This window comes from Prionailurus bengalensis, chromosome D3 (assembly GCF_016509475.1).
Source record: "Prionailurus bengalensis isolate Pbe53 chromosome D3, Fcat_Pben_1.1_paternal_pri, whole genome shotgun sequence".
NCBI lineage: Eukaryota > Metazoa > Chordata > Mammalia > Carnivora > Felidae > Prionailurus > Prionailurus bengalensis.
Window position 1 is genome coordinate 40,597,438 of NC_057356.1, and position 52,329 is coordinate 40,649,766.

The 52,329-nt window shown below is 39.9% G+C and overlaps 3 protein-coding genes across 8 annotated transcripts in view; 1 reads left to right on the forward strand and 2 right to left on the reverse strand.

The window, feature by feature from the left end:
• Window positions 1–1,093: 1,093 nt before the first annotated feature.
• Window positions 1,094–19,315, reverse strand: LOC122470593 (myosin regulatory light chain 12B). 3 transcript variants are annotated; one of them, XM_043558397.1, is made up of 4 exons: window positions 18,636–19,315; window positions 5,800–5,998; window positions 2,662–2,823; window positions 1,094–1,589 (listed from the first exon to the last, which is right to left on the reverse strand). In XM_043558397.1, exons 2-4 carry the CDS (start codon window positions 5,981–5,983, stop codon window positions 1,417–1,419), a joined length of 519 nt encoding a protein of 172 aa, XP_043414332.1. In that variant the 5' UTR covers window positions 5,984–5,998; window positions 18,636–19,315; the 3' UTR covers window positions 1,094–1,416. The 3 variants fall into 3 exon arrangements, with proteins under 3 accessions (XP_043414332.1, XP_043414333.1, XP_043414331.1); XM_043558398.1 differs by having other exon boundaries at window positions 18,656–19,308; XM_043558396.1 differs by having other exon boundaries at window positions 19,048–19,161.
• Window positions 19,316–24,844: 5,529 nt separating this feature from the next.
• On the reverse strand, window positions 24,845–34,360 carry LOC122470592 (myosin regulatory light polypeptide 9). 3 transcript variants are annotated; one of them, XM_043558394.1, is made up of 4 exons: window positions 34,226–34,360; window positions 28,773–28,971; window positions 28,171–28,332; window positions 24,845–25,335 (listed from the first exon to the last, which is right to left on the reverse strand). In XM_043558394.1, the coding sequence occupies exons 2-4, from the start codon at window positions 28,954–28,956 to the stop codon at window positions 25,163–25,165; spliced, it is 519 nt and encodes a 172-aa protein (XP_043414329.1). In that variant the 5' UTR covers window positions 28,957–28,971; window positions 34,226–34,360; the 3' UTR covers window positions 24,845–25,162. The 3 variants fall into 3 exon arrangements, with proteins under 3 accessions (XP_043414329.1, XP_043414330.1, XP_043414328.1); XM_043558395.1 differs by lacking the exon at window positions 34,226–34,360 and adding an exon at window positions 31,875–31,992; XM_043558393.1 differs by lacking the exon at window positions 34,226–34,360 and adding an exon at window positions 29,986–30,113.
• Window positions 34,361–43,539: 9,179 nt separating this feature from the next.
• MYOM1 (myomesin 1) overlaps window positions 43,540–52,329 on the forward strand; it is a 155,590-nt gene continuing 146,800 nt past the window's right edge. Inside the window, exons 1-2 of one of the 2 annotated variants that reach the window (XM_043558400.1) lie at window positions 43,540–43,977; window positions 44,896–44,990. The gene's annotated coding sequence lies outside the window, so the exon portion shown is untranslated. The remainder of the gene's footprint in view (window positions 43,978–44,895; window positions 44,991–52,329) is intronic. The other variant, XM_043558399.1, reaches the window with a different exon arrangement.

The following is a 52,329-nucleotide window of genomic DNA, read 5'->3' on the forward strand; positions in this document are numbered from 1 at the left end:
AGGGAGAGGTGTTGAACAAAATTGGGAAAACCTAGTTTGGTTTTTTTTTAAGGTTTTTTTCTCTATTATATTATCTGGCTTTGAGGATTTTAAATGAACTCCATAGCAGCCTTGTCTGTTCTTCAGTCCTTGCCTGTAGTCTATAGTTTATATACTACATGAACTGCCTTCAAACATAGTATTGCTTAAAATCTGTTGTTTAACTGGATACTTTCCTGAAATTCTGTTCAAATCAATTTCTGCAAGTTATTTTAAATTTCAATGACTACAAAATTATGTTAGAATGTAATGGACATGTCTTGACCTTTTAAGCATTTGGGGCTTTTTGCAGGACTATAAACTCTGGAGTTAGGCACCCAGGTTGGAATCCCACCTCTCACTTACCACAAGTGACTCTGATCAATCACTCAACTATGCAGAACTCAGTTCCCTCACCTGAAATACAGCACTAATAAAAATCTATCTCACAAGATTGTTGGGAAGTCAGTGAAAGTCATCTGTGTGCAGTGCTTCACACATAGCAAATGTTCCTTCACTATTCATCAGAATCTTCTTAGGCTCTAAGATCCATAAACTGTTCAATGTTTCCTCAGATATATTCTATATTTATCATTCAATAAACATCTGCCTTACTAAAAAGCATTAAAAACACAAAGATATGAGTTTTTACTGAATAATGATGTTAATTTGTACTTAAAATGATGTTAATTTGCTCTGAAGGGCACCTGGGTGGCTCAGTCAGTTGGGAGGCCGACTTCGGCTCACGTCATGATCTCACAAACTTTGTGAGTTTGAGCCCCACGTCGGGCTCTGTGCTGACAGCTCAGAGACTGGAGCCCGATTCGGACTCTGTGTCTCCCTCTCTCTCTGACCCTCCCCCGCTCACACTCTGTGTCTCTCTCTATCTCAAAAATAAATAGACATTAAAAAAAAATTTTTTTTAAGTTCTGAAGAACATTATCCCACATAACTGAAAAATCAGCTTTACCATGAAATTTGAAATCTGTGAACTTGAAAATCTGAAAGAAAAAAAAAAAAAAAAAAAGACTGCCCCAACTACTTTCCATTATATTCCATTTGAGTCACCATAATCTTTATTTCAAAATAGTGTTTTATTATATAAAAATGTAAAAATCCAGCAAAACCAGAAATACCGGATATATTTTCCTGGGCTTTCACATTTGTTGATTTTTATTCGCAATCTCTTTTTCAGAACAATTTACAACCTCAACCCCATTTGCAGTCTGATTATACAAGTGCTAAATGGCAGAAAGGTCTAGAATAAATACATCAAAAAAAGAGGCAAAGCCGTGAAACTAAGTTGCATGCAACAGGTCTATGCAGGTGGGGGGGACAGTGTCTGGGAGATAAAACAGAGGAAGACAAAGCAATTGGAAGGTTTTAGCTGAAGTTCTTTCAATCATCTTTGTCTTTTGCTCCATGTTTAAGGATGCGCGTGAACTCGATGTAATTGAAATTCCCCTTTTTGTCGATAGGCGCTTCTCTGTACAGCTCGTCCACCTCTTCATCCGTAAACCGGTCTCCCATCGTTGTCAGCAGCTCTCTCAGGTAGTCTTCCTGGATGGTGCCTGGAAGGCAGTAGAAACGGGAGTCACGAACACTTTCTGGCACTGAATGGTTCATTTCTAAGCTAGGTCAGTGTTACAAAATATTTCAGAATATCCACGTTTATGTGAACAAAAGAAACTAGCGAACTAAGGCAATATGTAACTACATCATCTTTGAGAGTTCTTTCATTTGAAAGGCTCAGTTTATAGGTTATAATGCTTACACAATTAATTTGAAGCAAATGTTTTTCTCTAGAGGAGGAAAACAAAAACCCTCTGTATTTCAGAGATGTAAAGGAAAACAAAAAGGCAGTTGCCCAGAAAAATGGACAGTACCGGCCAAGACCAAATGTGCCAGAGGGGTAGTGCGGTTATGACAAGTCTGGAGACGAAAGCAGGAAGGAGGTTGCAAGGTACATCTGAGGAAGTGTGTGGGTGGCTGAGGAGACGGTTAATGGAAAGGAAAGGGGAAAAGGGGAGGAGTAAGAAAATGTGAATAGCTAGGCTTTACGATTTAAAATGAGAGAGAAAAAAATATTTTAATTGTTCAAGTTAGTTCCCTATAATTTCTGGAGAGACTGACAGTCTCTTGAAGAAGTAGTTTTATTGTCTAAGAAATACTATTCAACAGACAATTCTCCATTTGGCTTTCAGGAAGCTCAGAACCAAATTCAAAGATTAACACCTCAAACTGGGAGCTTTATGACCCACATACCTGTGACCTACCCATTCTCGGTCATACTGTCCTACTATAAATGATAGTTGATTCATTTTTTTTTAAGTTATATTTTATTAAAAAAAAAAGGGGGGGTGCGTCTGTGTGGCTCAGTCGGTTAAGTATCCGACTTCAGCTCAGGTCATGATTTTGTGGTTTGTGGGTTGAGCCCCATGTCGGGCTCTGTGCTAACAGTGCAGGGTCTACTTGGGATGCTCTCTCTCCCTCTCTCTCTGCCCTGTCTCAACCGCACTCTTTCTCTCTCTCAAAATCAATAAACTTAAATAAATAAAGTTATATTTTACTCGGTTTTTTCATTTCCTAAGAAGTATTTCATATAGTCTGGAATGAGGGTGGGCATGAACAAAGAGCACTCACCAGTTGCTTCTTCATCAAAGCAAGCAAAAGCATTTCTGATGACATCTTCCGGATCTGTGCCGTTTAATTTCTCACCAAACATCGTAAGGAACATGGTGAAATTTATGGGCCCCGGAGCCTCATTCATCATGGCATCAAGGTATGCATCGGTTGGATTCTTCCCTGTAAGATTTTACATTTTAACATTTAAGGACAAAGAACTCATTTCAGCACATAATTATTTGTTATTGTTATGCTCCCAGCATATTTTTAAGTTATATCATCATCACATGAAACTATTTTTTCAATTAACTTGCAATAAGGACATTTTAAAAAGACAAATTTTTGACAATGTAAAAAAATCTTTGATACATCATTATAAAAATGTATTGTGGGCTTAGGTTGCATGTTTTTCATTCATTGATACTTTCTGCAACTTTTCCTTCACTATTTTTCATCAAAAACAAGCACCAGAGGGGCACCTGGGTGGCTCAGTTAGGCACTGGGCTTCTGATTCCAACTCAGGTCAAGATATTATAGTGGTAAGATTGAGCCCTGCATCAGGCTCTGCACTAGATGTGGCACCTGCTTGGGATTCTCTCTTTCTCCCTCTCCCTCTGCCCCTCTGTTGCTTACATGCTAGCACCCTTTCTAAAAACAAACAAACAAACAAACAAAGAAAAACAAGCACCTGAACCCATGAACCAGGCAATGCCACAGTTTTACATCTTGAATGTTGATAACGTTAAAGGTCCATCAGGGCATTTCAATGCCAGTTGTTTAAAAATTTGAAATAATTCATATTTCTTTTTTTAAATGTTTATTTTTGAGAGAGAGGCAGGGAGGACGGGGGACAGAGGATCTGAAGTGGGCTCAGCGCTGACAGCAGAGAGCCCAATGTGGGGCTTGAACTCAGAAACTATGAGATCATGACCTGAACTGAAGTCAGATGCTTAACCCGACTGAGCCACCCAGGCGTCTCGAAATATTCATATTTCCAATTGTGGCACAGTTGCCCATGAATTAGTATTTTCAAAAATTTTATTTATAAGTTGGTCATTTAAGCTAAAACTACTAGGTTGGCTTAGAATCCTGAGCTCATTTTAAACAATAGTATCTATTACTCAGTGGCCAGACATATATGCAAATGCTGTTTACTCATATGGCGGAACTAGTTTAGTATTGCTCATAATGGGAAATCTTAATCTCGGTTCCAACTAAGAAAGCTTCTCCCCATGTAGGGAGATTCCCCTGACCCTTCCTTTGAAGTTAGGAGAAAGTCCCCGGGAAGGGCCAGTCACGGTAGGAATAACAAAGGGCTCCTCTTTGTCCAGGCATTTGTGAGGCCCCCCCCATGGTATAGGAAAAGTAGCTGTGAAAGAAGGAAGCATCTAGAATTGTGGGTTTCAATACCAGTTCTGCCACTAGCTTTGTTACTTGAGAAAAGGAGGCAGTTGTCTAGGGTTTATTTTTTTGATCTGTAAAATGGACTGGTTAAACTTGGTTTCTGAAAAGTCCCTCCCAACATTGTTTGTAATGATTCTTATGAAAAGAATATCTTAAGTTAGATGTTCATATCTAAGGAGAATATTATACCCAACCAAGTGCTAACAATCAAATCTAGAACTGTGGTTCATACGTAGTTTTCATCCTGGGAGTTTGGGTGAAATATGAATGCCAAGTTGGCATCTGTCTTACTATAGATTACTTGTCTCACTCATTACACCTATTCAACATACCAATACAAAAATTAGCCCAACATTAATTTTAAGATTCACTGAGTAAGTGAAAGGAGCTAAAAAGATCTACTTTTCTACCTTCAAGTTTAATTCAACTCTCTTGCCCCAATTTTTTGGGAAAAAGTCTAACCCAAAGGTGTCAAGAGAACATGGGTACAGGAAAGACACAGGGATTAAAAATGAATTGGTTTAGGCTAAGCACCTATGAACCCATTCAAGGCATCCAATATAATTTGTTGATCTGAAAGATAAATAAATACGTATCTTTAAAGGCATGGGGCTCCCCAAAATGGAAGGCCCCAAAGTCAGCCTCTTACTCTACCATCCCTCACTCATCCAACAAAAATTAACTGAGCATCTATTATGAGAGGGCACAGGTTTGAGTGTTCAATCTTTGTAATACAACTAAGTCCTTCAATTTTCTTCTGTGGCCTTCTTCACTAGTGGCGCGCCCAAAAAGTGTACACTTAGCTATTTTGAGTGTGAAAAGCACTGGGATCCAAACTACCTCCAAGGCAACAACTTAGTTCAGTATCCTGATTCTACTCTCACTCTGACTAAAGAAAATGTTGCAAAATGTTAACTATTGGTGCATCTAGGTAAAGGGTGTATGCGTGTTCATTACACTGTTCTTTCAACTTTTTGCAGGCTTAAAAATTTTCAAAATAGGGACTCCTGGCTAGCTCAGTCAAAAGAGCATTGCACCTTCGGTTTTTTTTTTTTTTGAGCATATACCTCTTGATCTTGGCATCATGAGTTCAAGCCCCACGTTGGGCATACAGATTACTTAAAAATAAAATCTTAAAAAGTGTTTTTTTCAAAATAATATATCAGAAAAAAAAAATAGAGGAACAAAATTATGTTGTGTTACTAAGAGGAAAAAAAATAACACCCTCATTTTTTGCCCTGTGGCCCCTGTTCTGGCTAACAGTCAAACATAAGAAAATTCCAGAGTGCAGACAGAGCCTAACTGTAGGCTATCTGTGACCTGCACTCCCTTCCCTGCCCAGTCTATAGAGAACTCCTAGGTTTGCCATTTCCAACTGTAAAGTCACTGCTGACTTGGGATAGAACATGGAACACCTTCCCTCCCATCTTTCTTTTTAAGATCACAACAAACAACAAAATCATACAAGGAATAATAAATTAACACCCATAAAACCAAGTAAGGTGCCCAGACAACCAGAGGGCAGTTTATGTTTGCTTTAAATCTTGTTATTTTTACATTTTATTTTCTTCAATTATAAAAAAGTTATAAATAAAATCCTCTTATGACTGGCCAATCCCAACACGGCACTTCCCACCCAGACATCTCTCAATAAGCCTTCGAGGAATACTTACTCATGATGCAAAAAATAATTCAGAAAACACTGAATTATTATTTTGGGGAAGTGGGCATATTAAGGATATAAAAGTCTACCTAGAGAAGCAAGCATATCATGCAAATCTTCCTTGTCAATGAAACCATCTCTGTTCTGATCAATCATGTTGAAGGCCTCTTTGAATTCCTGAATCTGTGACTGGTCAAACATGGCGAACACATTGGATGTTGCACGCTGGGGACGCTTCTTGGTGGTCTTGGTCTTTGCCTTTTTGCTCGACATGGTGGCTATTTAATTCTAGAGTTAAAAAGAAGAAACAAAGCAAAGGAGAATGCATAAAACATAAAACAAAAAAGAACCTGTAACACCTAAAAGTTAGCAAGTAAAAATATCTTTTAAAAAGAATATTTATTTCGAGGGAGAGTGACGGTGGGGGGGGAGGGGCAGGGAGAGAGCATGGGAGAGAGAGAGAGAGAGAGAGAGAGAGAGACTCCCAAGTAGACTCTGTGCTGATGTAGGGTTTGACCCCACGAACCATGAAATCATGACCTGAGCAGAAATCAAGAGTCAGATGCTTAACCAACTGAGCCACCCAGGCACCCCAGTGAGTAAAAATAGGTTACTGTAGAATTATTACTTCAATTGGGTAAGAATACATATACATTTAAGCTTTATTTCCAATGTGACAGTTAAATGGCTAGGAAAAAAGCAGTTTTGAAAATTTTAAGAAACAGAAATCATTATATAGGTTGTCCCCAAATTCCATGAAACCCATTTTTATTGAGTGGAAATTAGTTTAAAAATACATACCAATAGCCAGCATTTACTGAGTAGCTTACTATGTGCCAAGCACCGTTAAGAGGGTTTGGGGCTCTCCTAAAGAGAAATGCTCCAAAGCTGACATTTTACTTTTTACAAGGACTGTCCCATTGAATCCTCATAACAATCCTATACAATAGGCACTCTTCTTTTTACTCCATTTTACTACCAATGTTGCATAAACTCTCTGAGTCTTGGTTTTTCAAAACAGTGTGGAAACCAGGGAAGCTCACTCAATCTTCAGTTTTACAGCAAAACACAGCCTCTAGTTCAGTGCAAGTGAGACTTAAATGAGAGGACATTTGTAGAGACTAGTATAGTCATTGTATGGTACCTGTTCAAAGGCTCTCATCTTTAAAAAATTATTAAAAGCTACTGTTTTTTCATTGCTTTTTAAAAGTCATCTCTATGCCCAACGTGAAGCTCGAACTCAGGACCCTAAGATCAAGAGTCACATGCTCTACTGACTGAGCCAGCCAGGCATCCCAAAACCTACAACTCAATCTTGCATCCCTTCCTTTGACATTTCCCCTTTCCTTTGACAAAACTTTTAGAATACCAGTGTAATACTCAACTATTTTTCATTTTCTCATCTTTTCAATCACTCCTCAATTCTCTGTAATATGGCTTTGGTGTCAGCCTCCAACACTCTATTGAAAGCCACCAATAATTTAAAGTCATTTTTTTTTTTTAATGTTTATTTTTGACAGAGAGAGGCAGAGCATGAGTGGGGGAGGGGCAGAGAGAGACAGAGACACAGAATCTGAAGCAGGCTCCAGGCTCTGAGCTCTCAGCACAGAGCCCAATGCGGGGCTCGAGTTCATAACCTGAGCTGAAGTCGGACGTTTAGCTGACTGAGCCACCCAAGCACCCCATAAATGTCAAATAGAATAAACACATTTCATTCCATTTTTTATTTGCAGTTTCAAATAATGTAGATAAACGCAACACAAAAATACTATCAGCTTTGGGATTAGAAAGTCCTGAGTTCAAATCTCAGCTCCACCATTACTAGCTACATATTATCTTGGAAAACCCAGAGGCACCAGAGTCATTTTTCAATCCAATGTCTTATTCCATCTTCACAATTGCCCTATGAGATAGGTATTATTTAGGTTAAAATATAAAATCAATGGCCCTGTATAGTAAACAATTTTGCTCAAAGAGAGTCTTGGCCTTTTCCCTCTGCTCCTGGGAGGTAATCTCTAAGCCTGTGGAATGTCCTGCTGATATCAGGGTCTTGGGTCATATCAGACAGCCTAATAATGTAATTTATTGTGGGGGCGTTGGGTCATGTGTTATCAGTTTGACCACTCAAGGGGCTGGAGACTGAGGTCAGCCACAGAGCTGCTGACAGTATTTATGTGATAGAGCCCCAGTAAAAACTATGGATATCAGAGATCAAGTAAGCCTTCCTAGTTGGCAATACACCATGCATATTGTCACATCTTATTGCCAGGAGGGGTCAACACTGTCCAAGGAAGAGGACAACTGGGGGCTCTGCATTTGGAACCCTCCTGGACTATGCAACATACATCTCTTCCCTTGGCTGATTTCAATCTGAACCCTTTTACTGTAATAAACCATAACTAACAGTATAACAGCTTTTAATGAGTTCTGTGAATCCTAGCAAAATTATCAAAACTAAGGGTTGTCTTGGGGACCCAAACTTGCAACCGGTGTCAGAAATGAGGGTGGTCTTGGGGACTGTTCTCTAATTCTGTAGCCCCATAGTGTGAAAGCAGATGACTAGATGGGACAATGGCTGACCAAGGCAATTTTGGACCTGGGTCTCTAGGACTTTTAGTCTTAGACTTAATTTTTTTGGTACTGTTTTTAAGATTGTAATCTCTACACTCAATGTGGGGCTTGAATTCACAACCCTGAGATCAAGAGTTGCATGCTCGAGTCTTGGACTTTTAATCTACATTGTTTACTTTTCTCTTTTCAATTCAAAAAAATATACCACTGGGTATTCTAAAGCTTGGCTTAGTGGTGCAGGTTGAAGTACATCAGCCTTAGAGTTTCTCATTCTAACATTCCAACTCCTTCCCTACCCCACATACTTGTCCTGAATAAATGTTAATTTTCTCTTCTGTCCTATAACTTAGCTTATTTCAGCTTAGTTATATTGAAGGTTAGAGACAGAATGTGGTCCACCAGCAAGGCACTTGACTATGCTTTAATTCTTCTTCCCATTCCAAAACTGTTGGATCAACATTTTTTCATGCTAAAAATCCTAAGATTCTATTTCTTCAAGTCATAGTATGTACATAAGACAGTAAATAGGAAGGCAAGAATTAGTTCTCTCAGTATCCACAAATTATGTTTGTAATAGTCACTGAGAAAAAACTCCCAAAGAGTAAATTTTTATTTAAAAAAAAATTGGTTGTGTCATGCTAACCTTACAGCTACCCAAAATATTTAAGCATTTCTGAAGCTTATTTGGAGTTCAGGAAGCTGCTGCCAAGATGAGATTAAACACGCAAAATTTTTTTATTAGGGGAAATGCCTGTGAGAGAGAATGGGGAAGTAACCAACAAGGCTGGAAAAGCCCTTAGATAGTGAGCCAAGTCTGACCCCTAGAGTGAAGGAAACAGGGAAGGAAAGCGAAAGACAAGAGCAATTCACTAAATGACCCTAATCAAAATATGTTACAGAGCAGATAATAGGCTCAATATAACACCACAGTTTCTTTTAAAAGTTTTTTTTTTTTTTTTTCTTCTTCCTGGGGTGCCTGGGTGGTTCAGTCAGTTAAGCATCCAACTTTGGCTCGGGTCATTATCTCACGGTTCGTGGGTTCAAGCCCCACATCACGCTCTGTGCTGACAGCTTGGAGCCTGGAGCCTGCTTTAGATTCTGTGTCTCCCTCTCTCTCTGCCTCTCTCTCAAAAATAAACATTAAAAAAAATTAAAAAAATTTTTCATTACTTCATGTTAAAATAGTACACATTTATACACATATAAGGTACCTATAGACACTACACACATACGCACATAAAATATGAGCTGATAATAAAATATCAGCTGAAGAGTGAAGCCAAGTTGTAGCAAAACAATCAATCTCAAAAGAACTCTACCCCCAAAAGAAACTACATTCCTCTTTCTCCTTTTCTTCTGAGATAAGTATCTTGGTTTTCTCTACTTTCTCACTTCCCACTCACTCTCAACCCACCACAATCTGGCTTTTCTCCCCTCTACTGCAACTGCTTTCAAACTGCCAAATCCAGTCTAACTCATTGGATCCCTCTGCTGTCTCTGACACCATTTTATCCCTCTTGGCCTTGGTGAACTGTAACAGTAGAAATGAACTGTCCAAAATGGAAAGAGAATGCAAGGTTCCCAACTTTGTATATCTTCCACTCCTGATGAAGTAACATGGGGCAAGCTGAGGGCAAAGTGCAGGCCAACAGCTCCCCCCCACCCCCCACCCAGGTGGGACATGTATGATACTCCTTGGACACTCCAGGCTACCCAAAACCAGGAAAGGACAAAAAACCCAAAAATAAACAAACAAAAAACACCCAAATGGTTAAACTGATAAAAGTCCCCACTAGTTTACCAGAAAAAGGCAATCCCATCATAGCCTGAAGTCCAGGAACTCCCTGCGACTTAATGTTAATGCTTTGCTAGAGGGAAAAACAACCTTAGGTTGACAATAATAGCTAGGCCTCCAGTAAGTCTTTAGTATGTGAAAGTCTCTTTGGAAACTCCCTCTACCCCAGCTCCATAAACCCATAACCCCCCACACTTACAATGCACAGGCCCTGTCCCCATGCCTTAATAAAATCACCTTTTTGCACCAAAGACTTAATGAATTTTTTCTTGTCCATTGGCTCCGGACCTCACAAACCCCACCCCAAAACCTCATCACTCTCAGGAGGGAAACTCCTAAATGTTATACTGGAGAGGTTCATTTATGTTAAATACTTGGTTGACTTGGTGATACCAACGCACTCTTCTCTCAGTTCTATTTCTATGATTGGTCCTCTTCCATTTTCTTGTTAGGCTCTTATCTTCTCCACTCACCTAGGTATTCATGTTTCCCAATATTCTAGCAGTCCATGGCTTATTAAAATTCTTTCCATTCTGCTTTCCTTGGATGATCTCATCAACTCTCACTGGTCTGACAACATTCAATGGCTCCCAAATCTGTATGTATCACCAGGCCTGACCTTTCCCTTGGCCACAGACTCCAACGTCCAACTGCTTATGAAAGGCACTCATTTGGACATCCCACAGACACTCATAATCAATGTGTTGAAAAGTGAATTCATTATCTTCCCACTTCTAAATTGTCTTAGTTTTCTGTCATTTACCTACTCACCAAGCCAAAAACTTAGGAATCATCCCCAACTCATCCCTCTTCCTGATGAATCAAGCCCTACCTCTAAAATATTTCTCAGATTTGCTCATCTTCCTCTTTCCTCTCCCACCACCCTAAACTGGGCCTTCATTATCTCTGTGTAGAATATTTCTATGTCGGGGTGCCTGGGTGGCTTAGTCAGTTAAGCGTCCGACTCTTGGTTTCAGCTCAGGTCATGATATTGGTTGCGTGAGTTCTAGCCCCATGTCGGGCTCTGCTGGTAGTGCGGAGCTTTCTTGGGATTCTCTCTGCTCCTCCCCAACTCATGCTGTCTCTGCCTCTGTCAAATAAATAAACTTAAAAATATATATATTTCTATGGCCAACTAACCTATCTTCTTGCTTCTTCATCCCTCTAAACTGCCCTTTAAATTCCAGCCAGTGGTGTCTAACACATGAATATGAATATGACCTTATCTTTCCCTTAAAAATCTTTGGCTGTCCACTGCATACAGTACAGAATACAAGTTCTTAAGCATGGTACACAAGGTCCTCCTTTCCATACTCTAGAATGACCTTTCCAGCCTTATCTCTAGCCATTCTCTGCTTTGTACTTTTCCTTCAGTAACACCAAACTGCTTGTATGTGTCCACGGCACCACGCAGTTTGTTACCTTATATATTTTTGTTCTTGCTACTTTTCCAGCCCCATATGCTTTAAGACCAAGGAGAAAATTAAAGGTCTACTCAACTTATGGCTCCATTCCATTTATTGAGTGACTCATGCTAGGCACATTATGTGCATTAAACTTAACACGCCTGCTTCACAAATGTAGAAACTGAAGATCAAAGCAATTAAATAACTTTTCCAAGGTCACCTAGTGGCAGATCTGGGAGCCAGGCCCCATTTATTGAAGGCTATTTCTAACTTTGTATTTTTCACTTTGTACTAAATATTCTTTTAGATATTTTTAATTTACCACAATTTTTTTAAGTTTATTTATTTATTTGAGAGAGGGAGAGAGAGAACCCCAAGCAGGCTCCATGCTCAGCCTGACACAGAACCTGATTTCACCATAGCAAGATCACCAGCTGGGCAGATATCAAGAGTCAGATGCTTAAGTGACTGAGACACCCAGGTGCCCCTTGAACTTACCACAAAATATAAAAAACTTTCAGTATGACCAATGCAATCTAACACTGACTTCTGAGCAGTGACTTTGCTCTGAATTCAAATCCTTGAGTTTTCCAATAAATTCAGACGATACTGGAGAAACCAATGTACAGGACAGAATTGCACAGTGAAATGGGAACTGCAATGTAGGTTTAAACAAGTGACAATATTTCCTGTCAGTCATGGTCTTGGTTTGACATCATAGGTAAGGCTTGAAACCTTTATCTAGGACTGCCAAGTTAATGTTCAACTTATAAATGTTAAGCAGGAAACAACAACCAAACTCCACTCTTAAACTGTAATTACAAAAAAAAAAAAAAAAAAAAAAGCAAAAAAACCCCCTCATATAAACCAGCATGTAATTTAATGAAGAACCATCAACAGCAGTAAATACTTCTCACTTCCTCTTTAAATATGTCATTATTTTTGTAAATTTCTCATATAGAGTGAACTAAAGGTGTATGTAGTGTTCACAGAACTTATAAGGGTTGGGATACAGGAACACTGGCATATGTGGCTGTGGTGTCAACATATTTAGATAATGATCTAAATGTCTGCAAAATCACCTGCGATACTGTTGTGTAAATCAAAACTTGGGCATGATAATCACTACTAATAAGCAGAAATTGCTTGTGAACTTTATCCAGCCTATATGACTTTATTGGCTTTTATGAAGCATATTCTGTCAGCTACCTAGGACTTCCTTGACATTCCTTTAAGGGTTCCTTCTTTATATCCTAAGTCAGTTAGGGGCTGTCGCCATATGACAAGTAAATCTGTCTCTCACAACAGTTAACCTTCTGGTTTCAATATTGGCTGCACATTAGAATCACCCTGGAAGTTTAAAAAGAACTGATGCCCAAGTCCTAGTTTGGTCTAACTGAAACTGAATGATGATGGGTGGTGCCCAGGAATTTGTAATTAAAAAAAATGCATCAGGTGATTCCATTCAGGAGGGTTGAGAACCAATGAGTTAGCCATTTACAAGGCACTGGTTATTTACGCATCAAGTTTCTTTTAGTTCTTTTAAAACTTAGTCATGTCTTAATGGAGATGCTAGAGAGCTGGACACTAATTCTAGTTCTGTCATTCACAAGTTAGTTACATGACCTTTGGTCATTTTAGCTTTCCTGGACCTCACTTTCCTCATCTATAAAATAAAATAAGTAGATCAGAAGTCACAAACTGGCAGCTGCCAAACTATATGCAGTCCGCAGGGAGGTTCACTTACTTCTCCCAGGGATGATCTTTTTAAATGCCTTCTTCAGTAACTGAGTTAGCCTGCCAACATTGTAAAAAACTTAAGTTTACTTTAATAAAAACAACTTTCAGATGTCTTGAAAAACTGTATGATAAAGAATCAATTGACCAGCATTTGTAAGTTCCTGTAGATAATGAGTATTCAGTGAGGAATCCCCACTACTCCCTACATCTTCCTGTCACAGTTGGTATTTGTTTATGTGATGGCCTGGCCTCTGAGAGCATCTGAACTTGTTCCTTGGCTACGGTGGTAGCCAAACTTCAAGACGGGCCTCCACATTTCTCATGCCCTTGCGCAGTCCCCACCAACAGTGGAAAGGGTTGACCTGTGAAAAGAGGTAAAATAATTTTCCTTCCACCCTTTTGAGTTCTTGGCTGCCACTTCTGTAATTACATATTCACAAGAAAACAGTTTACTAACATGTGTAACAGCAGAGATACCCAGGGAAAAGCCAACTCAGAAAGGTAGCTTAGAACTCAGTCTAAAAAAAAATTTTTTTTAAATGAAAATAACTCAGCTTAAATATCATCTTCAGCTGAAGACAAAGAAGACAGGTGTGTGTGAGGGGAAGAGGCTAGTGACGGAAGGTTACCAGGAAAAGCAAGCAAACAGGGTAAGGCTTGTTAGGTAGATTTAATCAGGGCTTTCTCTGCTGATAAGAGGCTAACGTTGTCTCCTGAGAATAACCTTTGTCCTTCCTGGTAGACAGGGGAGGAAGGACACCTATGCAAATTTATGCCCTGCTTTTAGGTAAATAGGAGGACAGAGAGCTTTTCTTGTGTCTGGTTCTTCAGCTGCCAATACCAACTTATCAGCCATATGAGTCAGCCATCTTGGAGACTGGTCTTCCTTCAGATGACTGCAAACCTGGCTGACATCTGGATTGCAACCTTATGAGACTCAGAACCACTAGCTCAGCTGCCTTGGAATACCAGATCCTCAGAAACTATTGCTTTTTTAAGGTGCTGAGTTTGAGATAATTTGTTATATAGTACTAGAAAACTAAAAAAAGCCACTGTGTTTCCTTGACCTCTTTAATATTAAAATAGGACAATGCCTTTATTTCAGAATTATGGCCATAGTCAAGTTTACATTGGATACGGAACTTTCTATTCCTGGTTAGAAAATTTTAATTCCTTCTATTCAATTTCTCCAAGTTCTGTGGGTTCCTTTTTTTTTTTTTTTTTTAAGGAATCTCTATACCCAACACGGGGCTCGAACCTACAACCCTGAGGTCAAGAGTCACATGCTCTACCAAGCCAACCAGGCACTCCTAACTTTTGGCATTTAAAAAATATTTCTCTAGTAATTTAACCATTCCATCTAGATTTTTAAATTTTTTTTTTTCAACGTTTATTTATTTTTGGGACAGAGAGAGACAGATCATGAACGGGGGAGGGTCAGAGAGAGAGGGAGACACAGAATCGGAAACGGGCTCCAGGCTCTGAGCCATCAGCCCAGAGCCTGACACGGGGCTCGAACTCACGGACCGCGAGATCGTGACCTGGCTGAAGTCGGACGCTTAACCGACTGCGCCACTCAGGCACCCCTAGATTTTTAAATGTTAGCTCACAATTACTCATAATACTATTTACTTTAAATTATTAAAAAAAATTTTTTTTAATGTTTATTTACTTTTGGGAGAGAGAGAGACACAGAGACAGAGCATGAGCACGGGAGGGGCAGACAGAGGGAGATATAGAACTGGAAGCAGGCTTCAGGCTCCTCACTGTCAACAGAGCCTGATGTGGGGCTTGAACTCATGAACTGTGAGATCATGACCTGAGCTGAAGTCGGAGGCCGAACTGACTGAGCCACCCAGGCACCCTGGAAGTTTCTTTATTTTTAAATAATTGCTATCCCCAACGTGGGGCTTGAGCTCATGACCCCCTGAGATCAAGAGTTGCATGCTCTGACTGAGCCAGCCAGGCACCCCTTCTATGGGTTCCTCTTTTAACTTCAATAGAATCAGCACTTCCTCAACATTCCCATCAACACTATCCTGTTCTTCTGATTCCTATGCTGTTTTGCTAGTTCTTGTTTCCTAATTGGAGTTTCCTGAAAAGCTCTATCTTTGAACTATTGTGCTTTTCTCAGGTACTGGTCAAAAAACCAAAATGAGGTAATTGGGGGAACACCTGGGCGGTTCAGTGGGTTAAGCATCTGACCCCTGATCTCAGTTCAGGTCTTGATCTCAAGGTTGTTTGGGCTCCCGGCTGGGCGTGAAGCCTACTTTACAAAAAGGAAAAAAAAAAAAGAGGTAACTGGGGAGGAAGGAGAAGATGGTTTTGTGAGCAAAAGGATGATGAAGAGTTCAAGTTTTAGCCAAGCTACAGGACAATGGTAGTGGAGACGCTTAGGGTCAGGATACTTAGGGGGTCTCCTTTTAGCCAGACCAATTTGTAAGCAGAGGCAGAAGGTGAGACCTGACAGTAAATGCAGAAGACCAGAGAGCAGTTCTGCTAAAAGCTAAAGTCATTTCCAATTCAATTCTCATGCTCACCAAGGTCTAACAAAATCTTTAGAAATTTCTCATGGATTCCCATGGTCATTATTGTAGTCAAGACTAATGTTGGTGCTAATTAGGAGGATCAAATGACTGACTGGATACATGAGCAACGGTCTGAAAACAGTAATCATAAGGGGGAATTTAGTATATAATCAAGCTAGAATAGTCCACAAAATTAAGCTCATATACTTAATGACATATCATTGTTTTTATGCTACATATTTAGGCAAATATGTAATCAGTTCTATAAATTATTACATGTATTTTTTTAAAGAGCCAAACACAATTTTTACAGCTTTCCTCTTAGTACCAGCTAAACTTTCCCCATAGCATACATATTTTAGTATTTACCACATATGTTATAATGCTGTCATTTTTTAATTATGGGTTTTATGATCATGCCCAGTTGGCAGTAAACATTCCATCCCCTGAACACCCATATCATTTTGTTTTATTGCAGTGAAATGTATATATGGTGAAATGCACAGATCTTAAAAATGAGTTTTTGTAAATGTGAACACTTATCTAACCACCATCCCAATCAAGTTATAAATGTTAACATCACTCCAGAAAGTTCCTTCCAAGTCAATGACCTTCTCCCAGAGGCAACCATTGCTCAGATTTCTATAAACCAGAAATTTATTAATTTAACCATAAATTCGTTCTGTCTTTGAAATTCTTATAAATGGAATTATACAGTGTATATTCTATATGCCTCACTTCTTTCACTCACTATCTCAAATATCTTTCACTCAAAATCTCAATTTTTGAGATTCATCTATCTTGTTGCATTTATCTGTGATTTATTCTTTTTTTACTGCCCAGTAATATTTTCTTGCCATGCCATTCACCTATATATTTTTATGGCATTTAGCCTTTTTTACCTTGGATTGTGTGGTATAGTAGACTGCCTTACACTTGGCATGTGCTCCATAAATATTTGTAGAGCAAATACATACATATGCTCCCTTCCTATCACAAACAGAATTACATATACATATATTCATTATAAAGTAGATCCTGGATCTTACTCCTAAAATAAATCTTGTCTCTATGATTTACCCATGGTTCAGCATAAAGTCCACTGGACTTTTCCTCAAGAGATCCTCAACAAAACTTACCAGTTACCCCCTGTTCCACACCTGGAAGAAACAATGCTAATAACAGACAATAATTGAGTGCTAAGTATGTGCTAGGCACTGGTCTAAGCATTTCACATGTATTAACATATTTAATCCTCACAACTTATGATATAAGCGCTATTATCTCCATTTCTCAGAAGAGAGAATTAGGGCAAAGAGAATAAACAATTTGTGCCTGCAGCCACACAGCTAGAAAATGGTAGAATTTATTTTAAAGTTTATTTATTTTGAGAGAGAGAGAGAGAGACAGAGAGAGTGCAAGTGGGGGAAAGGCAGTGAGAGTGAGAGAGTGAGAGAAAGAGAGAGAGAGAGAGAGAGTGAGAGAGAGAGAGAGAGAGAGAGAGAGAGAGAGAGAGTGTCCCAAGCAGGCTCCAAGCTATCAGCGCAGAGCCTGACAGCAAGGCTCGAACTAAGGAACTGTGAGATCATGACGTGAGCCAAAATCAAGAGTCAGATGCCTGATTGAGCCACCCAAGCACCTGGAAAATGGTAGAGTTTAAATTCAGGATCTGTACTCAGGAAGTCTAGCTCCAGAGCTGTACCACTAGCCCGTTTCTCCTATATATAGACAGCTCAAATTCTCTGTCATGAAAACATGGGTAGCTAGCTGGGGGTAACAAGCAATGCCACCACACAGCAAAGATGCAGAGTAAGGAAGATCCCAACGCTGCTGGCAAGGAAAAGCATCCCTAGGTACTTGGCGTCTTTGAATCCTAGAAGAGAGGGACAATCAGCCCCATTTATGGGCTCTAAGTCCTCTTATCTTTCCTAATCCCACAACCCTCACCTGGGGATCTGTCCTTCAGAAGTTTCAGTCTATCCTGTCGAAACTCAGTCTCATTAAAGCATAAACAAACATCAAGCCATCCAATATAGAAGCTGTTTCATTCAACAGTGCCTGAACAAACAAAAAGCTGTGCACTTAGTTATGAGGCCCAGTGGGGTCCACCTAATGCTTACAAAGAAAATGAGAGGCACACGTGAGTCCTTCAAGTGACCTTGGGCAAATTATCTCGCTTCTCTGGGTTTCAATTTCCTCAATTATAAAATGAAAGATAATCTATAAGACAAGTCATCTATTTCACAAGATAATCTTTAAGGTTCTTTTCAATTCTAAAATGCTATGATTCTTCTCTTACGAAAAGACCATTTCAAATCCATCTTAAACAAAGGCTGCCAAACTAATTTTCTAAGCACCCCTTTCTTCGTATTACTCCCTTAGTAATGAATCCAAAATGACTGCCTAATGCCTCTTACATAATCTGTTATTTCTGGCCAAGTTTTCAAGACATCCATAAAAACGTCTCACTTACCTACCTATCTACCCTTATACCCACCTATTACTCATTATAGTTCTTGTTCCATTCAGGCTGGTCTCCCCACTGTCTCCTTTTCACCCAACACAATTCCCACCTTTTGAGATTTTCCTCTTGTTACCTCCTACTACAGATCCTGCCAGAAACACTTCAGTTCTACCTCCTAGAGCTGAATTTAAGGTCTTCAAGGAGGTTACGATTTTTTTCTTCAGAAATCTTTCTTGACTTGTGATTTGTCCTTTTCTTCCATCAACACGCATGACCTGAATCTTTACAAGATGCAAGACATAGTGAGAGTTACAACTCCTATGGGCATCGTTCCATTTTAGCCTGTACCAACCATGCACTCCGGTACAGGTTCTCTTAACAGTTTCCGTGGACACTTCACCTAATGCAAAGAAGCACGCACCACTAGACTCCTGCACCCACCAAAGCATCCAGCCCTGTGTGCGGCACAGAGCAGGTGCTGGCAGCGGGGCCGCGGGGAGGTCGGAGGCACCAGGTGTGTGAAGTCACCCGGGTGACGCAGGGCCGGTCTACGCGCTGCCCGGTACCCAGCCACCTCTTCCAGCAGGGCGTCTCCCTAGCCCGGCTTCATTCGCCCTGGCGCTGCCCGGCCTCTCAACGTTCAGGCCCAGGCCCGGCCGCTGCCAGGGCCTCTTCATCAACCCTCTTCGCCCAGCCCAACAGGTTCCGAAGCCCCCGGTCCCCGGCGTCCGGGTCTATTGGGGCGGGGTCCCGGCGGCGGGCGCGAGGCTGGAAGGGAGGGGGCCAGGGGGGAGGCCCGAGGGATGTCGCGCGCCGGGGCGAGCGCCACTCACCGCCGCCAGACACCAGAGCCCGGTCTGCCCTGCGCGAGACGACGAGCGACGGCGACGATCGCTGGGCTGTGGTACTACAGTGGCGGCGCCCGGCACTTCCTGCCTCGAGAAGTGGACCGGAAAGCGCACCGGAAGGCGCGGCGAGATCCAACTCGGGACGGGGGGATGCAAGAGGGGTTCTCGCTCAGGACCGAGCGAAGCCCGCTGTGTCGGCCGAGGAGCGAGGCTGCGGCCGAAGAACACAGCCTGGGCTTTAGTTGTCTTCTGTGGCCTGTTGCATCGGCTGCTGCATCCCCTCCTGCGTGCGGCTGTAGCCCCGCGGCCCGCCCTCCTCCCCCGCCTTATGCGGCGGGTTCCCGCGGCCCTTCCGCATTCCTGGGCTGCAGGGCGCCGGCCCGGGCTTGGAATTTGACCCGGTGGGGTGGGGCGTGGCGCGGTTCCCCAGGATTTGGGGGGTCCCGGGTGCCGAAGGCCTCCCACCCTGGGCTCCCACAGTTGGCACATGAAAATACAGCTCGCGTAGTTCCCTATGAACTTGAAGTAAAATAACTAATTAGGGTGCGTCCCGCGTAATACTGCGGAAGGTAAGAGGGCGGCGGCGGGGCGGACTCCTGCCTGCTGGAAAACCCTTTCTTTTTCAACGGAGCTCCAGCCAGAGTTCTATCATTTGGCCTTCAAATTATAAGGTTTATGGCCTTACAGACCACGGCTAGCCTATAACTGTTTCATTCTCCTTACAACCACAAGAAAGTTTTGCTCAAAATGTTTTTTGCTTTCCTTGGGTCAACAGATGAGAGAATTAACGCGCACACACATTTATAAAATGCCCTTCGTCAAAACAGGAAACCACGAAGCTACATTACACAAGTTTGTGCCTATAACCTTCACTTCCCTCATTCTAATATAGATGAATGCCACTATTTCTGGGTAATGGAGGATAAGCCAATAGCAAACCTTTATTGAGCACTTGTTACTGCCTGAAAGTGTGCCAGATGCTGGGGAGAGGAATAATAGTCTTTTATATTCTAGAAATCTTTGATCAGAAATTCCTAGATATTAGGAACCATGTGTTCAGCACTCTATAGCAGTTCTTAAACAGCAGCGTGTGTAAGCAAAACCTGGAGGGCTTAGTAAAAGATTCTTGAGCCCCAACCCCAGATACTCAGATTCAATAGGTCAAAGGCGAGGCGATAATTTGCATTTCTAGTAAATACAAATTTACTAGATGCTGGGGGATGCTGATGCTGTGGTCTTAATCTGAGTAACATTGCTCAAGGTCGAGATAATTAGGGAATGCATTTTCTCAGAATTTGAAAAGCAATTTCTGAAATGTCACACCTGATTCTAAAATAATGACCCTTTCTCTTGGCTGCAATCTGCTCTTTGGTCCAATAGTATAATTTTTTAACACTCCAAATCAAGAGTTTGGCTTCTTTAGGTCTTTGTCATAGAGCCCTTCAAATATGGTCTACTACCATCCCATAAGCCCTCATCTTTGCCAGCTTAGTTAAGATCATAGCTGAGGGACTCTGACTGCACTTTGACTTTGATCTCCATATTTGTTTATAGAACTGCTTTCCAATACAATAGTCACCAACCACACGTGGCTATTTAAATTTAAATTAAAAACTCACTTCCTCAGTTATATTAGACATGTTTCAAGTGCTCAATAGCCATATGTGGCTAATGTCCTTATTGGAAAGCAGAGACCATTTCTATCATCACAGAAAGTTGTACTGAAAAGCTCTGTTCATAAAATAATTCTAGGGTATATTGTTCTTTAGATTCAAAAGAAAAACAATATTTATTAACGAAAAGCCAATTATCTAAATATCTAGCTCTTGGGTTATGGCTAATTAAGGCAAATCCTTTTCAAAGATAACTGTGGTCATTAAAAAGAATGGTTACAAATAAAGGTGGCTATGCCAAAACATGAAAAATAATTTAAGCTATGTTAAACTAAAAACAAGGTGTATGTTCATTACAACTATAAAATGTATGTGGATAATAAGACATTATGGCACTACTTGAGTAGGGAGATAGACATCTAGTGTAAAGGATACAGGGACTTAAAAAAATTTAAAAAAAAGAAGTGGGGGTGGCTGGGTGGCTCAGTCAGTTAAGTGTCAACTTCGGCTCAAGTCATGATCTCTCAGTTTGTGGGTTTTAGCCCTGCGTCAGGCTCTGTACTGACAGCTCAGAGCCTGGAACCTGCTACAGATTTGGTGTCTCCCTCTCTCTCTGCCCCTCCGCCATTCTCACTCTGTCTCTCTCAAAAATAAACAAACATTAAAAAAAAAACATACAGGGACTTGGAAGTTCAAGAGCAGGTAGAAATGAGAGAAGCAGCATTAGGGAAACTGGGCATTTCTTCCATGTGGGATTAGTTCCAGCAATACTTTCAAGAATAAAAAACCAGGTTTCAGGGAAATCGAGAAATTGTACACTAAAGGAGGACCTAGAAAGACACAAACAAGTCTAATTATTGGATCTACTCAGGAAATCTAAAAAACTACTTGAGCATCTAGTTGGTCCCAGGAAACTGATAGACTTAATGTATATTCTTAGTAAATCCTTATTACCACCTTTTAATATAATAAAATTCTAGTTTGAACTAATTTACTATCAAACAACTATGGACCTTTCTCCTAACCTCAGCCTTTTACTTAATCTCCAACTGCCATTAACTCCTATCGCCTATCCTTTCCTCTTAACAGAGGTAGAAGTATCCATTTTTATTTCTCTAAGGATAATCCTACAATGTGTGATCTAGGTTCTAGCCCTGCCTATCTCTTGGACATAATTCATTTTGTTTCACTGGTTGTTTCTTCCAGTTTGTCTTTTTCCTCTGTCTACAAACAGGCTTGAATCTCTAAAGATGAGCCCTTTGATCCTGAACTTCCCTTCAAGCTTCTCTTCATTGCCAAGCTTCAGACCCCCACTGGTAAACAGAACAAGAGTAACTTTTGAATACCTACTGTGTGCCAGACCATTTAGCTTTAGTGTTTCTAATTTTCACAACAGGCTCTAAGGGTACCATTCCTTTTATAGGTGATGAAACTGACACAAGTGACCTGCCCAAGTCTACAAAGTGTGACTCTAAACCCCATACTACTCTTAGTCACAAAAAGTGCTGCATTATATATTAATAGATTATGTTCATATTATGGACCAGTAGCATTACTTCCATTTTACAAATGAATAGAGGTTGAGGGAATCTAATTGACCTAAGGTTATGAAACAATGTAGCAAAAATGGGATTAAAATGTAGATTAGCCTGACCCCTAAACCTAGGCAGTCTACTGTTTCATGCTGCACTATGGATTCTGCATTCGGAACCCTAACAAATCTAGCAAAGGTGACCAATGACTTGATCTAGTGGCCTCCTTTAAACTTTCCTATACTTAACTTTTCTGTGTCTTAACACTATTGACTAACCTCCTCACTCTTGAAACTATTCACTTGGTTTCCACAATACTGTTTTTGTGGCTCTTCTTCTCCAAGCCCTTTTATCATCTTCTATCTGATCCTTAACTTTTCTGCATATTCCTAAGTCTAGGTGTTATACCACTTGTCCCCTCTGTCTTCATACTTTGTAGGAAATGGTTGCCTTTCCTTTCAGAATTTGACTTTACTAGCTTTGCTTTCCTCCTTTTTTATCACAGTAGCACTCATCAATTCCTGCTCTTGAGTCATAGGCTCCTTGATAAATATTAAATTTGGGCCCTGAAGTCCAAATGGTAATATAATCATAAGCAGGTAGATAAGGATGCAGTAGGTTGGTTTCATGAGAACTTTTGGAATGTAGGACTTTCATCATGGAGACTGGTTTTTCAGTCAAATCCACTTTTGGAGATGTTTTAGCTTTTTATTGGCAATTATCTTTGCTTAAACAAACCCTAGTTACTATGTGGAGAAGGTATTACTTTATTAGAAGACTTATTTCATTCAAGGGAGACCATTCACTGTTCCTAATGGAAGCTGATTCTTTTTTTTTTCTTTTAAAAAAATTTTTTTTAACGTTTATTTATTTTTGAGACAGAGAGAGACAGAGCATGAACGGGGGAGGGGCAGAGAGAGAGGGAGACACAGAATCGGAAGCAGGCTCCAGGCTCTGAGCGATCAGCCCAGAGCCTGACGCAGGGCTCGAACTCACAGACCGCGAGATCGCGACCTGAGCCGAAGTCGGATGCTCAACCAACTGAGCCACCCAGGCGCCCCTGGAAGCTGATTCTTTGAGAAGTTATTTGAAATGAAAATGCAGATACTATTAAGAGCTTATTTTAGTAGATGAGATCACTTTGTTTCCGTAGTGGAAACAATGTTATTTGGACGTTTATTAAAAGCAGAAGTGGGGGCGCCTGGGTGGCGCAGTCGGTTAAGCGTCCGACTTCAGCCAGGTCACGATCTCGCGGTCCATGAGTTCGAGCCCCGCGTCAGGCTCTGGGCTGATGGCTCAGAGCCTGGAGCCTGTTTCCGATTCTGTGTCTCCCTCTCCCTCTGCCCCTCCCCCATTCATGCTCTGTCTCTCTCTGTCCCAAAAATAAATAAAAACGTTGAAAAAAAAAAATTAAAAAAAAAAAAAGCAGAGTGACCTTTTTTTTGGTTGAAATGGAAATTCAATTCAACAAACCGTATTTTAGCATTAAGGCTATGAGCCTAGAAAAAGTATTTTGCTTAACTCACTGAATGAAATTCAGAAACACATAAAGGGCAAAAAGTAGGTGCTGAGATTCTAACCTCAAAGAGGACAGAAGCAGTCTTGTTCCTAGACTTTTTACTTCTCTGTAAAGCTGGCTGCACCAGATTAAAGGATCTCACTCACCTATCCTGTTGAACGCAAAGGTCTGCTGCCTTGAAGGCATTCAGTAATTGTTTATTGAGTGAGGTAATGTCTTATTAATAGTAGCATAAAACATAAAGTTATTAGAGTAATTGTCAATTACTCATCTTTGTAGGCTGTCAACTCTTTAACCAACTTTTCCCCCCAACATTTCAAAGTCTTTTTAAAACTCATGAGTATTTGAAAGTTAGATTTTTGAAGGCCGAAGCAAGTGAAACTCTACCACTTTCTGATTAACTCTGAAAACAGTCCTGCATTTTGCAGATAGCAGAAGTTATTTTTAGGATTGAAATAATGATCTCACTTTCCCAGGCATGTAGCTTCAGCTGTTTTGACTGTGGGGAGGTCAGGAATGTCCAAAATTCATACATGGACTCATGGTGAATCTCTCCATAAACAAACATGGTATTTCAATAGGGACTGTTGTATTAAAGAGAAACTACATACAATAAAAAATACTGGATTGTATTTCCAACATTTTGAAATTCAATACAAAAAAAATCTTTTTGGTAAGAAGTATTCCATAAAACCTTTGGCGCTAAAATAGTTTTAAAAATTAGGACAAATTAAAATTAGGCTCAGTGGCCTGGTCTAATTTTAAATCACGTGATGCAATACACAAAAGCTTAGAACAGATAAAGAGGGACGTTGACATTTATGTAAAACTTAAAGATTTAAAGCTACCAAAGCTAGCATGTCTCTGCAAGTCTATAGAAAATTATTTTTAAAACTGAAAGACAAAGTGCAAGAAACCCAATTAAGGCAGTTTAAACTGGATTTCTTTGGGAGGGGGAGGAATAAATATTAGAGATAGGATTGTTAGAGAAACTGGATGGAGTAAGGGAGAGGTCTAACAACCATATCTTTTTGTAGGCTTTGCCTCATCTACTTTTCTTTGGAAGAAGCAAGTAACAAAAGCCGATTTTGGTAAATAAGAAGTTTTAAACAAGCAAGTTTTTATCATAAAGTTTAATAATGGTTCAGAAAAAATTGAGTGAATAACTTTCTCTGAAAAAATATACTGAATCTGTGTAGACTGCAGTTATTGAGGGGGAGGGGCTGGTAAGTTAAATTGCCCTATTTTCTATCTGAAAATCATAAAAAGTCCCATTTCCAGTCTGAATACAGAGATGCATGTGCCCAAAATGGCTGAGAATAAATACAAGAAAGGCAAAAGCTGCAAAGCTAAGGGCATGCAACAGACTCTAAGAGAACGTCTCAGAAATACCCAAAGTGGCAACAAGGAACGTTTGGCTGGAATCTGAAGTTCTTTCAATCATCTTTGTCTTTTGCTCCATGTTTAAGGATGCGCGTGAACTCGATGTAATTGAAATTCCCCTTTTTGTCAATAGGCGCTTCTCTGTACAGCTCATCCACCTCTTCATCCGTAAACCGGTCTCCCATTGTTGTCAGCAGCTCTCTCAGGTAGTCTTCCTGGATGGTGCCTAAAGAATAAAGAACTGGGGATCAAAATACGTACTCCTCTGGGGATTGATTACAAGGAACATTTACACTTGACCAAGCATATAGTTCTTTATGTTAAGAACTATAAACTTGCAAATATATGAAATATGGGATCTCCACATGCTTAAGCCAGCCTCAGCAGACGGTTGTCTAGACAATGCCCAGCTGCCTAGGTCTATCATCCTGTTCTGCTCTATCATCTTCCCTGCCCAAGTCTTCATAATAGGGCCTAAACCTACACCTAAACAAAAGCAGTAAAGTATGATTAAGGAATCTAAGCCTCATGGTTCCTTAAAGTAGCGTGAATGGTCACACTTAGTTTGGTTTTTGTTTTTGGTTTAAGTAAGCTCTATAGCCAATGTGGGGCTTGAATACATGACCTCAAGAGATTGAGAGTCACATGCTCTACCAAAGGAGCCAGCGAGGCACCCCTGGCCACACTTATTCTGTAAGCAAATAACACTAAAATTAATACCATATCATAAATATCAATAAAGTGCTTCAGTGGCAAGAATACTGAAGTCCTGAGGTCCAGTTTTTTTGTTTTTTTTAAGATTTTATTTTTAAGTAATCTCTATACCCAACATGGGCCCAAATTCACAACCCTGAGATAAAGAATGGCATGCTTTCCCAACTAAGCCAGTCAGGGCACCCCATGGCATTGATATTTTTAAAAGGTTCCCCAAATAATTCACATCATGATTGAGAGCCACTAATACTAAAGCAAAATTGATAAATGACCAAGAGATTCTGAAATTCATAAAGTAAAAAGAAAAATCTGAATTTTCTTTTTTGTGAAATTAAGCTAAAACACTGATGATACATTTCCTATGAGTTTAAATTATAAGGTCAGTTCACAAGAGCAACTCTAGACTTATGGGGTTTTTGCTAATTAAATTCTACATTTAAAAAAGCTCTTTAAATGTTAGTCTCTCAGCTTGTAGAAATAAATCCTCATCCCCAGCCAAGTCATTCAACTATCATATAAACCTATCATCAACGATGTGCAAGGAGCTGTGGTAGGTGTTAGAAGGGGTTACAAAGATGGGAATATAATGCTGTTGAAGACAGAGCCATGGCTCTGGGTGTGGGGAGAGATTTTGTGACGACTGGGAATAAGTACACAACTAAAACAGAAGGCCAGGAGAGAGACAAGAATATACTTTAGATGTGGAATGAAAGGATAGGCTTTAAGTTTTCCTGGAACCAGGAAAAAATATTACATAAAAACACAGCTAAGGCTCTATAAAGAATGTGACCATTGAGATAAGTTTGAAGAATGGATAAGATATTCTGAGACAGAGCATGAGCAGGGAGGCGCAGAGAATTAGAGAGAGACAGAATCTGAAGCTGGCTCCAGGCTCTAAGCTGTCAGCACAGAGCCCGGGGCTTGAACTGAGGAATGGCGAGATCATGACCTGAGCTGAAGTCAGATGCCTAACTGACTGAGCAACCCAGGTGCCCTTGGATAGGATTTTTAACTCTTTTATGGCTGTATTCCCTTCCGTTAAAAAAAGTAGCAACTGCTCACAGTAAAAAGCTCAAGCAATACAAAAGTGACTTTAGGAGAAAAAAAGTTAAGTTTCCTCTGTCTTTCCCTTCCAGGTATAACTGTTAAGAATTCCAGTTTTAAAGGGCACCTGGGTGGCTTAGTAGGTTAGGCGTCTGACTACGGCTCAGGTCATGATATCTCACACGGCTGGTGAGTTTGGGCTTTGTGCTGACAGCTCAGAGCCTGGAGCCTGCTTTGGGTTTTGTGTGTCTCTCTCTCTGCCCCTTCCCTACTCATATTCTGTCTCTCTTTCCTTCAAAAATAAACATAAAAAAAAAACACAAGAATTTCAGTTTTAAGAGGGAGCAGGTGATATGGTAAGGAAGATACAGAGGGAGCAATGGTAGAGGTAAGTTAGGACAACAAGGCATAGAAGAGCTTGGAAGGAGGTTAGGAAGATGATACAGGAAGATGGTATACCTGAGGAGGCCTAATGGGGCCATATTGTGCGGAAACTATGCTTCCAACAGCAGACTATGCTTGGACTATTTAAAACAGTCCAAGTAATACGTAAATAAAGGGTGTGCCTTCCTTCTCAAAAACTTGCCATGTGAGTTAAGCCCTTATGTTTCCTTTATATGCAATTGCGCTGGAGGATCAAGCATTTATATTGTTAATTTTGAGGTTTTTTGAAAGTTAAGTCTATGCCAGCAGTATACTAAGCACTTTGTATAAATTATCTCATTTCCTCATTTAATAATCACAACAACACTATGAGGTAGGTAATATTAGTGTCCATTTTATAGGTAAGAAAACGGAGGCTTAGAAAAAGTTAAGTAACTTGCCCGAAATCACATAGCTATCGCACAGAATAGGTATATAAAACCAGGGAGTCTGATTCTAGAGCAAAAGATTAGACACCAGATTTAAACAATCTCAGAGCTGAGAGGTACCTGATAAACAAATGTGGGACAGTACTGGTATCAAGGTCTACAGCAATTTAAACTTTATCCAAGATTGCCCTGGTAAAAGTTATTCATTCAACACAATTACTGACAGCCTAACCATTATGGAGTTATCCTAGTAAAAGACCAATGTAAGTTTCCTAGAGAAGTTCCAAATACACCTATTAAATTGTAAATTAAATATTTAAGGGCAAAGGCAGTAAAACGAGTGATTAACATGCCATAGGAAAAGCCTGTCCAAAAACAGGTATGGAATAAACCTGAGGGTATTATGTCATCATATTTCAAGTTATTATATGTTTTAGTTACCACAACTAAAAATTAAATCACTTAGTAATTAAAGGTTACCTCAGACTTACCAGTTGCTTCTTCATCAAAGCAAGCAAAAGCATTTCTGATGACATCTTCTGGATCTGTGCCATTTAACTTCTCACCGAACATCGTGAGAAACATGGTGAAATTTATGGGCCCTGGAGCCTCATTCATCATGGCATCCAGATACTCATCAGTTGGATTTTTCCCTGAATAAAAAAGAGGGTCATAATTTTACTTACATCACAAAATGCATCAAGTAATCATCACAGTAACCTTTTTGACAAGAAAGATTATCATTTATGTAGTTTGCTGTGTATTCATAATAGCAAAACTATTTGGGAAAAATTCTTCTCGGTGAATAAGGCCTGTATTAAGAGTCTAGAGATAGTATGCTATTCTATTGGGATGACAGGAGGAATAACATTGCTCTCATAATCAGTTATCAGTGTTTGCAACACACACACACACAAACACAGCTGGCCCCCAGCCCAATCCTGAGGCCTGTCCAGAAACTTGCAGGTGGTCCAAGGGCCACACTTTGGGAAACACTGTTCCAGACTCTGAATCTTAGTAAACTACAGCATCATTAGACTGGCTTCACAGGCATTACAGAAATTCTCTTTATAATATTAAAGTTGATCATTACCCAGGGAGGCAAGCATATCATGCAAATCTTCCTTGTCAATGAAACCATCTCTGTTCTGATCAATCATGTTGAAGGCCTCTTTGAATTCCTGAATCTGTGACTGGTCAAACATGGCAAACACATTGGATGTTGCGCGCTGCGGGCGCTTCTTGGTGGTCTTGGTCTTTGCCCTTTTGCTCGACATGGTGGTGGTTAAATCCTAATTAGGAAGGGAAATATACAAAACACAAAGATTAATAAAAACTAAGTTGCATCAAACTTCCTGACGTGTCTGAGCTACTTAGAGATGTGCCTAAAAACTACTCAGCAGGGCAGTATCACTTAGCAAACATCTGTCTCAACTAATCAATACTCTTACTCACAGAACCAAATTACAAAGAGAAAAACCAGACTCAACTTTGAGTTCACTCACCCTTAGTAGTCATAACATCTAATGAACAGTCCATCACCAACTTCAAATTCCAAACTGTAACTCACATAATTCAAAGCTCAGAGCATATCAACAAGATTGCATGTCCCCTGTGCTGCAGCATAGCCAGGTAAGTACTGGTTTTACACTTGGGGAAACAGTACTGGTTTTATACTTCAGTGCTGTGGCAGTACTGGGGAATACTAATTCATCTTCAACAAGTCTTTCCCACAGCCCTAGCCTAAACTAGCCGTCCCATTCTAAGGTAGACAGAAAGTAGGAAGGAAGACTAATTGATGGAATAGGTCTTCATCTCTTAATCTCCATTGTCAAATAGCATTCTTCCACTCGCAACTAACAATTTTCTTGCACCCTCACTTCTGGAATCAAAGTAGCTCATGAAAGAGATTTGTTGAAAAGCTAACTGGAAAGTCTAAAAAAACTATGAATTCACTTATAAGTTTTACAGATATGTCCACTCTGTCAAAACCAATTTCTTGCACAAAGCAAGCTAAGTCCCTTAAGGTGTGACTAAATTCTCTAGACAAAAGCCATAGCGCAACAGTTTTTAAAGCTATTTATTTGTTTTAAGTTTTAGAAAACATGTTAAGAGCTAAGGAAACTACCTTTACTCTCTAATAATCTAAATTTATCCCTGTAAAATTCAAGTTAAAAATAAAAATGCCTAATAACAACTGAAATGGAAAGGCAATTTTCTTTTCAGCACTCAATCTTTAAAAGACTATAAAAATTTGTTTGATGTTAAAAAGCCCACAGTCCTCAGATAACAAAATGTTACCGTACCATCCTTCAGAGCTGTGGTGGCGATGGTAGTCGGCAAAACCTCTAACCAGGGAGACTAGGTCACTGTATTGAGTTATATTCTTCCAAGCAGGACTAAAATAGGCACTACTGATTTCACTCTCTGACCAGGATAACAATTTTAAAGCTTACGTTCTGAAAACAACATTTAGCTATGATGTAGCAAAACACTATGCCCTTGCTCTAAAAATAAATCTGTGGCCTGCAAAGAATGAAGCACTACCTAGATCTCCCCGCAAAGTGACCTTAGAACACAATGCTTCCTATGAGCTTAAAAAGTTGTTTCCTACATTCTTCCCGATTATACCACATCACCCAGACTAAATTCAATTATAGAAATAATCAGAAAAGCTCTGCCTCAGATTTTTTTAAAAAGCTAAATCTGTTCTCAGATTTTAGTAGGAAATTCCACAAAGGAGAGTCACAAATTCCAGTCCATCCAATATAGCACCCAGTGATACACTGGAATGTGCTGTTGGTAAGATATACCCTACGCGACCCAGAAGTTACGATACACACTCCTCCCTAATTTCCAAGTTTCCTTTAATCACAATTTGTGTTTCCTTTAATCACAATTGTGGCTGCCCTTCAAAATTTATCAGCACCATGAATGCCTATTTTCATTCTGTAAAAACACCTTTTGGGGCAGCAAATACCATTATTTAATTTTTCCCTCTATTCTAAATGTACTTTTAAAAACTAGAAAGTTACAGTGTATATTATTCCACCATCTTTTAACTGTACTCAAGAACTTGGGGTTAGTGATCCAGACGTAATGAGTGACACATATTTACCAGTCCACCTCTCTTTGCTGTGTCTTTGCAAATCAAAGCATGTCTTTAAAAATCATCGGTTTTGTTTGACAACATTGTCTTCCCTTCATGAGGCAGGAATGTCAGTTATTTTAAGAACAAAGAAACTGATGAGAATTCTAGGTCAAATGGTTGACACATTTTTTAATCTATAAAAACTCAGAATACTAAATTTGATGGGAGTCCTCTAGGTACCTTTACATAAATATATATATATATATGAATTTTAAAGCATTTCCCATTATTGTTTCTTTTAATCATGCATTCTTTAAATTTGTATTCATTGTAAAAACGGTTTGTAAAAGTTATAAAGGTTTTTTTTTTTCTCCCTTTGGTCAGCACTGACAGTGGTCTTTCACAGAACTTTAGCTCAATCAATACTTAATCATCAATCTTTAATATGATTGATGAATTATACCAAAGTGCATCAAATGTCACTAGTGTTGAAAACTACTTAAGAATTAAACGTAAGGCATTTGTCCTATCTTAAAAAGGTTAAAATATAGTTGGGGAAGCAACTATAAAGAAATGAAATGAGGGGTGCATGGATGGCTCAGTCAGTTGAGCGTCCAATTTTGGCTCAGGTCATGATCTCACAATTTGTGAGTTTGAGACCCACATTGGGGTGGCTGTTGTCAGTGCAAGGCGCACTTTGGATCCTCTGTTCCCCCCTCTCACTGCCCCTACCCAGCTCGCGCTCTTGCTCTCAAAAATAAATATACATTTAAAAAAAAAAAAAAAGGAAATGAACTGATTGGTTAAATTTATGAAATGACGCATAGTTTTCATTCCTGAAGAACTCTCAAGTTAAAACAATGTGTGACAATAATGAAAAATAACTCAAAGGTGATACATGATTATTAAATACTGTGAGTTGAGGAAGATCTTTGTTTCTAAAAGATCGAGATGGTGGGGGAAGACCCTGAAAAATCTTGTACCATTTAGAAGCTAAGAGACACCCTTAGAATTAAGAGATTCAGATGTTAGTTTTAATTCTAAAAAATTAAGATAGTTACTTCTATCAAAAGCTGGTAGTATAATGTTAAGACAAATTACTACCTGGGCCTTTTTCAAGGAGGTTGTGCTCTTGTCTATGAGTTTATCTCCCACCAGAAACTGGTAGCCTTTCAGCAATAGGGAGTTCAGCCTCACAGTAAGTTGTTCTAAAATACAGAAAATGTAGGGGCACCTGGTTGGCTCAGTCGATGGACTGTGCAACTCTTGATCTTGGGGTTGTGAGTTCAAGCCCCACGTTCGCTGTGGAGATTACTTAGAAAAAGAAAATAAAATCTTTACAATAAGGAAAGCGTGGTTAAGTTTTTCCTACCAAACTAAAAGTATGGGTGGAATAAACACTGATGAAGAGGGAGCCATATCAGGAACAGTGCTATGATCACAAAGAGCAGATCACTTATGGTATTGTCACTGTCCTCCTTGCTATGATTCTAGTTTGTTATCCATTTTGACTTTCCCCAAACAAGCGAGACTGTAGCTCTTTTTATGTAACAAACAAATGCACAACTCATAGAAATTTAGGAAGCTAGGGTAAAAAACACTGAAAACATTTCATGCATCAATGTAAATATTCTTTATTTAGGATGGAAGATGTAAGCATCTGAGATTTTCAAGTTATAGGATTCTCACTCATTCAAAGTTAGAATCTGGAGTTTATTTCTGAAGCATTTAATGAAAGCTCTTTCATGTGAAGGCATATTTGTTGTATTAAACTTTAAAGCAGGGAAACTTGCAGAGCAGGCCTCTATGAAAAATGAAAGGATTTCAGATGCACAAGAAAGTGAATGAAACATAGTCAATGGTGGTCAAGAATATTCAGTTTACAGATCTAAAGGAGTATAACCTTGTTTTAAATCAGGGGACGTAAGTGTTGCTAGCAATGAATTTGGGGGTGTTTTAGCATGATCAAATAGGAAGAAACTCAATTCAGGGTTATGACAAAAGAAGGGATACAAATCATGTAAGGAAAATATTAGACTAGATTAAGTGGTAGAAGTAAAGGTCCTCAAAGTCTTCTTCCACACACCAAGGACAACCAGAAGATTTTTCAGCATCTCAAGATATACTATGGTTTCATTTATAAAATAATATTAATCCATACTAATATTATACTTTGTTACTCTAGTTAGAATTCTAGAGTCTAGCATTTATAAAGTGGTAATAGATATAAAATAATCTAGAGATGTTTCTTCTACAAAACTGATACTACAACTGATAGTATCCTAGGAAGTATGATACATTCTTTAAAGAAAAACTCCCATCTTTGAAAACACTTCCTAATGTGGTAGCATGTAGTATCTTTTTTCCAAATCCAGACCAAATTTCCTACCTCATTTATCAACGTACTTCCCCCTGAAGCGAAGTTTATGCGATTTTTTTGGTGCCATCCCCATTTTTTTTAAAAATATATTTTCAGGTTAGTGCTTCTGTTCCAAATGAAGGGAGCTTTCAACTCCTATGCAAACTTCCGGTTGAAGATAGGATTAGATCTCTTATAGCCACACCCAAAAAGTTCTTAGCACTTGACAAAGGCAATTAGTTGTCAAGGTTCACATGCCAGTAAATGCTCACTCTTGAAAACGGAAAGCTTTTCTTGTTAAGTTTTATCAAAAGCCTTCCAGAACATGAAACAAGTAGTTTTAAAAAACATTCACTTTCTTCACCTTCAGATAGAAAACATTTTCCACTTAAGTTAAAATCTCAACTGAACGCATATTTGTTCCAAAGTTCTGCTTTAAGAACTGATATTTACTTTCATATACCAGCTCAACTACTTTAAAAGGAAACACTCTGGCAAACTGACAATAACCCGAGGTCTCCACCCAAAAGGAACATGGTATTGAATTTAGGAGTTTTCTCAAACGGCAGACTACACCCTCAACCCCTCTTTGTAAATTATCACTTTAAAAAAAAGTTCTAATTACAGAAGTGGATGCTGAGCTGAGGAAGCTGCTAATTTGAGTTGGTTATTCCTACTAAACGTAGCCACACAGCTGCAACAACAGCTGCAGCACGGCGGACACTGGGCTTCGGTTTTTGCGCAAACTCTCTTGAATCCGGCAAGTTTACGTTAGAAACTAAACATAGTCCAGGAGTCAGCGCCGCGGGGTTCGGGTTTCGCAGGCCCGGCTGTCGCCCAAGATCGCGGCGCCAGCGAGCTAAACCACACTCCTCTAGCTCCGACTTTGGGCAAAGGGACAAAGTCCGCGCCTCGGCTACTTCCGGGCGTGGCCTTCGATCCTAGAGCTAGCCCTTGGGCTCGAAACAAGGAACCCGCCAGTACACCTGCCCAGGTGCACTCCCTGCTCCAGTGGCCCGCTACTGCCGTCCCAGCCGCCCCGTCGAGATGGGCCCCCGCGATGGGCCTCGCGCACCTTATCGCGGGCACCACTCACCCTGCACAGCCGCAAGAATCCCAGCACTTCGGTAACCCCTTCGCTGCCCTCGCTGCCGCTATCAGCACTCTTCTACTCCCAGAGCCCCCTAAAACCAACACTTCCGGCCTCCGCTTAGCAAACCGGAAGGAAGCCTAGTCACCATTGTCGGCCGACAGAGTGGGCCTGACTTAATAGAAAGACGACGGGTGGGGGGAGTTGCCAGTGTCCTAGGAGGGCGCAATTTTGAACGAGTGCACAGGAAGGAGCATAAAGCGGGCGACTTAGAACATAGAAGAATGTGTAATGGTTCGTTCGTGTAATTGTTCTACTGAGTTTCCATATTTTTGTACCTCCTCTTACAATGTAGGCTTTCCCCCCCCTTTCCTGTTGGTAAATGGGTGAGCCTGCCCTGTGGGTTTGCCTCCCTGCACATTCCTGGGCACGTCCAGGGGCGGGGCCTGGCAAGCCCAAGTCCTTGTAGGGAAATAGCGCAGAGGGCTGCGCGGCCCACGTGACCCGCGCCCGCGCTTCCCAGAGGGCTAGACCCCGGCCGCCGGACGGTCGGGCGCCTGCGCGCGCGACTCACTGAGGGCGTGGGTCTCTGTGAGGTCTACGGGTAGGAGGTTCTATCTCTGTGTACTGTGCTGTTTCGAAGGGTCCCACCCCTTATACATTGGAGCAAACTTTCCTAAGTCCCTAGGGCCCTCAGCCAAGCGGCCACTACTTTTTTTTTGGCCCAGGCGGATGTCATGAGGTCACGGATGATGAAGACTTCCTCCCTCTTCAAAACCGTTTGCTGTTTTTCCCACCAGAGCCCCGGTTAACAAGGGAAGTCGGGACCTGACTAGGAGGGAAGACAGGCGACCAGCAAGAGCTAACTAAATCTTGCCCCAATCTCTCACTGTGAAGCGGACTTGCGGCTTGGCGAAAATAGGGATTAAAAAGTGCGGCCTATGTTTTCTCAGCTCTCCTTTTCTTGGACAGCTTCTAACAATGCATCTTGTTACAGGAAAGCCCGCCCCAGTTCTGTCCTCTGTCCTTTTCCATCCAGAGTCTGGTGAGGAAGAGAAGACTGTGGTGCTCACGGTCACCTCAGCTCTCTGAGCTCAACTACAAAAGGAGTGAGTTGGACCGATATTACTCAGGATCGTCATCCCAGCCCTGAGGTTCAGGGCCTAGTTTGGCTCACGTGGCCAGAACAGTTCTGACGTTGGGGGTGGCTGTGGTTTTGACCTCTCACTTGAATCACCCTGCTAAAAGGAAGCTAAAAGTTGCATTATTATGTATTCTGAATATTAACACACTGCAACTTCGAGGACCTCAGGAGCATTTTATCTACTAACCAATAGCATATTCCAAGGTTAACATTGAGGTAAAAATCACTGAAAAATAAATAACTGCCCTAATTCTATAGTGGGAGTGACACAAAGATGATTAGTTTCCTAAATGGCCTTGATGTTAAGAATCACGGAGGTGCTGGTAAAAATTCAAAATACTGGGTGCCTTATCTCCAACCTAATGATTCAGAATCGTTTTAGAGCAAGTCCTGTGAAGCCATCTGTATAACTGGGGTCCTAAGGAACTCTTAACACTTGGGGATACAGAGCTAGACAGCTTAGGGCCGAAGACCTAGGCAGCGACAGGCCAAGTCCAGATGGCTTAGAGGTAGGGGTACCGCAGTTTGGTTTTGGAGTCTGACTTGGGCAGCAGTGTGAGCACCCTGCAGTGCGCTCGCACCTCCACTGAGTGGTGACCTGCCACCACGGAGACCTGGAGGCTTCCAACTACTGTCCTTGTCTTCAGAAAGAAAACTTTAACCCACAATGAAATAGTTTAGTCTTCTCAGCTCGGAAGGAAGCAGCAGCATTCTTTTGCTTTTCTAAGTGTCAGATAATTGCCTTGTTTGCCTTGTTTCTTTCCTCTCAATCAGTCAACAGGTATTACACAGCCCCTGTATTTCCAAGTGTTGTGGTGGGTGTTGTGGTTTATGCTGTTTGAAATAGAATAAAGCTGCTATCTCTGGGATTGGCAGAGAGGGAGTAGAAAGGATTGCAAAGGCACAAGGAGTGTCAGGGAACAGTTTGTAAAACAGATCGTTACAGTACAATTGCATAAGGCCCATAGAAGGAACATGGGAAGAAATAAACCTGTGTGGGGATTTGTGGAAGGTGGCCCCTAGAGGACTTTTGAAGAGCTGATTCTAAAAGTCAATGGGGAAGGGCACCTGGCTGGCTAAGTCTGTAGAGCATGCGACTCTCGATCTGGGGTGGTGAGGTCAAGCCCCCACATTGGGCATAGAGCTTATTTAAAAAAAAAAAAAGGAACTAAAAATAAAAATTAAAAGTTAAAAAAAAACAGGTCAGTGGGAAAAGAGAGGAGAGGTTCCAGGCAAATGGAGGAGCACGCTTAATTGTCTAAAGGTGATCAGAGAAACTGGGTGATTGAAGAGGAATAGGAATTGTGTGGTCAGTGTTCATTCATTCCTTTATTCATTCCACAAGTAACTCTGGGTACACAAAGGTTAGCAAGCCACTGTGGAAAAATAAAAACCTTGATAAAATGTTTTTCACATTTTTACATGCATCTAATATATTGATACTTGTTTTAATGATTGGACCCACTGCCAAAGACCTCTGACTCTATAATGTCTCTATTCTTCTGACTCCATAAGAGATTTTTGCCCTCAGGTAACAATCTCCTTTTTACCTTAACTTTAGAGACTTGGGTTCTGCATCATATCTGCTCTTCAGCCTACTGAGTAACGCTGAGGGCAAATCACTCAGCTGACCTCAGCCTCAATTTTCTGAGTTGTAAAATGGGGGTAACATCTTCCTGCCTACTTGATAGAGTTTCCTGATTAACTGAGATAGTTTATGTGAAAGGTCTTATTAAGTATAGAACAGTGGCTTTCAAACTTTTGATTAAAACTTGCTGTATGAAATTTATATCACTAAATAATACTTGAGTACATACAATGTTTTCTAAGATTTCTATTTCAAAATTGGGCCATTTAACTTTTTTCCCATTCTGACTTCTTTATTGTACAGCTTTACTTTTTTTTTATTAATTTATTTTCCAGTTAGTTAACTTACAATGCAGAACCCAGTGATTCATCTCTTACATGTGACACCCAGTGCTCATCCAGAAAAGTGCACTCCTTAATGCCTATTACTCATTTAACCCACCTTCCCACCTCGCCTCTCTCCAGCAACCCTCAGTTTGTTCTCTGTATTTAAGAGTCTCTTATGATTTGCCTCCCCCTCTGTTTTATTGTATTTTTCCCTCCCTTCCCTTATGTTCATCTGTTGAGTTTCTTCAGATTCCACATGAGTGAAATCGTATATTTGTCTTTCTCTGATTGACTTATTTTGCTGAGTATAATACCCTCTAGTTCTATCCACTTTGTTGCAAATGGCAGGATTTCATTGTTTTTCATCACTGAATAGTATTCCATTGTATGTATGTGGGTGTATGTGTGTGTGTATGCGCATATATATATATATATATATATATGCATGCCACATCTTTTTTTTAAACTTTTTTTTTTTTTTACTTTTATTTATTATTGAGAGACAGAGCCTGAGCATGGGAGGGCCAGAGAGAGAGGGAGACACAGAATCTGAAGCAGGCTCCAGGCTCTGAGCTATTAGCACAGAGCCCAATGCAGGGCTCAAACCCACAAACTGTGAGATCATGACCTGAGCTGAAGTTGGTCGCTTAACCGACTGAGCCACCCAGGTGCCCGTGCATGCCACATCTTCTTAATCCATTTGTCAGTTGATGGATATTTGGGCTCTTTCCATAATTTGGCTATTGTCGATAGCACAGCTATAAACATTGGGGTGCATGTGCCCCTTCGAATCAGCATTTTTGGTATCCTCTGGATAAATTCCTAGTAGTGCAGTTGCTGGGTTGTAAGGTAGTTCTATTTTTAATTTTTTGAGAAACCTCCATACTGTTTTCCAGAGTGGCTGCACCACTTTTCATTCCCACCAACAGTGCAAAAGGGCTCCTCTTTCTCCATGTCCTTGCCAACATCTATTATTTCCTGAGTTGTTAATTTTAGCCCTTCTGACCAGTGTGAGGTGGTATCTCATTTTGGTTTTGATTTGTGTTTCCCTGATGATGAGTGATATTGAGCATCTTTTCATGTGTCTGTTTTATGCCATTTAACTTTTAAAAATGCTCTTCAAGACCTACTACGTGTGAGTTTATGATTCACTAATGCAGAGGTTCTCAACCACAGGTGACTTTTTTCCCCAAGGGAATATTTGAATACCTGAAGGCATTTTTTATTTTCACTGCCAGGGAGCTACTACTGGCATAGAGGCCAGAACTACTGCTAAACATTCCACAGTGCACAGGCTAGCCCCCTACAACAGAGCATTATTCGGCCCAGAACGTCAGTAGTGCCAAAGTTGAGAAAACCTTCCATTAATGTTTCAAGAGCTCAGAGTATATAATATTTGATTCTTATGGGTTACTATAATTATTAAAAGGACACTGTTGCCTCAAGGTGAGGCTTTTTTTGTGAGACCAGAAAAATCTAGAGAGAAAGAAAGGAACTCCTGTTAATATGTACCTATTATGTGCTAGGTATCTTACCTAAGCATTTTTATCATTTAGTTCTTACAACAACCCTGTGAGGTAGGTATTATTACGTCCACTTCACAGATTAGGAAATAAGTCTCAAATATTTTGATAACTTGCCCGTGTTACCCAAAACGTAATAAAAGAACCAGGATTATAACTCATGTCTCTGCTTGCCTAGGGACAGGAGAGAAGGGAGGACAGGGACCAGTGTTCCTTACTCATGTATCCCTAACTCCTAAGATAGTGCCCAATTTTCCATGGGTGCCAGTAAATATTTGGTAACTGGTTATTTGTTCAAATGCACATAGCCACATTTTGTTTTACAATTCTGTGCTCTCTTCTTTGGTTCAAGAAGGGAAACTCCTTACCCAAACAACAGAAAGTGTGGCTGAATTAACCTTTGGTATTTACTGCCAAAGTCAATAATTTCCTAGTGATCACTTACAATTTGTATTGCATATAAGAAACTTTCGAATGGTGAGAGACGTGGCTTACATTCTGGTTGTGCCTACATAAATGGAATTGTAATTCTTTCTATGTAAACTAGGATGTAAAAAATTAGCATTAATCCAGGAAAACAGTAGGAGGAGCTCCTTTCTTTTAAATAAAATTAAGGCGGTTAAATTAATCTGTTTGGAAATTAGTTTTAAAGCTGCAAAACTACAAATAAATGTATTAAAAGGGTGTAGAAAGTTCTACATAAATAATTGCTTTAAAATTACAATTATTTTTAAATTCAGGATTGGTATACAAGATAAAAAATAATCTGGAATTGAATTAAGAATATTTGGGGGAAGTTATTACTTTCACACTAATACTTTTGAGGGGTGCCTGGGTGGCTCAGTCGGTTAAGCATCAGACTTCAGCTCAGGTTGTGATCTCTCAGTTTGTGGGTTCAAGCCCTGCATCAGGCTCTCTGCTGTCAATGTGGAGCCTACTTCGGATCCTCTCTCTCCCTGTCTCTCTTCCCCTTCCCCACTTGCACTCTCTCTCAAAAATAAATAACAACAAAAAAATACATTTGAAAAAAAAGATAAATGCTTAGAAAAAACACTAAAGATTCAAGAAGAGAGAAGAGAGAATATGAATAAGGCAAACCAAAAGATGAAATAAGAATTACCTAGAAAATAATTTACCTGTTCCCGGCAATTAATTAAAGAATTGCTCCTCCACTGATGAAAAAGCAAATATTTCTAAGATCATAAACTGTTTTTAGCCTGACATAGTTGATATTAATAATAACTTGTTAATGAATGAATGTAGTGACCAAATCACATTTGCTGAATTAATCTTGTGAGGCAGTTTTTTTTAAATATTCCCAAATAAAATGAATACCTAAAACAAAAATTATGGCTTAGGCTTACTTCAAATAATTCTTTGGTTTTCTTATCTAGACAAGGGCATAATGATAGCATCTACTTTAGTCATCCATTGTGTGCATCAGGTGAGATAGTCCATGTAAATTTCTTAGAAATCAACTTCAGTTGTGTTAAGGCACTAAAATTTGGGGTTTGTAGAGCAGTTATCCTACCCCAAACTAACTAATATGCTAATGCTTTGTCTGTTCAACTGGAGGAAACAAGCTGAATGGTCACAGTTTAAATTTTTTTTTCATTTTGTTTATTTGAGAGTGAGAGAGAGAGCAAATTGGGGAGAGGGGCAGAGATAGAATCTTAAGCAAGCTCCATACTCAGTGCTCAGCCTCACAAGGGGCTGAATCCCACAACCCTGGGATGATGACCTGAGCCAAAACCAAGAGTTAGACACTCAACCGACTGAGCCACCCAGGCACTCCTGAATGATCATAGTTTACATATGACCAAAGACCTCAAGTGAGCCCCTGATGTTATCTTGATGCTTCTGCTCTCTTAGATATCAGTTTAAAATTTGTCTCCTCGCATCTCCAGCACCTTTTCTCCCATCCTTGCTCTCAGTTGATGACCTTTTAAGTCACTGGGCAAAATAGACTTCCACAAGCTCTCACCACCACATCTACCTACTGGCTGGCATCTGTCCCCATAGGTTGTCTTCTCCCTTTTGAAAACTGATCTTCTGATCTTACCTACAGACCCTGCTCTTCCTGCCATCTTCTCCGTCTAGGGTAAGTTGCTCAAGTCAAAACCATTGGCTCATCTTTGCCACCTTTTTCTTTTCTGACCCTCATCCAACCTTGTGGTTAAACCATCTCCAGGGTCTAGAACAGCAGTTAGCCAAACCTATTGGTTAAGTCCTTCAAAACGTACCAATTTGACTATGTCCCATCACCTCTACAGCTACCATCCTAGTACAAAAGTATCAAACCTGGATTTTTGCAGTAGTCTTCTAACTGGTCTTCTTACTTCCATGTTCCCCGGAATTCTGCTGTCCATAGTCACAGAGTGATCCTTCTAAAACATAAATTAGATCATGTCATTGTTCTACTCAACACCCTCCAATGGTGTCTCACCTCAGAGTAAAAGCCACATGCCTTAGAGTGGCCTATAATAAGCCCCCAAAAAACCAGACTTGGTGAACTTCACTGACTTTATCTCCTATTGCCTGCTTTTGCCAATTGCTTAACCATATTGATTTTGCTGTTTCTTGAAGAAGGCATTTTTCCACTTTGACACCTTTGTATTTGCTGTTCCTTTTCAGCGATCTTTCTTCTAATGTTTTCATTGCTTTCTCCCTCAACTCTCTCAAGTCTTCACTCAAATGTCACCATCTCAATAATGCCTTCTCTGGTCATTCTATTTAAGATTCCATCATTCATTCTTCCACGTCCAGCATTCTCTCTCTTGCTTTATTTTTTCCACTGCATTTATTACCTCTGACATAACTATATACTTTACTTACCTTGTTTACTGCTTATTTTTTACAATTTTATTTTTAATTTTTTAAAATTTACGTCCAAATTAGCATATAGTGAAACAATGATTTCAGGAGTAGATTCCTTAATGCCCCTTACCCATTTAGCCCATCCCCCCTCCCAGAACCCCTCCAGCAACCCTCAGTTTGTTCTCCATATTTATGAGTCTCTTCTGTTGTGTCCCCCTCCCTGTTTTTATATTATTTTTGTTTCTCTTCCCTTATGTTCATCTGTTTTGTCTCTTAAAGTCCTCATATGAGTGAAGTCATGTGATTTTTGTCTTTCTCTGACTGACTGATTTCACTTAGCATAATACCCTCCAGTTCCATCCACATAGTTGCAAATGGCAAGATTTCATTCTTTTTGATTGCTGGGTAATACTCCATTGTATATATATACCACATCTTCTTTATCCATTCATCCATTGATGGACATTTGGGCTCTTTCCATACTTTGGCTATTGTTGATAGTGCTGCTATAAACATGGGGGTGCATGTGTCCCTTCGAAACAGCACACCTGTATCCCATGGATAAATGCCTAGTAGTGCAATTGCTGGACCATAGGGTAGTTCTATTTTTAGTTTTTTGAGGAACGTCCATACTGTTTTCCAAAGTGGCTGCACCAGCTTGCATTGCCACCAACAATGCAAAAGAGATCCTCTTTCTCCACATCCTTGCCGACATCTGTTGTTGCCTGAGTTGTTAATGTCAGCCATTCTGACAGGTGTAAGGTGCTATCTCATTGTGGTTTTGATTTGTATTTCCCTGATGATGAGTGATGTTGAGCATTTTTTCATGTGTCGGCTGGCCATCTGGATGTCTTCCATGGAGAAGTGTCTTTTCATGTCTTTTGCCCATTTCTTCACTGGAGTATTTGGTTTTTGGGTGTTGAGTTTGATAAGTTTTTTATAGATTTTGGATAGTAACCCTTTATCTGATGTGTTGTTTGCAAATATCTTCTCCCATTCTGTCGGTTGCCTTTTAGTTTTGTTGATTGTTTCCTTCGTTATGCAGAGGCTTTTTATTTTGATGAGGTCCCAGTTTGTTTTTTGTTTTTTGTTTTTTTTTACTAAGTTCCATGAAGACAGGGTTTGGGGGACTGTTTTGTTTACTGAAGTATCCTGAAGGCCCAGAACAGTAATTAACACATTAAAGGCACTCAATAAATAAAAATACATATTGAATGAATGAAGAACTGGAAGGTAGGGTATGATGGGAAAATGGCAAAAATATGAGGCCTAAGAGGTGGCTAGAGACCATGCCCTGAATGACCTCAAAGCCATGTTTCTGAAGGTCAATGGGATACCACTGATCTGTCTTATGTATGGGATTAACATGGTCAGACTTGTATTCTTTTTTTTTTAATTTTTTTTTCAACGTTTATTTATTTTTGGGACAGAGACAGAGCATGAACGGGGGAGGGGCAGAGAGAGAGGGAGACACAGAATCAGAAACAGGCTCCAGGCTCTGAGCCATCAGCCCAGAGCCTGACGCGGGGCTCGAACTCACAGACCGCGAGATCGTGACCTGGCTGAAGTCGGACGCTTAACCGACTGCGCCACCCAGGCACCCCCAGACTTGTATTCTTTTAAAATCACTCTGATAATAGTATAGAGGATTAGTAGAAGGTAAGCCTGAGAGAAGAAGGAATCGGAATTTCTGATAGATGGTAATGCCTATCACTGAAATAAGGAACATGGGGGAGAAATAGTTTGGAGGGTGGGTATGGTGATGGTAAGAAATGACATTTTAGACATTTGAAGTAGTGGATTAGAAGACAGTACTGAGGCCTTCACCAAAATGTAACACAGAGAGACAAAAAGTAAAAACATAAAAGAGCGGTCAAAAGCCATGGAGGATATATTGAACTAGTCCATTGTATATTTAATAGGAAATCCAGAACAAGATAAAAATGAGAATGTTGGAAAATGATATTGAAACAGACGACTGAGAGTTTTCCAGGATTGAGAGTCAAAAATCTTTATAATCTTTATTCCGGTTGAAGATGCACCCAAATATGAAACAAGAAAAATAAAAATAAATCTGTACCAAGTCATGTCCCAGTGAAACTTCAGAACATCAAGAGTAAAAAGGAAACTAGTACAAACTTACAGAGAGAAAAGAGATTGCTTGCAATAGACTGACAGTGGGTCCAACAGCATGCTTTCCTCCAGCAACAATACATGCTGAAGGCGGGTGACCGATATCTTCAAAGTGCTATGAGAAGTACCACCTACTCCTCACGCCATCTGTATGTGGAACTGATGCACAGAGCTCTGACAATTCTTTCTGAAGAATTCCATATGCTGGTCTCTCTAGAATCTTTCAGGTCTGGTCTCCTTGTCTCCTATAATTCCTGAATTGGAACATTAACTAGGGGTCACAAAATGGATTTCATAATTATGAAATTGTATAATCATATAGCATGCCTGGATAGATGTTCTGAGAACTAATGCTCTCAGCCTTTGGGCTATCTGCCAGAATTCTGGGAAACATGAACCTCATACTTAACATCTTATCACACTGAAAAATATTGAATCACTTTGGATTGTTCTTTGCTTTTTTATGTGTGTTTGACTTGCTTTCCAACTAGCTTGTAAACATATCCTGTATTAGTTTTACATTTTCAAAGTGGGAGGTTTTTTTTTTTTTTTATGTTTATTTATCTTTAAGAGAGAGAGAGAGACAGAGCACGAGCAGGGAAGGGGCAGAGTGAGAGGGAGACACAGAATCCGAAGCAGGCTTCAGGCTCTGATCTGTCAGCACAGAGCCCAACGTGGGGCTTGAATGCGTGAACTGTGAGATCATGACCTGAGCCAAAGTCAGAGCTTTACCAACTGAGCCACCCAGTTGCCACCTAAGTAGAAGTTTTTTAATGTATTCATTAATAATAATAATGAATTATTATTGTTATGATTATTTATTGAGTACTTCCTATAAGCCAGGAGCTCTGAGTGTCTTATTAACATTGCCTTTCAGTCATTGCCCTGCAAGATGGTTACTGTCACCTCCATTTTACTAATGAGGAACTTGAAGCTTAGATTAGTAACTTGCCCAAGTTCATATTGTGGGGAAGAGAAGGGGCAGGAATCTAATGCAGGTCTATATGACCTCAGTGCCTGAGCTTTCAGCCTCTATGCTGTATTGATTGGTGAAGCATGCTAGCTGTTGATAAAAATGATTGTATCAATAATTTGGAGTGGGAATATTTGCCCAAAATGTTGACTTATTTTTTTGTTCTTCCCAGGAAAAGAGACTTTATGGTTTCTTGCAGACTTTCCAGCAAGGCTTAATTCCACTGAAATCAGTGCCTTGGGGCAATATCTGTTTTGCCAGCCACCTGTAAGTATATTATAACTTTTGATTCTGAGTTCTTCTTTCTCCTGGAAAAATAATAGTAAATGAAAGTAATTTCTATGGGCAGTCTCTGTTTCATATAACTTGTCAACATTTAACACAGAACACCTCCTTTTGTATTACCCCATGGAGCACCGATTCAATAAAGCATTAAATCACTGGTCTGGCAGCATCACCCAATAATCCCTGAAAGACCAAAGAACCTGAAGTTAAATTTGAAGGGGCCTTTCCAAGATTCGTGTCCTTCAGTGTCTTACTGTGTGCTACATGATTCATTACCTGCTTCAGGAAGAAGAAAGAGCCATGATATGAAAGTACACATATTTCCTGAGAGTGCCTCCTTCCATTTTTATTCCCATGACCTTGCACTGTGCCAGGCATGTCATGTGTGCTCAGTTAAACCTAAGTTAAAACTGTAACCCTTACTCAAGAACTTTGAGGCAAAGGTAGTAGAAAAAAATAAAGGAGACTTAGGAAGTGGTTAAATGATGAAAGTGGTCCTGTGTTGAAATACAACCAGATGTATGTTATCAAACTTCTGTGTGGCCTGTTAGGTCCAGAATGAAAATTTTCTTGGTACACAGGTAGTTGTGGTGGCTGGATTAGTCACAGATAGGTTAGATCTTATTTGGATGTATAGGCCCCCCAAAAATTATTGCTCAAGACAGGGGAGACAATGAATAAAATCTTGGTGTTCCTCTATTCTTTTTTTTTTTTAAGTTTATTTATTATTTATTTTGAGAGAGAGTGCATGCACGTGAGTGGGGGAGGGGCAGAGAGAGAGGGAGAGACAGAATCCCAAGCAGGCTCCATGCTGTCAGCACAGAGGCTGACGTGGGGCTGGATCCCATGAACTGTGAGATCTTTACCTGACCCGAGGTCAAGAACCTGACCCTTAACTGACTGAGCCACCCAGGCACCCTGTTACTCTGTTACTCTATTAATTCTTATAGTAATTCTATTAAAACTCTTTTCATATAAGGTGCATCTGATGTTTATTAAAATAATGTGTATAATAGCTACATGAGATTTATTTTGTGTAACTATATGAGGACATCTGTGTGTGTGTGTGTGTGTGTGTGTGTGTGTGTGTGTACTAACATTAGCACACTTGCCTCATGTAAAGTCCTTTACTTGACTTTAAAACATTACAAATATCACAAAGGAACAAAATTCCAGACCTCCAAACCAGGTAGTATTAGGTTTAAAAATAGAAAAATTAGCCAAGGAATGAAAGATATTAATAGGAATAGATAAAAAATGATAGGCTCAGCACATGACTTTCCAAGTGTAATAAACAATGGTGCAAGAAATAACTATTTATGAAATGTAGTTGAAAAAGAGAATATTAAAACTGAGAAAAATAAACTTTGATTAAGTTCACATAGCATAAACCACAATAAATTGCAGGTGAGTTCCAATTAAGCATAAAGCATAATAAGTTGAATGAAATAGAATTATTTAAGTATCTTAACTGGAAAGAAGAATATATATGTTTTAAAAAATGGTTTAACTAAAGCATCATTGGCATACAGTAAACCACACATATTTAAATGTATAATATCCTAAGTTTTGACACATGTGTACACTTGTGAAAACTTAACCACACTCAAGATATTGAACATATCTATCTCCCCCTAAGTTTCTTCATGCCTATTTGTAAATCCATCCTTCCTCCCACTTCTCTCCTCCCCCACCTTCAGGCAACCACTCTCTGCTTTCTGTCCCTATTGTTTGTGCAAATATAAGTTTGTGACCTGTGAAAGTGTTACTGATTATCAGATTGATGGTTCTACTTTTACAAAAGTCAAAATGTAATGAAATCAAGGAAAGAATTGAAATAGAAACATTTTATGATCAAAATGACAGATGAAAGCTTAACATCCAGAATGTTTTTTAAATTTAATGAAAAGAGCATTTTGGGGTGCCTGGGTGGCTCAGTCGGTTGAGCATCCGACTTCGGCTCAGGTCATGATCTTGCAGTTCATGAGTTTGAGCCCCGTGTCGGGCTCTGTGCTGACAGCTCAGAGCCTGGAGCCTGCTTCAGATCCTGTGTCTCCCTCTCTCTGCCTCTTTCCTACTCATGCTCTGTCCCTCTCTGTCTCTCAAAAAATGAATAAACATTAAAAAAATTAAAAAAAAAGAGTGTTTTATTTTGACTTGTTCGATAGCAAGGAACAGAGACCCAGTCCAGTCAGCTCACGAAAAAGGATACGTAGGTGAGGGATATACATGAATGGCATCTTTTTTTTTTTTAATTTTTTTTCAACATTTATTTATTTTTGGGACAGAGAGAGACAGAGCATGAACGGGGAGGGGCAGAGAGAGAGGGAGACACAGAATCGGAAGCAGGCTCTAGGCTCTGAGCCATCAGCCCAGAGCCCGACGCGGGGCTCGAACTCACGGACTGCGAGATCGTGACCTGGCTGAAGTCGGACGCTCAACCGACTGCGCCACCCAGGCGTCCCCATGAATGGCATCTAAACTGGAAAGTTACTGAAAACAGAGGGAGCTTTGAGGTATTGACTCTTCGGTTTTTCTCTCATTCGCCAAATGATTGTTCTCTGATTAGGTCTGCTTCTTTGAGCACACCTACTTAGTTTTCTCTCTACCAACCTTCTTTCTCTGCTAACCCTAGTTTCTGGTGCCTCATAATTTCAGTTCGTCATGGCTCCTCTGACTCCAGTATTCGCAAAGCAACTCTTCATTCTACCTTTTCCACTTTTGCTCCTTCTGTTAAGTGCACTGATGCTCAACATTTCCAAATTCAAATTCTCAAGAGAGGAATGTGATTGGTTTGGCTCACCTTTTGGACCAGGCCATACATAGGTTGCTGGTAAGGATATACATCAGTTACCTTTAGGTCTGAAATGACCCATCACTGTGGGTCAGAGAGCAGGAATCACATGGTGCAAAACATCAGCATGTACTGTGAGCAGCGCAAGCATTGAGTGTTCACTTGTCCAGTAAGGAAGATAGTTCTTGAGGGCCAGATGGAGATGGGTTCAAATATCAGCTCCATTATTTATTAGCTGTGTGACTTTGGGTAACTTGCCTAACCTATCTGAATCTTAGTTTTCTCATTTATAATTTGGGGATAATTACTGCCTTGTATAATTTTTGTAAAGAATAAAGCAAAACACACGTAAAGCATGGTACAGTATCTAGCACATAGTAGTTCTCAATCAATGATAGCAATTTTATTTTGCTAATATATTAACAGATTAAGAATGATCTCAAGAAAAATAATCTCCATGGCGAAGGTCAAAAGATAGCTCACACAGAGGAAAACCAAATAGTTAGCTAACATTGATAGAAATGTCCAGACTCACAAAGAATTTTTAAAATGCATTTAAAAATAGCTATGAGGGGACACCTGGTGGCTCAGTCAGTTAAGCATCTGACTCTTGATTTTGGCTCAGGTCATGGTCTCAGTTTGTGAGATTAAGCTCTGTGTCGGTCTCTGCACTGACAGCGTAGAGCCTGCTTGGGATTCTCTTTCTCTCCTCTCTCTGTCTTTCCCCCCCTCACATTCTCCCTCTCTCTCTCAAAATAAATAAATAAACATTTTAAAAAAATAAAAATAATTTAAAAAATAAAATTAAAATAGCAGTGAGATCTATTTCACACCTGTTAAACTTGCTGAAATAAATTTAAATAAATTAGGTTTATTTAAATTAAATTTAAGGATGCTTGGGTGGCTCAGTCGGTGGGTGTCCAACTTTTGATTTCAGCTCAGGTCATGATCTCACAGTTTGTGCGGAGCCTGGTTAGGATTCTCTCTCTCCCTGTCTCTCTGCCCCTCTCCGTTGCTAGGGTACATGCTCTCTCTCTAAAATAAAATAAAAAAATAAAAATTGAAAATAAATTAAAATTATACATTGCAATATTGATGTGGCCATGAAGAAAGAGCATATTCATACGTGCTAGATGGCATAGCCCAATTATTCCAAATAGCAATCTCACAAAACATACCCTTTAATTCATAGTCCCTTTCTGGGAAAATACTTACAAGGAGGTAATTGAAAAGGAAAACCTCTATTTGTACAAAATATTTATAGCTCTCTTTTTAATTCAGAGGCTTTCATCATTTTAGAATGGAAAGAGACCTAAGAGATCATTTTTCCCTTGAGCTGCACATTAGAGTCATTTAGGAGCTTTTAGAAATTCTTGTGTCCCACGCCCAGAGATTTTGAGGTAATTGTCCTGAAATATGGTCTGAGTTAGAGTACAGTTTAGAATCTTCTTAGCTATTCTAATGTGTAGCAAGGAAGGAGAACCACTCTTCCAGTCCCACACAATTGGGGGAACCATGAAGAAACAGCCAGAGAAACAGAGCCTCTGAAGGAAACACACATAGATGTAATAAAAGAGCTGGGTTGCAGATGAAGATATTCCTAATTCCTAACCCTGACTTCTAGTCTTGATGAATAACTGGAAACATCCATGTGTCCAGTATTTAAGGACTAGGACACCAATGATTGTGGAATAGTACAATGCATTCATTAATTGTTATTGGTTATCTATGGATGCAGTAGAACATAGTGTGTACACATTGATGAGAACCAGGTGTGATAGGGGTGTGTCTGTTTCTCTCCTCACCAAGAGATTCCCAGCTGACACTGTTGAGTTGCTCCTTGGAGGGGCATGGTTCCCGCTTCATGCTCTCCCCTCTGCCCAAGGTGGCCAAGTTCTCTGAGTCCCCCATCTATCTTATGGGGAATGGAGTTATCAATGTCCAGGACTGCTGAACTGTGGGCTGTTCATGCAGAACAGTGATGAATCAGAAGTCCCCGTTTTAAAATTGTGGTGAAATACACATAACAAGAATTTACCATCTTAACCATTTTCAAGTTGCACAGTTCAGTGGTATTAAGTACATTAACACTGCTGTACAGTTATCACCACCATCCATTTCCAGAACTTTTTCATCTTCCTCAACTGAAAGTTTCTACCCATTAAATACTAGTTCCCATTTCCCCACCCCACTGCCCCAGCCTCTGGAAACTACCATTCTACTTTCTGTCTCTATGAATTTAACCTAGGTACCTTATGTAAATAGAATCATATAACATGTGTTCTTTGTGCCTGGCTTATTTCACTTAGCTTAATGCCTTCAAAGTTAGGAGTTTGTTTGTTTGTTTGTTTGTTTTGAGATTGAGAGAGAGTATGTGTATGAGGGGGGAAGAGGGGCAGAGGGAGAGAAAGTGACAATCTTAAGCAGGCTCCGGAGAGTTTGACAAAGGGCTGGATCCCCTGACTGGATCATGACCTGAGGCAAAATCAGAGTCAGACGCTCAACTGACTAAGCCACCCAGGTGCTCCAAGAGTCCATTTTTAAGGATAAATTATCCCTTATCTTTCTCTCCCTTGTTCTTTCTTCCAAAGGCCCCTTTCCTTCTGGGTTGAGGATCACCCCATTCCTTCTATTGGTCCTTGCTCCCCTGCTGTAGTGGCTACTCTGCCTTTTGCCTTTTCTTTTCTAGGCTCAGTATTATCTGGTGAGCAGGATAGGAAAATCTAGCTCTGTAAGCTTGTACCTGAAACTCCTAAGCCTGAAGGTTTGTTTTGTTTGTGCATCTTTGTTCTGTTTCAGCATGGACTGGGAGAGAAAGGGGAAGGGACTATCAGAGTATGAAAGAGAGAGAAGAAATCAAAGAATATAATCAAGTTAATACTTGAAGATATATGCCTGCCTCAAATGTGAGACTAGTATCTACATTATAAAAGAATAGAAGAAGTTACAGAATTTTATCACAAGTGGATTGTTTTAGTTATGAGCAAGTGTTATATACTGACAAGTGGGTGAGGTCTGGATCTGGATTATCTGAATTTGAACATAGTTTCTTTTTTTTTTTTTTAAAGATTTTTATTTTACTTTTAGTTTTTTTTTCCTTAGAGAGAAAGAGCACATGATGAGCTGGGGAGAGAGAGCGAGAGAATTTTAAGCAGGCTCTGTTCTCAGCACAGAGCCCAATGTGGGGCTCAATCCCACAACCCTGGGATCATGACCTGAGCCAAGATCAAGAGTTGGATGCTCAACCACCAGGCGCCCCTGGGTTATCTGAATTTGAATCCTCACTCTTAACATTTTCCTCCCAGTTTTATTGAGATATAATTGACATTCAGCAATGCAGAAGTTTAAAATGCACAGCATAGGGACACCTGGCTGTCAGTTGGTAGAGCGTGCAATTCTTGGTCTCAAGAGTGTGAGTTAAAGCCCCATGTTGGGTGTGGGGCCTACTTAAAATAATAATAAAATTAAATTAAATGTATAGCGTAACAACTTGAATCACATATATTGTAAAATAATCACCACAATATCTAACACTTTTTAGTTGTATGTACTTGAGCAAGGTACTGAATTTCTCTGTACCTCAGTTTTCTCATTAGTGAAAGTGTATAATAATAATGATAGCACCTACCTCATACAGTGTTCTGAGGAATAAAGAAGTTAATACATATAAACCATTTATAATACCACTGGGAAAATAGTAAGTACTATGTAAGTGTTAGATATCAATATTTTTTTGGTCAGTGTTTGGATACTTGTTATCTGTGAGACCAAGTGTGATTAACTATATAAGGACAAATATATTTAAAAATTCAAGACAGCATTATTCACAATAGCCTAAAACTGGACACAATGAGAAGTCCATTAATTGATGAATGGATAAGCAAAATATGGTATGTCTTTCAGTGAAATATTTCTCAGCAATAAAAAGAAACAAGCTGCCAAATCTTGGAACAACATGGATGAATCTCAAAAACATCTTGCTAAGAAAAAAAAAAAACAGACATAAAGGACTACATATTATATGATCCCATTTGTATGAAATTTCTAGGAAAGGCTAAACTATAGAGACAGAAATCCAGGTCAGTGGTTTTCTAGGCTGTGGATGGGATAATGCTTAACTACAAACTGGCATAAGGGAATTTTTCTGGTGATGGAAGTGTTTTAAAAATGGATTTTGGTGATGGTTGCCCATCTATATAAATCTACTAAAACTCATTGAACTTTACTCTTTTTTTTTTAAATTTTTTTTTAACGTTTATTTATTTTTGAGACAGAGAGAGACAGAGCATGAACGGGGGAGGGTCAGAGAGAGGGAGACACAGAATCTAAAACAGGCTCCAGGCTCTGAGCTGTCAGCACAGAGCCTGACACGGGGCTCGAACTCACAGACTGCGAGATCATGACCTGAGCCGAAGTTGGCTGCTTAACCGACTGAGCCACCCAGGCGACCCGTGAACTTTACTCTTAAAATGGGTGAATTTTGTGATATGTAAATTTTACTATTCTGAAACTGTCAAAAATAAAATG

Excerpts from the sequence above, each read along its gene's own strand:
- LOC122470593 (XM_043558397.1), bottom strand. The coding sequence starts at position 5,983 with ATGTCGAGCAAAAAGGCAAAGACCAAGACCACCAAGAAGCGTCCCCAG. Across the intron at positions 2,824-5,799 it reads TGATATGCTTGCTTCTCTAG|GGAAGAATCCAACCGATGCA; the intron begins GTAGACTTTTAT and ends AAAATCTTACAG. Across the intron at positions 1,590-2,661 it reads CTTTGATGAAGAAGCAACTG|GCACCATCCAGGAAGACTAC; the intron begins GTGAGTGCTCTT and ends ACTGCCTTCCAG.
- LOC122470592 (XM_043558393.1), bottom strand. Across the intron at positions 28,333-28,772 it reads TGATATGCTTGCCTCCCTGG|GGAAAAATCCAACTGATGAG; the intron begins GTAATGATCAAC and ends TTTTTTATTCAG. Across the intron at positions 25,336-28,170 it reads CTTTGATGAAGAAGCAACTG|GCACCATCCAGGAAGACTAC; the intron begins GTAAGTCTGAGG and ends TTTATTCTTTAG.